Below are 69,962 nucleotides of genomic sequence, written 5' to 3'. Positions count from 1 at the left end.
AAAAGACGCCTGAGCATCCCGGCCGAGGGTAAAATAGTTGAAAAGACACTTGAGCCCACCGATGAGGGTAGTTAACAAGCTAACACCCGAAATAAAATTAAAAAGACTAAGACTAAGCCTGGGCATAAGACCAGAGCAATATCAAAAGCAAGACCCTTCAGCTACTTGTACCAAATACCAAGAGGCTCGGGGGCTACACTGGAGATAACCAAGAACGCAAAGATCTACATATAACGAGTTGTTTACAACTTGACGAGTCAAGAAAGGTCTTCAACACAAAAGATCTACATAGAACGAGTTGTTTATAGGGCACAAGAGAAGGCCAGACAAGCACTCGATAGATCAAGAGAGGTCATCAACACGAGTTGTTTACTTAAACAGAAAAGTACTCGACAAATCGTCCGAGGAATAAGCAGGGCATCCAAGCAAAGAAGACATCAACAAAAAGGACTTTCATTCAAAAAAGAAGTATAATGTCATATTACAAGGTACAGGCATTTAAGTCAAATACATCAAGCCTCATCATCAGGAGAAGGGAGGATGATATTAAGATTATCTACTGTCCTACTAGCTAAGTCTTCAACTTCGGGCTCTGTTCTCTCAACAGCATCGATGTATTCTTGACTATCAGATTCCTCTGCTATCTTGGACAAAGGAACCGCTGGAGCAAGAACTCAGACTTAGGCCAGAACATTCTTGGTACACAGTTGAGCGCATCTCTTCACAAACTCTTGGAAATGAGTCGGAATTCGAGGAATCAACTGAGCCCAAGATTGCCCGTCATCAGCTGGAGTTCGAAGAACGTCGGCTACTAAACAAAAGGATTTCCACAAAGCCTTCTAGTTTTTAGTAGCCGTCGCCAACCTGCCAGACAAGTCTTCAATGGTTTTCTGGGCCTGCACAAGATCTCTATCAGCTCCACACCTAATCAACTTAGCAAGCGCAAGTTTCTCTCCAGCATGAGTAATTACCTCCTCAGGCTTGTTATGACTTGTACGAACAAGAGTCTTCATTTCTTCAACACCCTCCGAGAGTTTCTGCTTTTCAACCCGGAGAGCTGGACGAAGTAGCAGACAACAAGTCAGCAGAAAGGAAAGCTTCATTACAAAAAGAAACAAAAATAACTCTCAATACCGTTGCACTCCTTCTTCACGGCCGCCGAGTTCTTTCGGGCCTCCTGAAGAGCGGCATCCCTCTACTTCTCAATTTCAACAGCCCAGGCACAAAGAGATTTTTCTTCGCCCTGATGCGTTCGATGCTCAGCCTCCAGCTCAGCCCGGAGGAGATCAAGATTAGCTTTTAGGGTGCTCACTTTTGACGACAACTTTTTCTCGTTTTTAGATGAGAAAAAGAAGCCAATGTGATCATGAGAGAAGGACTGAGCAAAAAGATACAAAGAAAAACAAAGAATAAGGACAAAAGAAAAGCAAACATCCAAAGAAGGAACGACGAAAAAGCTTACCTGGAGCTTTTCTCCAAAAGAAGTCGCAATGGATGACAAGTCTCCCCAGGCAGTAGTTAATTCTGAAAGTCAATGAGTGGCATCGAACTGCTGCACCACATCATCAGCAAAAGGAGGACCGCCAGAAGCAAGAGAAGGAGAAGGAGAGCCTGGCTGAGGTGAAGAAGGAACGACCAGAGCGACCTCCTGGGAAGCTGAGGCCAATCCCTCAGAAGGACCCGACGCAATAGCCACGGTCACCTTTGGGGCGGCCAAGTCTGTAGCGACGCCATTGCTAGAGAGCTTTATAGCCCCCGCAGCCACTTCACTAATAGTACGCTGCAAGTCCTGAGGCTTGGTACTCGGTGGCACGACGGAGGGCTGAGAAGAAGTCAACGAAGAAGCGAGAGAAGACGAAGGACTGAAAATTGATAAAAGAAATCGTCGATGAGAACCAGGAAAAAGGAGAACAGAAGCAAAAGGATGAAGCCAGAATCTACTCACCCGGCCACCTTCTTCCTCGCAAAGCCAAAAGAAGACCTCGCAGGGGGGACCACGGTGGCAAAAACATCCCTACCACTTGGCGACAGGAGCGGTATAGCCGATACCAGACCCCCGGAAGAAGCCAGGGCTGGAGCCGCAGAAGAACTCAGCACCAGAGGTGCGGAAGAGCTCGGTACCAAGGAACTCAACACCGGAGCTTCAGAAGAAGCCAGCGCGGGAGCCTCAGAAGAACTCATACCCGACGTCCGGTTACTTCAAAAAGATCAAGACTAAAAGTCAAGACAAAGACAAGAAATTCAATGGAAGGGGAATATGAAAACAACTCACCGCTGCATGATGAGGGGTACTTCATCATCCTCTTCCTCCTCGGTCTTGACCAAGGCCACTAAGGCACCCGTTGAAAAAAGAATAAAAGCACTCGGTTCAAGACAAAAACAAGAAAACAAAGGGACAAAGAGTATAAATATGCTCACCTAAGAGCATGCTAGCTACAACTGGAGTACCTGGAGGAGTACTTGGCTTGCGAGACTTCTTGGAAGCAGGCAAGCCAGATGAAGACCCATCCGTTCGCCCCCTCTTCGAGACACTACGAGGACCGCGGGGGACTAGACGAGGAACATATTCTTCATATACATCAACAAATCCAGAAGAAACTCCAGGAAACGCTATGGAGATTGGGGACTTACTGGTTGTAGAAGCTACGGCGAGTTCCTTCCCAGTTTTCACCATGACAGGGGGAACAACAAGAGAAGGGATCGGGTCAACAAAGTTGCGCCCAAATTCCTACGAAAAAGAATAAGACAACAAGACAAGGAAAAGTTAAACAAAGAAAGATACAGCAAGAATACATAAAGTACCTGAACGAGGAGAAAACAACTTACAGCTAGAGGTGGGTTGTTGGCAGAGAACTCAGAGATGGTAGGCGGGACAACGCTTGCTCCTTTTAGCATCTTCTGGAGATGCTCAAGTACCTCCTCATCGGTCAGCTCAAGAGCTGGGACCATGCGTGAAGGATCCTCAGCCCCCGAGTACTCGAAGCCAAGGTGCTCTCGCTCCTTCAAAGGCTCAACTCAGCGACGAAGAAAACTCGAAACAATGCCAAAGCCGGTTAAACCCTACTGTTTTAGCATACTAATCCTATCAAGGAATGGCTAGATGGCCTAAACCTCAGCAGACGAAATAGGATTCTTATCCCAGCGGTCATTAACCACGGGACCAGATCCAGAGTGGACAGCAAGAGAAGGGATCAGATTGGCAGCATAAAACCAATCGGCACGCTAATCTCTTATAGAATCAACTAGGTCATAGTCAAAGAACTTGCTCTTAAGACCCTGGCGAAATTGAATCCCACAACCACCAAGAACGCTAGTTTCTTCACGGCGGGGTTGGGGTTTCAGATGAAAGAAGTAATGAAACAAAGAAAGAGAAGGGGGAATTCCAAGGAAAGCTTCGCAAAGATGAACAAAGACAGAAAGGTGAAGGATTGCATTAGGAGTAAGATGGTTCAAGCAAATCCCAAAATAGCAGAGAAACTGATGAAGAAAAGCAGAGGCAGGAAGGCAGAGTCCAGCACAGATGAAAGAGACAAAAAGGACAATTTCACCAGGACATGGGGTAGGGACCCGATGCTCACCTAGAACTCTCCATTCAGCAATGGCCTTGCTCTGGATCAAACCGTTGCTGACAAGCTCACGGAGCTGCTCCTCGGTGGTCGTCGAAGTCAGCCAAGACTTCTGAGCGGCCCTCATGGCAACAAACTCTTGATTTTCAATCATGGGGAGTGCAGATTCCTCATCCACAAAGGAAGATTGGGACTTGCTTGCGGTTTTCTTCTTACCCATGTACTAACGGAGGCGAAAAGCAATTAGGGGAAAAGAAAGCCTAGATGGCGGCGCTAAAGACGGTGGCGGCAATGGCGACGGCAGAGAACTGAAGGCTAGGGTTTGAAGGCAAGAGAAAGGCAGTAAAGAAAAAGAAGATAAAGGGTCTTTAAATAGATTTTACAGCGTTAAAAATGGCCCACCAGGCCCGTCAAAGCACCATGTGAGAATACAATGGTCCATTTACCAACACAGCTAAAATTGCAGAGGGCACAAATCCACACAACGGTACAATTTAACGGGCAGATTTCAGACTTATCCATCCAGCACTACTGCGGAGCTATCAAATAACTGCAAGAACAACCCGACAATAAAGAAGAAAAGAAGGGCAACTTCACAAGGAACATAAGAACTCAATATCATGAGCAACCAGAACTACAGCAAAAAAGTAAATAACAACTCAGAAGACAAAGATTCTTTCCATTACAAGTGACTTCAAAAATAGAAGATTACCAATCTTACAAGACCCAACGTACTCGGTATCATGAAAAGCAAAGTAGCAAAGAAGAACATAGATACGGCTAGGCTCTAGAACGACTACGTGTCTCAAATTGCTACTTGGAAGGACAAACCGTCATCGGCTACACTGTTTTCTTCAAAGGACGGACGCAGTGCATCCAAGGCGGAAATCAGCAGCACGGCAGGACAACATGGAGTAGAGAAGGCCGGCAGGCATCTGTCTACCCAAGACCGATGTGATGCTAGATATGGTATTGATCTGCACTGGACAGTCTTAAGACAGGCGATGAAGATCAACCTAGAATTGCCAGATGAAGGAATGAAGTCCACATTACAAGACTTCCTCCAACTACTGCCACGTACATCCTGGTACATTGCTGCCGTGGGATTAGCCTACCTCTAATCCCTATCACAAGACCTCCTCCAACTATAACAAGGCACATAGGAACTACGGAACCTGCCCGGGGCCTGCTCTACTTCACAAACTACCATGTTAGTAATCACAAAGGTTTCAACACAATGTTCAATGGATGAAAGCAAGCACTCCGGGAGGGTATTTATAGACCAAAGGAGCGGTGCACATGGACTAGGAGTACCAACAAAATGAGACTAACAAAGGACACAGTGAAAAGATAGGACTCAATAATGGAAGACTCAGGCGAGAGAGAACAATACTCGAAGACAAGCATATTCGGAAGAATATACCGACACAGTACAACCCGTAAACAAAAGGCATTCAAACTCAACCACCACCATACAACTACATCTAACAACAGCAGACTACTAGAGAATATGCCAAAACCCTGCTTCCGAGTTCTTCCTGAACAAAACAACCCGGATATATGCTCGGGGGCTGCAAAAGGAGAGGTATACGTTTCTATCAAACAACTCAGATTCAAGACCCTCTAACTTTTTGTTCCAAATAGCAAGAGGCTCAGGGGCTACACTCAGTGAGTGCACTTTTTTTTCAAAAAAGCGTACGTCACCAAGAAGACTTCTTCAACACAAGACCCTCCAGCTCCTTGTTCCAAATAGCAAGAGGCTCGGGGGCTACACCCAGATGGATGTACTTTTTCTTCAAAAAGCACACACCACTCGAAGATCTCAAGAAGCGCTACATGGTTTCATTCAAGAAAGCACTCGGACGACACTTGTTCCTACTCGACAAGACCTGAAGGAACAAGATGAGGCTTTCAAAACTCAACCATGAAGTGCTCGGGGGCTTGTCGGTACGGGACCCACATGATACCCCGCAAGGAAGGAAGAAGACCTAGTCCAATTAGGACTCTCCTCCTGTAAATCTTAGTAGTAGTATTACTCTGTAAAGGAGGGTAGGGCACCTTGGATCGGGAGTTCAACAGAGCAATTGTACGACACAACACTTCATAATCAATCCAACGCAAAGGCTAACACCGACTGGACGTAGGGTTGTTGCTCGATCTGCGATCGAGGGCCTGAACCAGGATAAATCGACTGTCTCTTGCGTTAACCATCGAGTTCAGCATTCGCCGAAGCCCGAACATACTGCCCCGGGTACCCCCGTGGCAGACTATCGGTGATAAAACATCGACAGTCCCCAGCGGATCATCCGACGATACTATGCCAAAGGCAAAAATGACTTTGCCTCAATAGCTCATGACAGATCGCCCAATGATCCTTGACTTTGGTCAAGCGTCCATCCCACTAATATGCATAATATGATTCGGGGTGCCTCTATGGCACCTAGCGGATCATCCAATGCTAGGAGTCCCATTTGCCTTAGTGACAAGTTAGTAGGGTTACTGGTGTGTCATATGATCCCGTAGAAACTCTGACTCCTGAATGGATCATATGGCGGGCCTAGCTTGTCATTGTGACAAACTTGACCAAGTATGTGTGCTGCACCATATGATCTAGTGTGACTTTGTGGTACATTGCTGGACCATACAACGTGAATTATTCTAGTATATTCTTAGCTAGCCATTGTTGGAATCAGGCAAATGAGCACCACCTTAAGATCTGGCTTTGGCAATAGTATGTGGTGGATCATCCGGTTATGCCTACATCTATCAAGTTTTTTTTCCAACGACCGGTGGCCCCTTGACCCTCTATATAAGTGCAACCTCTAGCTTAGTTGGAGTTGTTCTTCCACCGCATTTTTGCTGGCACTGTTAAGCTATTTGAGAGCCATCTAAGATAAGAAGTGAGATTTGAGTGTTATTGTGTTGGCCTTGAGTGTTATTGTGTGTAGCCTTCAGTGTTACCGGTTTGATTGAATTTTTTGAGTTCGAGCTGAATATTTGGTACTCTTGTTGACCTTTCTCCGTGGAGTTCTTGCTAATGATGCTCCAATTGATGTACATGGTTTGAAACATGTCATTCCGAAGTGGCCAAGAGGTATTCAAGAGTGATGTAGAGCATAACCGAGTCTTGGTGATTCTTTGGTGCTCTAACGTGGTCACGTGGACTAGGGGAATTGTTGCAACAATTTGATACCATGGAAAAAATCTAGTTGCCTCTTTGCCGCTCTTTGTTCCTTGCACCAACTCTTGCTTAGCCTTGTTTTGTGTTTTAGTGACAACTAGGGTTGCTTGAAGGTGTTTAGCATATGTTCATTTCTTGCACTAAGGACCTGCTAGATGCCCTTGCGTTGCAATGAGAATAAAAAAACTATTAAATATTCATGCAAGACGATAACGTGAATGGTACATATCTTATGTTTTATGCTTTTATAATTTATTTTACGAAGACCATCACATCCATAATATAAGTTAATGCTGATAACAAATAACAATGTCCTATTAAACCTATATCAAATTAAAATACACCTTGGCATATTTTTCCTTCTGTTGCAAAGTGCATAATTATTTAGATATAAATATATCATAACTTTAGTTTTTCGTACTATCCATGTGTTTCTCTGACTAAATATCGACCTTTGTAGCTTTTTAACGCATCATATCAATCTCCTAACTTTTTTGTCGATGTGTCAAGGATTGGTTTGTCCGCCGTGATTACGACGAGAGACCTCTCTTGATTTTTCACACGGAAGCCCTCGTTAGGAATTACATAAATACATCTATTTAGATTTCATTAGACAATAATCTGCCCAAGATTTCGGTTGATGAAATAATTAGTTGTACCATTAATTAATCCATATTTTAATAAAAAAAGTTTTGTTTCTAGTCAAAACTATAGCAGATGGTGTAAATCTTTCTCCTCAAAACTTAATATGCAAACAAACATAATAAGTGCCAAAAAGTAGGAGTTATGCACCGGGGCTTACCTTGGGCATGAACCGGACAACGGAAAGTTAGTGAAGGCTTCAGGAACACCGACAACGAGGACATACTCCTCGGCCACCACCGCGTATTCTGGGTTTGCTTCTGGCACGTTCTCGGTCATCGCTAAACCTATATTCATGCAACATATGCAAGGATGATTTAGCGCACATATAGACAAAGCACAACCTAACAAGATTCATAACATCTATGGATAAGGACTTGGGAACATCGACAACGAGGACATCCTCCTCGTACGCCTCGGCCACCTTCGCATATTCCGTGTTTGCTTCGGGCACGTTCTCGGTCATCGCTTATATGCATGCAACATATGCAAGGATGATTTAATGCACCTATAAACAAAGCACAACCTAACAAGATTCATAACATCTATGGATAGATCATATTTTTATGAAACTAACAAAACTGATTTGACATTTTTCTGATTTTTCTATGATTTTTTTGTGAATTTTGCAAGATCTATGTTTTTATAGAAAAAGAGAAAAAGAAAGAAAAGGAGAAAAAAAGGCTTGCACCGGCTTGGTCCCGCCCATAATGAAGCCGGCCCAACTTGAAGGATTCAGCCGAAGTCGAAAAAGAAACCCACCAGAAGAGGCTCACTTGGTTCTGGACATTTTGCATAAAAAACGCTGATATATTTTAAAAACCATTAATGTATTTTCATCTTTTTTTTCTTCTCTCTGGTATCTTTATATCTGGAACCCCGTATTTCTTTCTATTCTCTTCTCCACTCCTAATCTTTGTTCGTTAACACAAATAGAAAAGAAATCGGCATACAAGAGTACAGGACACGAGTGAGAGCGAGACCGAGCCGGATTTGGATAGGCTGGACAAAAAAATATGTCAGAATTTTTTACTGTTTAGTATTAGGTATAGATATCTTAGTGAGATATTTTTGGTAAGGACTTGATTAGGTGTGATAGTCCCAGGACTTCTTAGATTGTTTTGTAAGTGAACTTAGATGTAAAGGTGCCAAGGGGTTTAGAACTTTCACACCACCAAAGCCACCACCTTGTCCAACTTCTTCTCCACCCCTTTTCCCATAGATCCGTACATGATACATTAAGAGCTTGTTTGGAGAGCTCCAAAGCCGCTTTTAGGCTGAATCAGTAGGAAGCTAAATATTTTTTTTTTTGTTGAGAAGTGATCCTATGCTGATTCTGTGAAATGATTCTTTGAAACGATCTAGGAATTTAAGAGCTGAAATAAGTAGTTTCTCCTGATTCACTCTATCACGTGTGGGAAGGGAGGCCTCTAGAAGCGATGGAAGAAGAAAATCAGGCTATTTAATATTAAGGATAGAGATAGACAGATAGCAATAGAAAAATATAGGTAGAGATAGACATACATATACGAATACATATATTATATAAAGATATAGATATACGTCCTGTTCGCTTGTCTTATAATCCGTACTTTTCAGCTTGTTTTTTCAGCCGAAACAGTGTTTTTCTCTCATAACAAATCAGTCGGAATAGTGTTTCGGCTTGTTTTCAACGAAGCGAACGGAGCCATAGATAAAATAGAGATATATACATATATTAGATAGAGATATAATAGGATAGGTAGAATAGAGATATAGATATAGATAGAATATATATAGGTCCTTAGCAAATATAAATAGAATAGCACTGAATTTATATCTATAGATAGAGACATAAATATAAATAGAATATATATATATATATCATATATATCTCTATATTTATATCTATTGATAGAGATACAGATATAAATAGAATAGAGATATATATAAATAGAATAGAGATATAGATATAAATAGAATAGAGATATATACATATATTTGATAGAGATATAATATATATAGGTAGAATAAAGATATAGATATAGATAGAATAAAATAATTCAAATCTTGCCGCTGAATACACTACAAGTGTAATGTTTGAACCAAAAATGGTACTGTACCCAACAGTATTTATCTCTTCCCCCTTCCCCATCCCCTGTTCACCCGGCCCCTCCCTCCCCCGCCGGCTTGTCAGGCTCGCTGCGCCACTGCGCCCATACATCCAAGACGCTAATCCGCGTAGGGAAAGAGGACCCCCTTGAAATCGTCAAATGGCGTGGGGCGTGCCACCGCAGCCGCAGTCGTCCCGTGTGCAGGCCCTCTACGAGCTCTGCAAGCGCTCCTTCCCCTCCCCTTCCGCCGCCGGCGCCGCCTCGTCGTCTCCCCCGCCCGCTGATGTCATCCGCAGCATCACCTCTCTCATGGGTAACATCCTTCTCTCCGCTAGTACAGTACTGAATTTCGACCTGTTCCCCTACTATTGGCGTGTTATAGTTCACCCATGGCCAGGCCCAGGCTTGCGCAAATTTTGATATCTTTTTCATACTCTCCTGTGGTAAGAGTGTGCGTTTTTTCGAACAATGCACTAAGAGCTACTAGTAATTAGGATTGTCGCCTTATTTATCTATCTTATGATGAAATTCTGTCGGATGTTCAGATACAATCACTCCTGCGGATGTTGGGCTCAGAGATTATAATCTTGAGGACGACAGGGGTCATGGATTTTTTGATTCCAACTTGCTCAGGGGTTCAGGAAGGCTGCCTCGGTGGGCGCGGCCCATCAAGTACCTTCATATCTACAGCTGTGATGCGTTCTCTGTGAGTTCACTTCTTAATCTTGGTTCAACTACTAGGTTGCCAGAATTGTGCTAACTGCAACGACTATTGCAAAATTATGGACTTCAAATTATCTTCTTCGTTATATAACCCCCACTTGATTCCTATTGGCTAACAACCACACAGGAGGCTTAGTCAGGTGAACTGCTGCCTCCTGGTTGACCATTCTATTTGAAGTAGTTTTGTTCCCCTTTCATTTCTTCTAGTTAAAGTACATTTCCGTTAGGTGTTCCTCTGTACTTGAAGAGCTATATATTATGTATTTATGTTACTGGTTTGGTACACCATTAAACTGCATAGTTGTTATGATTGCTCATTACTGCGGTTCCCTAGTTCAGCTTTCACAAACTAGCGAGCTTTGCATGTATGTTTTAGTTTTGATTGACTTCAGTTTCTCTTTTACCAGAACTACAATGCAAATGCTGCTTATAACCTTAGTGGTTATCTAACGTATCTTCTTTATTTCCCATGTATTTTGCAGATTGCAATATTCTGCTTGCCAACTTCATCTGTCATTCCTCTTCATGACCATCCAGGAATGACTGTACTGAGCAAAATCCTTTATGGTTCCATGCATGTGAAATCATATGATTGGATAGAGCCTACTGTCCTAGCAAGTAGCCAGCCAGGTTGTTATCCAGCTTTGTTTCACTTTCACAAGTTTTCTGTCTATTCATTACGAGTTATTGATATTCCAGTACAGAACTCTAAGTTTATTCAGAAGATAAGAAACTAACCCCAGCTGTGGATTCGGCACGGAATTGGACAGTTTTTACCTATTAATACACTGACAGATAGTTCTCCTGCGCGTTCGAAGAAAAAAAAAGAAAACATTTATGCATTTCAGCCATCTGTATCATTTACTAATGTTACTTAGAAATCATTTTAGATTGTTATTTCCTTGCCTTCAGCTTTCGTGATTCTCTAAGAGCCTAATCTTGTATAGATTATAAACAATATGATTGGTTACTGAAAGATTGTTTTGATCCTGGTATACAGCAAGGTTGGCCAAATTACATACGGATGATGTTCGTACTGCCCCATGTCCAACCTCCATTTTGTATCCTCAAAGTGGTGGGAACCTGCACTGCTTCACTTCAGTATCTTCTTGTGCTGTTCTTGATGTCCTAGCTCCACCATATAACGCTGACGCTGGTCGGCTTTGCACTTATTTTCATGACTATCCATTTTCAAGCCTCTGTAAGTGAAACCCCTCTCTCTCATCATATCGTATGTTGTTATGAAAAGATCATTGCTATCGGTTTGGCTGGATTATAGCGTAGGGTGTATGAGTTGTGGACAGAAGACTGAGGGCCAGGGTCTCGCATCATACTACATATTGAGATGGTAGTGTGCCTATGATTGGTGTGTGTATAATGGGAGAGACTCCCTAAAAATCTTGAATTAATAGGTAGAATACAAATCAGTTCAAGGGACTATTCTCTGATGTTTCTATCTCTTGTTCAGCTGACTTAATGGGAAAAACAATATTACTGCCTTGCGCTAGGGTTTGGTTGATGATGGGTGCTGCAGTTTCTGTGCGCACCTGGCATAATGCTGGACCATAAGACATTCAGTCTGTTTATTTGGTGGAAGCAACATAACAATCATCATAGACATTTGTAATTTTTAGAAAAACAAATATCCAGAGGATCTGCTTTATGAGGTGGGAACCATGATTCATAGAGTCTTACCGCCTGTGACCGGAAGCTCCCGGGTTCGAGTCGCGGTCTCCTTGCATTGCACAGGCGAGGGTAAGGCTTGCCACTGACACCCTTCCCCAGACCCCGCACAGAGCGGGAGCTCTCTGCACTGGGTACGCCCTTTTTTTTAATTAAATAGGATTTCTGGTTGATTGAGTTGGCCTTACGCAAGCCTAATTGCCCATGATAGGTATGGCTGGGTGTGTAGAAGCCTAGTATAATGCACTTGAAATCAGAGAATGGAAGCAGTAAAAACCAGCAGCCTACCGTGACTCTGGAGCATTTCTAAGGTTCTGTAGGCTACAGTTCAATGAAACATGGTAAAACAACTCACGTTCAGTAGAGAAAATACAGTAACAGAGAAACCTACCATTTTCAGAAATGGCCCTCATTGCATAAGACAGCCTAGGAGGTAGATAGATTTGCAGGACCACTTATGCATTGGATGATTACCAATCATGAATGGTGAGAGGTCTTCCTCATGCCAGGAATCCCATACCTGCCACTGTGAATCGTGTAATTTGATCTGTGCCCTAGGTCGGTGCAGGTTAGGATTTATCCTATTGCCTTGCTATTAGTATTGCCACTGGTGTTGTTCTAGGTACTTTAAATAGATGTCCTTTTGTTTTGTCTTTTTTTTTCACAATTCAGGAAAACCATCTTCATGGAGATGCTGTATTAGTTTTTGGAAATCTTGTAGCTGTTTTTAGTGGTAGGCGGCAGTAGTGTTTTGTTTGCAGCATATTTTTGTTTTCTCATGGTCATTTGATGCTCCAACAGCAGCAGCTGGACGCAAAAGGTTAGCTGGTAACCCAGATAATTATGCATGGCTGGAGGCCATAAACACTGGAGTGAATGTCCACATGCAAACTGGCATGTATACCGGTCCAACTGTACAGGTATAACCATATAAGTTTTATACACTGCAGTTGCCGAAGGTGATTGAACAGAATTCCTGATGATCTTTTTTGGTTCTATCTAGGAACTTCAGACATGATCTAAGATGAACCGGAGCATCAAGCAGCAGCTGGGTGCCTCTTCGCTGATAGTAGAGCTCTAATGTTGCGCCAATCTATACTTTGTCATTTTGTGGTTAGCTTTTCCCCTCTGTTCTCCTTTGTTGGAAAAACTGTTGTGCTTCAGTGAAGAGATAAATTTTCAGAGTAATTTCTCCTAGTCAGTTTAGTAGAGGGATTCAGGTTCACTAGCCTGAGCAGTGATCAGGTTTTTAGCTTATTTATTTATGTTGTTCAACGCTGAGATGGGTTGTTATGGCAGCGGTTCGGGTTTAGAGGGAGAGAGGGGCGGCTGGGGACCTTGCCCACGGCAGTGCAAGAGAAGGCTTTTCCTTCCAATTCTTGCTTGATTATTTCCAGGGTAGCTCACGGTATACATAGCCATTAGGTAGCCCAACCACCCTTTAATTCTCTCTGAATCACTCTTGCTAAGCTTCTAACTTAGCACCAGCTAATGGCACACCCAGGATTCCCCTCAATTTGGTGCCAATCTAGCCACTTTCCTGATTTGTTGTGCTTGCCTTTTCTGCCGTGTGGGTGAATCTCTTGCCCCACATGACATCTCCCCCCGATAGACCCATGACATACACCTCTAACACTACCCTTCCTGGACAAGCAACTTGTCCTCGAGCTGCAACCTAACCAGCTTATAACGATGACTCGACTCATTTTATTATTCTCAACTTGATATAGATATGAACTCTTTATTTTTGCGGCCTCTTCAATCGAAGGTGGACAGCATCCGGACGCAATAACTTCACACGTACAACCACCTGGATCCCGTGGCGTAGTCCGCACCACACAGAGAAGAGAGGAGGGCTTCCGATAGAGAATGGCGAGGAGGGGTGCGCCAACCCAAAACAATGCCCACGATCCCTGATGTGGCTGACGAGAACGAGATCGAGATCCTGCGTGCAACGAAGCGCAACTTGGAGGAGCTGCGAAGGGGTGCGGGGCAGAATTAGCTGCAGATTGCGCATCTCCCGCACCCGCCGACGCGCTAGGAGGCCGCGCATAGCAGCCTGCAACCGACACTTGGCGGGCACTCTTCTTACTTGCTGCTCCCGCGCAATCTCCTTCATCTTCTCGATCCGCTGCAAGGCGGCCGCTACTGCAGATAGCCTGTCTACAGGGATGACACGGCACCGCTGCTTGAATATGGCGCACGATCCATGCCGCATGACGGATCCTCAGTAGCAAAAGCAGTGCCATCGACATGGCGCAGGCGATGGAAGTTGGGATAGATCTATAGCGGAATCTGGCATGGAGATGACTGTTGTTCCATAGCCCGGCAAGCCGTAGGGGAACCCTAGCGGCATGGTGGTGAAGGTGGTGATCAACGGCAGCTGGGATTCCAGAGCCTCCAGACGTGTGAAGAGAGACGCCATCTGCTGGGTAAGGTCGGCCAGCGCCTTGGCGATGGGATTCGACGGGGGTGGAACCTTTGGCTGCTTGTCCCCCTCATCAGGACATGGCATCTCCGATAGTGGATGTTAGGATGTTATGGCGGTGGCTCGGGTTGAGAGGGAGAGAGGGGGCCGGGCAAAGAGAAGGTTTTTCCTTCCAATTCTTGCTTGATTATTCCTAGGGTAGCTCACGATATATATAGGAATTAGGTTGCCCAATCATCGTTTAATTCTTTCCAAATCACTCGTGCTAAGCTTCTAAATTAGTATCAGCTAATGCGCACCCAGGATTGCCCTCAATCTGGCGCCAATCTAGCCAGTTTCCTGATTTGCTGCGCTTGTCTTCGTTGCTCTGTGGATCTCTTGCCCCACATGACATCTCTCCCTGATAGGCCCATGACATACGCCTCTAACACTACACCCCTCCTCGACAAGCAACTCGTCCTCGAGCTCCAACCTAACCAGCTTATAACGATGACTCAACTCACCACAAATCTAACACCTAAATACAAACCTTTTACGTATCGACTCATTTTATTATTCTCAACCTGAAATAGATTTGGACTCTTTATTTTTGCGGCCTCTTCATTCGAAGGTGGACACGATCCGAACGCAATAACTGCACACGTAAAACCATCTGGATCCCATGGCGTAGTCCGCACCGCATAGAGAAGACAGGAGGTCTTCCGACAGAGAATTGAAAGGAGGGGTGCTCCTCCTCAACTATCAACGCAGACTCTGAGTTAAGATCCTCGATGCGACTCATGAGATCGAGGTCCTCTACGTGGCGAAGCGCTACTTGGAGGAGCTACGAAGGGGTGCAGGGTATAATCAGCTACAAATTTTGCATCTCCCACACCCGTCGACGCGCTAAGAGGCTGCGCGCAGTAGCCACACCGCCAAAGACACCTGGAGGGCACTCATCTTACTCGCTCTTCCCACAGAATCTCCTCCATCTTCTTGTTTCCTGCAAAGTGGCGACTGCTGCTGATCGTCGGTCTACAGGGATGACACAGCGTCGCCACTTAAAGCAGTGGTGTCGACATGACGCAGGCGATGGAAGTTGGGACAGATCTGCAACGGAATCTAGCATGGAGACGGCTGTTGTCCCATAGTCCGACAAGCCATAGGGTAACCTTGGCGGCACGATGGTGAAAGGTGGTGATCACCGGCGGCCAGGATTCCATGGCCTCTAGGCACGCGAAGAGAGACGCCATATCCTGGGTGAGGTCGGCCAGCGCCTTGGAGATGGTATCCGACGGCGGTGGCACCTTCGGCTGCTTGCCACCCTCATCAGGACCTGGAATCTCTGATACTGGATGTTAGGATGTTATGGCAGCAGCTCGTGTTGAGAGGGAGAGGGGGGGCTGGCCGTTGGCCTTGCCCACGACCAATCAAGAGAGAATGCTTTTCCTTCTAATTTTGCTTGATTATTCCTAGGGTAGCTCACGATATACATAGCCATTAGGTAGGTAGCCTAATCACCCTTTAATTCTCTCCGAATCACTCTCGCTAAGCTTCTAAATTAGCATCAGCTAATGGTGCACCTAGGAATGCCATCAATTTGGCGCCAATCTAGCCACTTTCTTGATTTGCTACGCTTGTCTTCGTTGCTCTGCGGGTGAATGTCTTGCCCCACATGACATCTCTCCCCGATAGGCCCATGACATACGCCTCTAACACTACACCCCTTCTAAACAAGCAGCTCGTCCTCGAGTTGCAACCTAACCAGCTTATAGCGATGACTCGACTCACCACAAATCTAACACCTAAAAACAAGCCTTTTACATCTAAGCTCATTTTATTATTCTCAATTTGAAATAGATTTGGACTCTTTATTTTTGTGGCCTCTTCAATCCAAGGTGGACACCATGCGCACGCAATAACTGCACACGTACAACCACCTAGATCCCATGGTGTAGTCCGCACCACACAGAGATTAGAGGAATTCTTCCGATAGAGAATGGCGATGGGTGCGTCGTCTCCCGAACCATCGACGCGGACTCTGAGTTTGCCGCCCACGGGAGATACAACATGCCCAAGATCCTCGATGCGGCTAACGAGGTCGAGGCCCTTTGTGTGGCGTAGCGCAACTTCGAGTAGCTCTAAAGGGGTGCAGGGTAAAATCAACTGTAGATTGTGCATCTCCCGCACCGGTCGACGTGCTAGGAGGCCACGTGCAGTAGCCTACAGTCGCACCACCGCCGACACCTGGCGGGCACTCTTTTTACTTGCTGCTCCCATGTAGTCTCCTTCATCTTCTCGATCTGCTGTAAGGCAGCTGCTACTGCAGATAGCTAGTCTGCAAGGATGACACGGCACCGCTGCTTGAAGATGGTGTGCTGCCCATGCCGCAAGACGAATCGACAACAACAAAAACAATGTCGTCGACATGGCACGGCCAATGGAAGTTGGGACAGACCTAAAGCGGAATTTGGCATGGAGACAGCTGTTGTCCCATAGCCTAACCAGCCATAGGGGGACCCAGTTGGCACGGTGGTGGAGGTGCTAATCATAGGCGGTCAGGATTCCAGGGCCTCTAGGCACACGCGAAGAGAGACGCCATCTGCTAGGTGAGGTTGGCTAGCGCCTTGGCTATGGGATCCGGCGTCGGTGGCACCTTCGGCTGCTTGTCGCCCTCATTGGGACTTGGCATCTCTGATACTGGATGTTAGGATGTTATGGCGGTGGCTTGGGTTGAGAGGGAGAGAGGGGAGCGGCCGGGGGCCTTTCCCAAGGCCAAGCAAGAGAGTGCTTTTCCTTCCAATTCTTGCTTGATTATTCCTAGGATAGCTCATGGTATACATAGCCATTAGGTAGCCCAATCAACCTTTAATTCACTCCGAATTACTCTTGCTAAGCTTCTAAATTCGCACCAGCTAATCGTGCACCTAGGATAGCCCTCAATTTGGTGCCAATCTAGCCACTTTCCTGATTTGCTGGGCTTGCCTTCTTTGTTGTGCGGGTGAATCTCTTGCCTCACATGACATCTCTTTTGGATAGGCCCATGACATACGCCTCTAACACTACACCCCTTCTGGATAAGCAGCTCGTCCTCAAGCTGCAACCTAACCAGCTTATAATGATGACTCGACTCACCACAAATCTAACACCTAAATACAAGCCTTTTACATCTCGACTCATTTTATTATTCTCAACCCAAAATAGATTGGACTCTTTATTTTTGCGGCCTCTTCAATCGAAGGTGGACACCATTCGAACACAATAATTGCACACGTACAACCACCTGGATCACATGGCGTAGTTCGGACCACATAGAGAAGACAGTAGGTCTTCGATAGAGAATTGCAATGACGGGTGCGCCTCCCCAACCGTCGACGCAGACTCGAGTGTGCCGCCCATGGGGAAAATAACAAGCCAAAGATCCCTGATGCGACTGACGAGATCAAGGTCCTCTGCGCGTCTGTGAAGGGGTGCAGGGCAGAATCAGCTGCAGATTCTGCATCTCCCACACCCATCGACATGCTAAGAGGCTACGCGCAGCGGCCTGCAATTGCACCTCCGCTGACACCTAGCGGTTACTCATCTTACACGCTCCTCCCACGCAATCTCCTTCATCTTCTCGTCTCATGTAAAGCAGCTACTATAGCAAATAGCCGGTCTGCAGGGATGACACGGCGATGCTGAAGCGATGGAAGTCGGGATAGATCTACAACGGAATCTGGCATGGAGACAACTGTTGTCCCATAGACCGGCAAGCCATAGGGGAAACCTGGCGGCACTATGGTGAAAGGTGGTGATCACTGGCGACCGGAATTCTAGGGCCTCTAGGCACGCGAAGAGAGACGCCTTCTGCTGGGTGAGGTCGGCCAGCGCCTTGGCGATGGTATTTGGCAGTGGTGGCACCTTCAGCTGCTTGTCGCCCTCACCGGGCCCTGTCATCTTCCGATACTGGATGTTAGGGCAGCGGCTCAGGTTGAGAGGGAGAGAGGAGGACGGCCGGGGGCCTTACCCACAACCGAGCAAGAGAAAAGGCTTTTCCTTTCAATTCTTGTTTGATTATTCCCAGGGTAGCTCAGGGTATACATAGCCATTTGGTAGCCCAATCACCCTTTAATTATCTCTGAATCACTTTTTGCTAAGCTTCTAAATTAGCATCAGCTCATGGTGTACCCAGGATTGCCCTCAATTTGGCACCAATTTGGCCACTTTCTTGATTTACTGCGCTTGTCTTCGTTGCTCTACAGGTGAATCTCTTGCCCCACATGACATCTCTTTTGGATAGGCCCATGACATACGCCTCTAACACTACACCCCTTCTGGACAAGTAGCTCGTCCTCGAGTTGCAACCTAACCAGCTTATAACGATGACTCGACTCACCGCAAATCTAACAACTAAAAACAAGCATTTTACATCTAGCCTTATTTTATTATTCTCAACTTGAAATAGATTTGGACTCTTATTTTTGCGGCCTCTTCAACTGAAGGTGGACACATAATAAGTGCACATGTACAACCACCTGGATCCCATGGCGTAGTCCGCACCACATAGAGAAGAGAGGAGGGCTTGCAATAGAGAATGGCAAGGAGGGGTGCGCCTCCCCAACTGTCGATGCAGACTCTGAGTTTGCCACCCACCGGGGAAACAACTGCCCAAGATCCCTGATGCAGTAGACGAGGTCGAGGTCCTTCGTGTGGCAAAGCGCAACTTGGAGGAGCTGTGAAGGGGTGTAGGGCAGAATTAGCCGTGGATTGTGTATTTCCCGTACCCATCGACACGCTAGGAGGCGGCACGTAGAAGCCTGCAGCCACATCGCCGCCGACACTTGGTGGGCACTCTTCTTACTCAGTTGCTCCTACGCAATTTCCATCTTTTTGATCTGCTGCAAGGCGGCTGATGCTGTAGATAGCCATTCTGTAGGGATGACATGCCGCCACTGCTTGAAGATGGTGTGTTGCACATGCCGCATGACAAATTGACAGCAACAAAAGTAGTGCCGTCGACATGAAGCAGGCGATGGAAGTTGGGACAAATCTGCAATGGAGACGGTTGTTGTCCCATAGCTCAGACGCCGTAGGGGGACCCTGCCGGCATGGTGATGGTGGTGGTGGTGATCGTCGGCTGTTGGTGTTTTCGGACCACCGACGAGTAAATTTGTATTTACGCGTCTAGCTCGGATGGTGTGCTCGGAGGACACAAGAGTTTATACTAGTTTGGGCGGAACGTCCCTACGTCCAGTTCGCTGCTGCTCGCATTACCGGCACTTGGTTTGCAGTAGGGGTTACAACACAGGCGAGAGAGGGAGAGGGTCCTAAGTTTCTGGTGGAAGGAGTGAACGGGTGCTGAGAGCTCGCTTGCCGCTCAGCCGTGTGCTCGTGTCATGCTCTTGTATCAAGATCCCCCCTTTTCATGGGGCGCCCTGCTTCCCCTTTTTATAGACGAAGGAAAAGCACGGGTTCCCTTTTTATAGGAGAGAGAAGAAGGCTTCTAGGGTTGCCGGATCCTTCTTCATGCGGGTCCCGCCGATCCTGTAGATGTCAACAGGGACGGCTCTATGTCGCGGCCCTGTTCGTCACTGGTGCCATGCACAGGCGTCATCTGTCGGTCATGGCGTTCCACTCCGTCCCGGCGGACGCCGTGGTGAACTGACATGCCTGTCAGCTTCCGTACGAGGATTAGACAGAACAGCACCGACACGCCCGACACTGTTCTTGATGTGAATCCCCAGGTTTGGCCCGTCATGGTCACGGGTTACATCGGGGCATGCCAGCCTCTTCCTCGGCGTCAGAGTTTTGACCCAGGCCCATACACTTGGACCTGGAGTGGTTGGCGGCGGTATGGGTCCCCGTCGGACGAGACAGAACCCGCGTCCTCGAGGTCGGGCGAGACGGAGCCCGTGATCTTATGCGAGACGAAAATCGTGTCCTTAGGGTCGGGCGAGACGGAGCCCGCACCCAAGGGGTCATGCGAGACGGAGCCCGCGGCCTCAAGGTCGGGTAAGACGGAGCCCGCGGCATCAAGGTCGGGCGAGACGGAGCTCGCGGCCTTGGGCGAGACAGAACCCGCGTCCTTGGGGTCGGGCGAGACAGAGCCCGCACCTAAGGGGTCGGGCGAGACGGAGCCCATAGCCTCGAGGCCGGGCGAGACAGAGCCCGCGGCCTTGGGGTGGGCGAGACCTTTTAATACGTCTCGAGCCATCCGGGAAAGTCAGCGTGGGCACTAACTTCCTTGCTTTGGGTATCCCTAATATCGATACCCGACACTGGCGGCCAGGATTCCAGGGCCTCCAGGCGCGTGAAGAGAGACGCCATCTGCTGGGTGAGGTCGGCCAGTGCCTTGGTGATGGGATCCGGCGACGGTGGCACATTCGGTTGCTTATCCCCCTCATCAGAACCTGGCATCTCTGACACCGGATGTTAGGATGTTATGGCGGCGGCTCGGGTTGAGAGGGAGAGAGGGGGGCTGGCCGGGGGCCTTTCCCACGGCCAAGCTAGAGAGAAGGCTTTTCCTTCCAATTCTTGCTTGATTATTCCTAGGGTAGCTCACGGTATACATAGCCATTAGGTAGCCCAATCACCCTTTAATTCTCTCCTAATCACTCTTGCTAAGCTTCTAAGTTAGCACCAACTAATGGTGCACCTAGGATTGCCCTCAATTTGGCGCCAGTCTAGCCACTTTCCCTGCGCTTGCCTTCTTTGCTCCATGGGTGAATATCTTGCCCCACATGACAACTCTCCCCGCTAGGCCCATGACATACCCCTCTAACATGGGTTTCAATGCAAAATTGTCACCGGTGTTGCCACAGTGCCGTCTTAACTAACTGGGGCTGCATGCTGTGAAGGCTGCACAGAGTGTGTGGTGTGCACATATCGGTGTTTGAACGGAAAGAGAACTGACAACAAGAAATGAATGAATTATGTTTTCCATTGATCGATCTTGCATATTTATGCATATACGATTAAACAGACAATTACTTTTAATGCTTAGTTACTAATCTGTCTTACTTATCCGTGAGATGAGATTACTCACTCTAATCTGATTGTTTCTTAAACACTCCCCTTGTCAAATCTAGTATTGATAGAAATAGACATTGGTTCTTAACACTCCCCTTGATAGAATGCAGTATTGATACTTTGATAGGAACGGAAATTTTGGTAAAAAAAAATCTCCTTCAACAGCTTCAAACTAGATCTCCAAATTATTTCCATCCTCTGTTCCTAGTTTTCACTAGCTAAAGATAGAGAGCAAAGTTGGCTCTCCAAAGTGCTGAACAAGATATAGAGAAGTTGTTATTTAGGTATGGGAGCATCTAGGCAGTCTTAGTGGCCGTAGTTATCCTTGAGATGCAGTACTTGGGCTCTGTTTGATTGCCTATACGGAGGGTTGGGCCAGGCTCCTGAGCTACAAGAGACTTTGTTTGTTTGCCTGGACGTCCAACCGAGCCCGGTCAGCACAGCTTAAAGCAACATGGAGCCTGGCCCGGGGAAAATTTGTTTCTACCAGACGCGGCTCGCTCTAGCGCACGCACTTGTCCATCACGGGCGTGGTTGGTTGGTGGGAGTGGCTAATTTGTTGGGCCCGCAACACTTGGCAAACAAACAACATCTGCACAAAGCCAGGACCAACAAATACAAGTTCGCCAAACAAAAGAAGTTGTACCGTTCTAGCCTGTCTGGAAATGCCCAGGCTCTACTCATCCGGATGGGCCAACCTGGTTCAGCCAAACAAACAGACCCTTGGTTATTTTCCGGTATCATCGACCCTCCGATCATGTTATGGACGGGCGACACGGCTACATGGTGTGGAGGGGATGAGGAGCCCTCTTCGTTCATTCATAGCGCAAACGACGTCAAGGTGACCATAAAAGTCGGGGTGGTGCTGAGCTTTAGTGACTCATGACACTTTCCTTTGTTGGTAATAGTATGTGTGACAAGCCAACTCCGTGTCCGAAAGATACTTGTGACGGAGAACATATCTCGGTGGAGCTCAAACATGTTGCAAGGTTGTGTTTTGGCAACCAATACCACGGTAAAAATCTGGTTATCTATTTGCCTCCTTTTTTCTTGCACTATTTTCATGTCAATGTTTGCTAAGGACATGTTTAGCTTGATGGCACTAATTAAGGACTCAAACTTAGTATAATCTTTTTATTGCTAGAACCTCACCATGCAAAGGGGTGACTAGAGTTGGCTTAGTACTTCTGTGTGCTTTTGTGTGCAAGCCATATTTGACTGAGATCCAAAATCCTTGCATGTTAGTGTCCTCTTAGATCATAGATTTCATCTTTTCTCCTAAGGATAATAGTCGTAGTGCGCCTGTGACTAAGGACACGTTTGGTACGATGAGCCTAAGGACTAGATCTTAGTGTGACCCTTTTAGTTCTAGGGTTTAAACATCAAGGGGAGGTGAAGTAGCAAATACTGTATATTTGTAGGCTAAGATTTGTTTACATTTATTTTTCAGACTCAATTCAACTACCTCTTAGGGCTATTCAGTCCTTTCAACGGGCCTAGCACTGCCACTGACACGTGCAAAGACAATCAAGTGGAACTTATTTCAGTGGTAATCTCTGTTGGAACTTATTTCTATGTTCTAAATTTTGACGAACAATGTTGTCAATGCACTTTATGTTATTGTCTTTTTTATCATTTTGGTTGTTGCATTACAGGTTTTGCTTTGTAACAGCTAGTAGGTATTGTTTGGGCGCGTCAAACACCGATGTCCTGTTTTCATGTTTGAGACTTGTTTTTAGAAGGAACTTTTCAAAAGTTGATGTACCAATGTGAGACTAGGTACTTAGGGGGTGTCTGGATCCGGTGACTAAAATTTAGGAGGTGTCACACGAGGTTATTGTATGGGGTATTTGGATACTAATAAAAAAATAAATTACATAATCCGTCAGTACTCCACGAGATAAATTTATTAAGCCTAATTAATCCATCATTAGCGCATGTTTACTGTAGCACCGCATTGTCAAATCATGGACTAATTAGGCTTAAAAGATTCGCCTCATAAATTAGTCGTAAACTGGGCAATTAGTTTCGTAATCAGTCTATATTTAATACTCCATACATATGTCCAAACATCCGATGGGACAGTGACTAAAGTTTAGAAGGAGGAACCAAACACTCCCTTAATATGGCAACACAATTATGGAATCAAATTTTAGCTTGAATCGTGTTCCGGGATCTACTTTATCTCAATTCTCAAACCTCCTACTGGTAGCATGTTATTTATCGTATTTAGCTGAAACCATACTCTTTATATTGTAGACTTTTGAGTGCCTAGCTCATGGTCTGAATTTATGTCTGTTCCTAATATTATCAACCATCTTGACATGTATTTGGTTCACTAATCTGGCTACTAATACAAGATGTTTTTGTATAGACTTAAACTTCATAGAAGGTGAGTTGGTGTCACTGTATAAGTTTCTCAGTTTTCACGATAGTAACATCATTTGTGCTTAGACTGGCAACTGAAATCAAACAATTATTGAAATCTCTAATTTGCCAAACTTGGTATAGATCCGATCCTGACCAAAAGAAACACACAAAAGAGAACCAAAAATAAAGGAGAAAGAGTGTGACTATGCTAGTGTCATTCAACAACCAAAAAATGAGAACCGCCACTAGTCGCATTCACCTGCGTCAATATCTAAAAATGGCCAAGTTCTCATTGGGCAAAGCATTATGATACGTGCCGTAGCCCAAGTTACGCCAACGCAATGCAGCTCTAAGCTTGCCACCCAAAATAGCCCTCATCCCATGTTAAAACTACGAGAGTTCCTCGCAGCAGCAACCAACGCACAAACAACACAGCAACTAGCACCCCAACAAAGGCAGCGCTAGCTCACGCGAAAATGGCTCGTGCTCTCGCACTCATCGTGATCCTCCTCACCGCCATGGCCGTGGCACCATCAGTCCTCGAGGCAGCCTCTAGCACCTCAAGCTCCCCGTCATCGAGCTCAGAGGGGCCAAGTGGGTCGGTGGCAGCGTCCAGCCCGTCCGATGCTCCCGCGAACTCTCCAAGCGCCTCCAGCCCATCCGCCGGACCTATCACTGCCGATGCCTAAGAGGCGAAGGCACACAGACAGACATGGAGTTTTGAAATGATCCATTGTGGCAGTAATAAACGTTGTCGGTCTTTTGTTATTCTTCCTTACGTTTGGAGCAATGATAAAATGTGTATCAGTTACCAATCGATAATGCGACTGGAGTTCTATTTCTTGTATTGTGATTGATTATTTTATCAATATAATGTACTCTGCTTTTTGTATGTTGGATTCTTCACCCTTGTGGAGTAAAATGTGTTTTCTGTCATAGCTTTGCTGCAATTACCTGCTGTTAAAAAAAAAATTGACCTGTGAAGGGTAGGATAAGACAACCCTCGGATATTTTTGCTTAAGAAGAAGGATCTTCTCACGCAGGTCGAGAAAACACTCGAATCCCCATCCCACTTGTACACAGCGGTGCCATAGCTCACGTGAGAATGACCACAATTGGGGCCGGTCCCTACCTTGTGATGGCCAATGCGTACTATAACTTCTTGTATAATTTGCCAACCAAACTTTGAAGTATTTGTTTTTAAGTGTGGTACCAATCAAAATATGTGAAGTAAAACGTTGGCCTCCTACTAAATTTCTGGTGGGGGATTTGGAACGAAAGGAATGTAAGCATTTGTAACCTTGAAAAACATTCAATCGTCACTCAAGTAATGGAAAAGATCAATGAAGAGATCAAAGCCAGCAGGGTTTATTTCAGAACTTGCTGAGTAGTTGTTCTCTACACTTCTCTTAATCTGCTTATGTAACCCGTCTGCTTTTTTGTTTGTTTCTCCTGAGCTTTTTTTGTTTACAGATGCAGTTTGAGTCTTTGTGCTGTTTCTTTCCTTCTTAATTAATGCATAGTAGGCAGACCTTGAGTTGGGATATCAAAGCAACAACCTTGTCCCAGTGTGGAACAGCCATGTTCATCATAAGCTAGATATATTGTTACTACAAAGCCGATCGACTAAACCTGAAATAAAAATGACATAGTACCAATTTGCGAAGCGGAATATTAGGGAGGCTGTGAGCCTCCAGGTTCTGACAATGGTATTGGTCGTGGCCAGGTGATTCACACAACAGTTCCAGATGAACCTTTTTTTTTCTATTCTGTTTTCGCCATAAGTTTGTTTTCTTTAAAAAAAGGGGCCCATACCCAATTCCATGACAACAGAAAGTGAGAAATTTGTTGATTTTTTTCCACTCCCAGAAACAGGTACCAAAGCGCTCTTACGCTATTTCACATGATCCAAACAAACAAACCTAGAAAGCAACATAAAGGGTTTACAGGTAGGGATGCAGCTGGTGACATCAATGGGTGGGTTCTATTGTGTCAACTAACTAGCGGATTTGTATCGTATTTCAGTTGCTTTTGTGTCTTGATTAGTTTAGTTAGATGAACTTTGAATGAACTCAGCGAGCAGACCCAATAATTCGCTATAAAGGGATGAGAGGATGTCTGCAGCAAAAAAGGCGAGAGAGAGACCAAAACATAAAGGCTCAAATGCAGGATTTTTTCCCTGTTTTCTGCATTTTTTCTATCAATAATGCTACTATCAGGGCGTCCGTCCAAGCATCTCCGTTCAGACGCCCCGTTCTTGGCCTGAGCAGCCATCGAGGCCCAACATCAATATCCTGCGGCCTCTCAAGTGTTCAACTGGTTCCGCTCCCCAATTCAGTCCGCGCGTCGTCCAGAATATTCCCCACTCCCCAGCCATCGCGGCTGCTTTCACCACGCCGTCCGCTACGGCGGACGCGTCCACGCGCCATCTGCTCGCCGTGTCCTTAACACGCCTCTGCTCTGCCTCGCCCGCCGCAGCCATCCCCTGCCGCACCCCATCCCAAGGTCGCGCCCATCCCAATCTCGCGCCACGCTGTGCGGACGTCCCTCATCCCGCCCCCATGCACCTCTCCCATCACGGCCATGGCGTGCACTGCACCGCCACCACCCCGCCCCCACCAGGAGAAGGTCGCCGCAGGTTCTGCAGTTCTCCACACAGGTAGGCCGTGGCCGCGCGTTCGTACGTTGTGTTTCAAACTTTTGTTTAAGTGTTTTATCTTGATGTTGTAAAAGTCGACCTGAGATGTTGCATATGTTGCAATGACAATATACGCATGTTATAAGCCTATGTTTCAATTGTTTCATGTGTTTCAGACGTTTGTTTCAAATGTTTCATCTGAATATTTCAAAAGTAGATCTTGGCGTTGCACATGTTGCAAATAGCTTTACACGCATGTTTCAAATGTTTCATTTGTCTCAGACTAATGTTGTAAATGTTTCATCTGAATGTTTCAAAAGTAGATCCGTCCGCCTACTATTGCAGCTGAGAGCACCGCCGTGGTTAGCGTGCTGGTGCCTAATGTTGGCAGACACCTCCGCAAGCAGGGCAGGTGGGCACGGGGTCGCAGTTTCGCCATGCGAGCGTGGGATGGGTGCTGGGCGCAGTTTCGCCATGCGAGCGTGGGCGCGGTTCCGCCGTGCGGGCACGGGATTGGCGCGGGGTGTGGTTTCGGACACTTGCGCTGGATGGGAACGGGATGGGGGTGCGTGAGATGCTATGCGGGCACTGGGTACGGGAGCTGCTTCCGAACGCAGGTCTGGGGCAGGACGTCTGAGCGCTAGCTTTACTGAAAATAAATTGATTTCTGTACATCTTAAGGCCCTAAAGGGGCTTAAACTGACTGTGACTGCAGTTCCTGAAATCAATCGAGGGCGGCTTTGCCTCCGGCCACTGCTAGACGCCTAGACGTCTAAGCAAACAAGTGATCCATCATCCATGGCAGCTCCGAATAGTGTTCCCCAGTGAACTTTTCGCTCGCAGCCTCGCATAACGCACATACTCCCCAAGCATGAACGGAACAAGCCTATGAAAAACTCGCCACATGTCGCATCCATCGGCCGATGTCTAAAAACGGCCAGGCCCTCATGTACCGCGACGTGCCACAGCTCGCGACATGCCAGCGCAAAGCGATTCCTCCCAATGCGCCAACCGAAAATAGCTACCAGCCCCGCGTATAAAACCCCCACCAGGAATCGCCTCTCCCCGTCACCACCGCCCAGCAGCAAGAACGCACGAGCACACAAACGTCAGAGCTCACAGTAGTCACAGGCACTAGCAACACACCAACCTTGCCATGGCCCGTGCTCTCGCGCTCGTCGTCATCCTCCTCGCCGCCGCGGCCGTGGCGCCCTTCGCCGACGCCGCCGACAGCGCCTCGAGCCCCTCCACGTCGAGCTCGGAGGCGCCAAGCGGGTCGGCGTCGGCGCCCAGCCCGGCCAGTGCTCCCGCGGACGCGCCAAGCGCCTCGAGCCCATCAGACGGTCCCAGCACGGCCGACGCATGAGAGGCGATGGCGCGAAATGATTCGTTGCGGCAGCAGTGAACAACTGAACACTGTCCTGATGTCCTCTATTCCTCCTTTTGTGTCGTCGGGTACAGTGAGTTATCAACAAGCATCGAATAGAGCTGGTGATACTTAACGCTACTGAAACCTTTTTGTTCTATCTGTTTTAAAATAATGATGTTACCAGTGCATTTTGCATACAAAAATGTTAATTAACATACCATAGTACTATTATATATCTTTTTTTTTTAATTTATTTATGATTCTCATCGTTTGCCAATGCCTCGGTGTGTATGAACTTGTTCCCTGTGTTCTCTGATCATCACATGGTCCATACTTCATTTCACAGTTTCCATCAATAAAAAACTGACCAAAAGAACAGAAGGTGAGGCAGAGGCGCCCGCCTGAACTTCTCAGTTTGAACTTAAGGTGTTCATCACTATTCATCTAGTCAGATTTCACATTCGTATTTTCCAAACTGGAATATCTGAATTAGGATGTCCAAGCAATAGGTCTTGTATTCTTGTCCCGCTGTTGACTGAACATTTAATCAGCAAAAAAACATATACCAAACTAACTTGCAAAGCAGAAGAGTCAGGGTGGGCGTTGAGCCTCCAGCCTCCTGATAATGGAATTGGTCACAGCCCAGTTGAAGCCCCGGTACTGAAGCCACCTCACAATGCGCGCACGGCGATTCTCCAGGGTCAAGCTTTGCCCACGCTGCCACTGTTTGGATGCCTGAGCAAACAGATGATCCATGGAAGCTTCGGATATGCCAAACGCTGCCTCTTTTCCAAGGCCGTGACCATCCTGGAACACTCTTCTTGTTGCCTGATCTACTTCTGCCTCTGGCACACCCTTTTGGCGAAGTGCCTAATTTGAGAGCAGGTGATGTCAATTACAAAATATTTTATTTATGAATTTAACAGGGAGATGCAAAGCACAGAATCAAATAACAACGAGCAAAATCAGGCATCACAAATATACTATCCGAAGGAATGAGAATATAAAGTTCCTTTGCAAAGTAACTTTTCTTTTACCTCATTGGGCGAACTTTAGATATGGACATTATCAAATCTTACACTAGGAATTTCTGGAGACAGCTCAGGGGAATTCACCATTCACAGAACATGAAATTGGAAGGCATAAGAATATAAAGTTCCTTTGCAAAGTAACTTTTCTTTCACCTCTTTGGACAGACTTTAGATATGGAGATTTATGGAGACAACTCAGGGGAATTCACCACCCACAGTCACAGAACATGAAACGGTTTTTTGTAATAAAGGAGGGCCACATGTGCCAACAGTTCATTCAGAACAACAGCAAGGGAGAGGAGAGAGAAAACACTGACCTGTTTTATTCGCCTTGGACCCCATGTTGATGATAGCCACCGGGATCGCGAAAATGATTCAGCATAAAAACCATCATTCAACAAACCCCTTCAGAAGTAAAATTCAAAGACATTAAAAATAATATGAGCACAGGCATAGCAAAACGAGTGATGTTCTTAGAACTAAATATTAATGTCTAATGCCTTGTTATATCAGCAACAGGTATTGGTTAGATCTAACACTAAAAATCTGGAAATACAAAATACAAATGCCCTCTACAAAATTTGGGGGCTTACGCTACACGGGTTGTAAAAATTGACAATGATAGTTCTACCACCTCTATTCCGTAAATGAAGAGTTGTAATTTTAATAGTGTGACCATAAGCAAAAAGAAACCAGTCTTACCTTGACTTGAAATTAGCGATCACAGCATCAATTGTATCAAAAGGATACTTCTTACTTCGTAGTTTCTTCCTAAGCTCAGAAACAGTGAAAGCTCTGCTCAGGACAAACAAGGCATATTTCAGTGTTCATTCTCAACAGTGACAACAAGATTAGGCCAAAAACAAGTAAAATCCAATGGCCTGAATGCATAGCACACAAAATTCCATTAGACTATGGATGCTAAGACAAAGCCATCATGTCAGAAATTGAGAAAATCCGTGGATTTCGCTGGCAGCAACAAGAAAAACATTCACTTGGTTCAGACCAGTGGCGGAAGGAGGGGGGGCTGGCAGCCCCCAATGCTGTACTAGTCCCTCTATTATATAGTAAATATATGTATTAAATAGTTACTTAGCCCCTCCTAATTTAGCCCAAGCAATGACTGTGTTTGAGGCCCAAACGCCCAGTTGGCCACTTACGTACGTATACAGCCCATTTAGCTTTAGGCCTTTAGCCATCTCCGTCTGTTCAGCTCTCACGAACTGAATGCCAAATGTCGCTGTGGCCTGCTTGTCTCGGTGTCTCGCTGACTCCTCGCGACTCATCTGTTCATCTTCTTCGATTTTTGGCTTCGCGCTCCACAGTTCCACCTCCACGCCTCTCACCTCTGCGGCTCTGCTGCCTGCTCTATCCACTCGCTCAGACTTGGAGACTGCCGCAATGCCGCTGCTGACCTGCCGATTAATTAGATCAGATAATATTGACTCCGCATCGCACAGGAGGTAAGGTGCTACTCCCTTCTCATCTTATCTAATCAATAATCCTTATCTAAATTTCCCCTTTTTGATCTTAGATAATATGAAGAAGAGACTCTTCATAGTTTTTTCAAGCCGGTTGGTTCAACTGCTAATTGTATTGAATCCATTAGAAGCCGAGGCTGCCAAGGTAACGTGGAAGGGGATGCTCCTAATGTGGAAGGGGAAACTCCTAATGATCATGTAGAGAATCCTAATAATCAGAGTAGTGCTCCCGTTGAGCCAATGGAAGCCGAGGTTGCCGAGCCTGAGCACGAACCAATTGTTGCTACTAGATTTGAGAGAGATCCTGGTAAACGTGTTCAAATATTGGAACTGCCAGCTGATCAACAAGACGAAGCTTGAAGATTTTATATTTCAGAGGGGCCATATCAACCAATATTGACAAAGTACCCACTCAGTGAATTAGCTCATCGTCGTCCATTTCAGAGCAGTTGGTTCAAGCAATTTCCTTGGCTAGAATATTCACCTCACACAAATCGTGCTTACTGTCTGCCATGTTTTTTATTTTCCAAGAAGCCAATTGGGAAATCAGGACCAGATGCATTCATAGTCAAGGGGTTTCAGAACTGGAAGAAAGTAAATGATGGAAATGAATGTTCTTTTCTAAAACACATGGGGGATGCTAGCTCAGCTCATAATTATTCAGTTGGGTGTTTTACTAATCTTAAGAACTCAATGGCTCAAATTGACAATGTGATTCTTAAACAAAAAGAGAGAACGCTTGCAACAGGACGACTAAGGCTTGCGGCTACTATTGTTTGCATTAGGTAATAAGAAAAAATTAACAAGTCTCTTTTTTATTTTTGCAACTAGAGTTATATGTGCTGGAGTATTTAATTTTAACTTGTTTTGTCTATATGCTTAGGTGGTTGACATTTCAAGGATGCCCCTTTAGAGGCCATGATGAATCTGTAAGTTCCTTAAATAGGGGTAATTTTCTTGAAATGCTCAAGCTTTTGGCTTTGTATAACAAGGAGGTTAATGAGGTTGTGCTAGAAAAGGCTCCCAAAAATGCAAAATACACTTCACCTGATGTCCAAAAGGAAATTCTTAGCATATTTGCTCGAAAAGTGCAGAAATCAATTAGAGAAGAAATTGGGAGTAGCAAGTTTTGCATAATGGTTGATGAAGCTCGAGATGAGTCCAAAAAAGAGCAAATGGCAATAGTCCTCCGATTTGTTAACAAGGAAGGATTTATAAAGGAGCGTTTCCTTGACCTAATCCATGTTAATGATACTACTGCTTTGACCCTTAAAGAGTCAATTTGTGCTGTCCTCTCAGCTAATGGCCTAAGTATACAAGATATAAGAGGACAAGGTTACGATGGGGCCAGTAATATGCGAGGGGAGTGGAATGGATTGAAAGCTCTAATTTTCAATGAGTGCCCGTATGCATATTATATTCATTGCATGGCTCATCAACTTCAGTTAGCCCTTGTAGCAGCATCAAGGGAGGTACATGAGGCACACAATTTTTTTCGGCATGCAAATTTCATCATAAATGTTGTTAGTGCTTCTCCTAAGCGCAACGATGAGTTGCTAGCAAATCAAGCCAAGGAAATTTCCCGTGAAATTGAATTGGGCGAGCTTGACACAGGGCAAGGGGCAAATCAGACATCCTCCCTACAAAGGCCAGGGGACACGAGATGGAGTTCCCACTACAGGTCTATTCTAAGCTTAAAGAAAATGTTTGGTGCCACAATTTCAGTCCTACGCAGCATTGCTAATGATTGTTCAGTTTCAAAGTATTCTCGCGGAGATGCCAGTGGTGCCTTATGAATCATTGTCACATTTGATTTTGTGTTTATTCTACTTCTAATGGAAAAGATTATGAAGATCACAGATGTGTTGTGTCAGACACTCCAAAAGAAGAACATTGATATCTTAAATGCGGTGGATTCTGTTTCTACCACAAAATTGTTGCTTGGTGAGTTGCGAAATAGTGGCTGGGAACCTCTTCTTGAGGAGATCAAACTGTTTTGTGGAAAGCACGAGATTGATATTCCGGATCTCAGTAAGAAGTATGTTTTTCCCCCAAATTATTTATTCTTTTATAAACTGTACTTCATCAATTAATCCATGTCTTCCCATCTGTGGGTATGTTGATGTGACTAAATCTCAAAACAAGAATGACAACACCACAGCCTTTCACCATTACAAAGTAGATTTGTTTAATGTTGCAATTGATCAACAACTAGCAGAGTTAGAAGATCGATTCAGTTCTCAAGCGACGGAGCTTTTGTCCCTTTGTGCTTCTTTGGATCCTAGGCTGGACACATTTAACATAGCAAATATATGCACTCTGGTGGAAAAATATTATCCTGCAGATTTCTCCAGTCAAGAAAGAGCTCAATTGGAGAGTCAGCTGCCACATTTTCAAATTGATGTATGCAACCATCTAGAACTAAACGAATTATCAACACTTGCTGATCTAACAGGTGGACTATTTAAAACAGGTAAATATTCATCTTATCCTATGGTGGACAGGTTGTTAAGATTAGTATTAACTCTTCCAGTATCAACTGCAACCACCGAAAGATGCTTTTCAGCTATGAAACTTGCGAAGACACGTCTTAGATGTACAATGGGAGATGGATTTTTGCGAGATTGTTTGGTAATTTATATTGAGAAGGAATTGGCTGCATCAATTAGTACCGATGAAATTATTGAAGCCTATGATCTTGCTGCTAGTCGTAGAGCTAAATTTAAGTTGATAGAAATGTAATTTTGTTTTGGTTAAGACTTGTGAAACATGCTACTATTATATATGATTAAAACCATATGGCATGGCTATCAGTTCTACTTTGCTTTGTTCATTGCCCCCACTATTCTCAAATCCTGGCTCCGCCCCTGGTTAAGACTTCAGACAAGTGCATTTGTTTGTGTGATCAGCAGACTGTTCATTTATGCTCGATACCCAGTTCATACTATAGAGTGAAATAGAACAAAAACATTCAGTACAAACATGTTGCTACCGACAGAGTTTCAGGAAAATCCCATAAGCATCTATAGGTGGGAATCATTCATCGGTTCTCACCTGGCAGCAAGCAATTCAATTGCAGCCTTCTCCACATCTCGCACCAAGCTTTCGCTAATTTCGCACACCACGTCGTCACTCTCCTCCTCTTCGAAAGAAAAATGCACAGACTCTTTGGCAGAGTTCTTTCCAATGGGCTCTAGGTCTAGGGCCCTGCCATTGGCATCCTTGCAATGGCCGAGCAATTCATCTGGAATCGGCACAGCCTTATCCCTCGCTGCCCGGCAAGCGGCAAGAAGCCAACAACCAAATCAGCTAAATTAAACCAAAATGGTCTAGAGAGCACCAAATTGAAGACCACTTCTGTAGCATCATAAACGCCTCACCTGCATTCCCCTCTTCGAAAGCACCTTGCCGGCAGGTCACAAGCTTCCGGCGCGGAGGCTCGCGCCAGCAACGAGCCATCCCATCTGCCCTGCAAAAGAAGCGAAAGTTTGTGAATTTGGGGGCAGAGAAATCAGTAGGAGTTGGGCGGCGGCGTGGGGTCAGGGTAGAGAGGTACCGCGACGGGGAGAGGAGGGTAAGCGCACGGGACCGCAGGCATAGCTCCAGCCCCGGCAGAAGATGGAGGAGGCGGCGGCCCGCCGCCATGGCCGACATTCCAAGCGGCTAGTAGCGTGACGGCAGCACCACTGCAGCAGTTTTCTTTGCCACTTTTACAGTTCGGCCCTTTAAGGTTGTAGCTCGTTTTACTCTTGGGAAACTTGTGTTGAAGATTAAGAAAACGAGAGTAACCATTTGAGTACTCAAATTGTGTTGCAAAATGTGTCTTGTTTTATATGTAATTTTAACTATATATTTATAGAAAATACGCCAACAACTATAACATCAAGCTAATATATCTTTGTTGAGCGTTTACTCTTCTTATAGGAATATTTTCTATAAATTTGATTAAAATTTGAAAAGTTACATTATAAAAATACTAAGACGCCTTTACAGTTCGGCCCTTTAAGGTTGTAGCTCGTTTTGTTTATTTTGTCCAAAAGATGACCAGTCTAAGGGATAAAAAGGCCCATGGCAATTGAACGTGCTTAAGAGTGCTAGTATAATTTGGATTTGAAAAACAAAAGTAGCCAATGAAACTTGCAATATGGTAGGAACAAGTCTTGTATTTTTGTTTATTTCTTTTGTAATATTGTCCGGAGCATATGGTGCACTCAATATACACTTATGTACGCCTAGACATATTGGATCTGTATATGTTAATATTGTTAAAGTCGCTACATTTCTCACTATCGAATATTGACTGAAAAAAATATCAGACACATGTAACGCTAAACATAGGGCTTTTGGTCCCTGGTTACTAGTGAGCAGGGTGGAACCATTACGGTTAACCACCTATGCCAATGTTCGCTTTCTCCTTTCTAGTTCGTGTTTCAAATTTGCTTTTGAATCAGGTCAAGATCCTAGCATCCTTATGCTTTCTTTGCGAATTATAAATATCATGTTAAACCTTGTAACTAAGAATCTTTCAATGGAACTTAGCCGAGTTTAAGTTTTGACTTGATGCTATGCTGACATTTATGACTAATTGTTGTTTTAGTGGCATGATAACCCTACATGTATTTGTGGACATGAGGATTGTATCTATTCCATGAAAAAAAAACTCACAAAAGGCTTGGATTGAAAGAACGCCTTTTGGCTCCGTCTCTAAAACTACAATAGTATTGTAACAAAGCCAGAGTAACCTAAAACTCAATTTCATCACCTCTTTTAGTTTTTTTGGGTTTTTTTATCTATTTCATCCACTATATAGTACTCCCTCTATTCTTCCTCCATTTTATTCAAATATAAGACATTATGATTTTTTTGGTATACATAGTTTTTTCTACACACTTAATATACATTGGCAATGTTCTGCAACACTACTTCAACAGTACTTTTCAGCGAACGAACAATGTTTTTCTCTCATAAAAAATCAGCATAAGCCAAATTTCAGCAAAACGAACAGGGCAATTATGTCTAAATACATAGAAAACTAATGCATATAGAAAAACTAAAATATCTTATAATTTGGAATGAAGGGAGTATAAATTATAAGATGCTTTAGCCTTTTTAGATTCATAGTTTTTACTAAGTATTTAGATATATATTATGTATAGGTACATAATGAATGAATATATATATATATATATATATATATATATATATATATATATATATATATATATCTTAAAAGTCAAAATATTTTATAATACACGAAAGCAAATAGAGGAGCCGTATCTCCGTAGAGCGGCACCAGACGAGGCCAAAGTTTTACAGGAGATCCATGTGCACCAAAAGCGTGCCATCCCAACACATCTCATCAAACTGTGACCGATCAGGGCCATGATTTTTCACCCCTTTTCTTCCGCAAAATAAACCCGGAAAGCACCGAAAGGCGAACCCCCTGTGCGCGTCCCGCGTAAGCATCACGCGAGTCGTCGGCGCCCGCGGATCCGCGATCGGACGGCCCACGTCCGCCCGTCACCCTATAAAACGACCCCACGGGCACCCGGTAGCCAAATCCCCCGACTCCTCGCTTCCTCCCGTTTGTGGCCCGAGCCCCCGCGACACACCGTCGCCGTCGCCGTCGCCGCCGCGCGCCTCGGAGAAGAGAGGGAGGCGGCCCCTGCACCGAACCCGCGCCACCCCCGCCTGATCCCCCCGGCACCGATCGGTACGGCCCCTCCCTTGATTGGATCGGCTCGATCTGTGGAGCCCTAACCTAGGTTCGATTTGATCTGTGGATTTTGGGGATTTTGTTTAGGGTTTGATCGATGGCGTCGAAGAGGATCCTGAAGGAGTTGAAGGACCTGCAGAAGGACCCGCCCACCTCCTGCAGCGCAGGTGATTTGCTCTCTAGCTCTGTGGTTTGTGTCCAGATCTTGCGGAATTGTGTTGCGATTGCGATTGCGATTGCGATTGCGATTGCGATTGCGATGTACGCGTCGTCCGTATGTGTTAGATTGGTGTTTGTTTCCTCGGCTCGTGATCGATGCAGTTAGAGCTCTGGTTACTTGTATTGGTCGCATGTGATTATTTTGTCGAGAACCCTGGTTTGGTTATTTTATTATGCTTGTTTTAAAATTCCGTGTGGTTGATTCTGCACTACTTGGCTGTGCTTACATGTTCCGTAAGCTCTTAGAGTTTATGATATCGGTGTTTCCTTTCTTAGCTGTACACGTGAGATGTGAAGTCAATTAGACTCGAAAGCTGGTGGAGATAGTGTCAGTTCATCAGTCGTTACATGATATGTTGTCTGAGTACAGTTAAACCACTGAGTTATTGTATAGTAGAATCAATCGTCAGTTAACTTAAACACAAGGGGTCTTACCATGACATGATTTGTCAGCAAGGATGTCTGTCAAGGTTGTGCTGTATTCTGCATTTGTTTTATTCATGTATAGCTTTGCAGGCATACTGATGTTCTTTGTTTAGTCTGATATGGCTATTGCATATGTGATGGCTTCTATTGTTGAGATGTTTGCTCCATCTGTTCCAATCATATTCTCTTGTTTTGGCGTGGAACCTGTGCATTTTGGATCAGAAGACCAGTCCAGTTGGAAACCCTCCCCCCCCCCCCCCCCCCCCCCCACAACCCCAACCCCAACCCCAACCCCTCACCACCACCACCACCATTGAGTCACAATTTGTTTTACTTTTGTAGTCACCTGTCTGCGCGTAGAGCTGCACTAACTGTTCTTATTGTCAGGTCCTGTTGGTGAGGACATGTTCCATTGGCAAGCTACCATCATGGGGCCCTCGGACAGCCCATTTGCAGGTGGGGTATTCTTGGTGAACATTCACTTCCCACCGGATTATCCTTTCAAGCCACCAAAGGTAATTTCTCTAGATTCTGGTTTCTAATGCCAGTTCTACCTGTATATTATGATTCCTAGAGCTGCAATTGTGCATCCTCAATCAACATATCATATGGCAACTCTTAAATCAGTTAAAGTGATCTGATGTTCAAATGATACGCTTATTTTCAGGTGTCTTTCCGCACCAAGGTTTTCCACCCGAACATTAACAGCAATGGCAGCATTTGCCTTGACATCCTTAAGGAACAGTGGAGCCCTGCTTTAACCATATCAAAGGTAAATTGCCTACATTGTGTATGTTGTGAGTTTTAGGGCCTGTTTGGCTGCACACTGACCCACCCAAATCCACATGGTTGGGAGGAATTGAGGCCTCTTTGGTTCTCACCTTAACAAATATGAATTGAGATGCAAGTACTGAGGTGGGTCGATTGGATTGTAACCAAACGCCCTTGACATTTTTGGCCCCAATTTTCTATTACTTCATGAGGCATTGTAGTTAGGTAATGAGATGTTGGCTATATTTCTGACTGTTACTGATCTGTTAGTTCTGTTCTGTTCTGTCTTAACAGGTTCTCCTGTCAATCTGTTCGCTGCTCACGGACCCGAACCCTGATGATCCTCTTGTTCCTGAGATTGCTCACATGTACAAGACTGACAGGGCCAAGTATGAGTCCACTGCGCGCTCCTGGACGCAGAAGTATGCCATGGGCTAGAAGTGTGGCTACAAGCTGGCCAAACTGGTGAATGTGCCGACCCCCAAAATCGTTATCACCTAAATAACCAGTCAAGTCACTCCGTCCCAGCAAGTATGAATGGACTTTTGAGGGCTATTGTGTCCTGTTGAACTCATGTATTACCTTGTGAAGTCCGTTGTGTCTGGTAGTCTGTTCTACCTGACCGTTCCGTTATCTGATGTTGCTTCGTTAATCATATTTCTATATGGTTCGTGGTGTCCGTTGGTGTTTCTTTAATCTGTCTGCTGCTTCATTCCGGATGAAAGAACCAGTTGACGTCCTAGTGAGCGTAGGGGTTATGAAAGAACCTAGTCACTTCTCCAAATTTAGCCCAAAGTTGATGAGATGGTTAACTACTATCCATGTTATTATCCTTGGCGATAGAGTTTTGATTTGATTCCTAAGCTAGAGAGGCTCCTCTTTAAGAAAGTTTCATCAATTACTTCAAGTTTAGCACATAGCAGGGTTATAAGAGCAATTTTCTTTATTTCTTTATTTGCTAGTTATAGGAATATGTTGAAGTGCGTGCCTGGTGCAAGCGGTAGAGTCTTGCCGCCTGTGATTGGAAGGTCTCGGATTCGAGTCGTGGTCTCCTCGTATTGCACAGGCAAGGGTAAGGCTTGCCACTGACATCTTTCCTAGACCCTACACAGCCTATGATCGGAAGGTTCCGGGTTCGAGTCACAGTCTTCTCGTATTGCATAGGCAAGGATAAGTCTCGCCACTTACATCCTTTCCCGGACCTCGCACAGAGCGGGAGCTTTCTATACTGGGTACGCTCTAGTTATAGGAATATGCTACGGACTTTTTAAGGGCTCGTTTGGCAGCGGCCGGGACCAGGTTTCGGCCCGTTCTGAAATAAACAAACGAGGCCTAAATGGAGTATTAATCAGCGAGAATGGCTTTCAACATATAGAAAAACTTTTGTACAGAAATTATTGGAGGGTACAAAGTTCAAATTTTACACTCTTGAAGAACTCTTGAAGAACTCAGGTGCTCTAAAGTTGGTCATCACTGTGAGAAGTTGCTTTTAGCTTAGCATGTGGCAGAAGAATTCAAGTTGCAATTATGCTTTAAAGTTGTCATCACTGTGTAAGAAGTTGCTTTTAGCTTAGCATATGGCAGAAGAAAAGTTGCAATTACTTTTAACCTCGGGTGGAACAGCCGAACAGGTTTGAGGGGTTATAGGCTTATTATAGTTAACTTCGATGGAGTATGAATTCAGCAATATGACAGGGAGTGAACCCTGTATATAAGGGCACTAACCAACATATGAATAGATGTAATAGATGGATGATAGAAGGGCACTAACCAAGATATGAATAGATGTAATTGATGGATAGATGGATGATAGAAGAAAACACTGATTGAATAAAATTTCATTTTGAAGGAAAGAGTTATTGAAAATATGTAGCCTCATAGTTTCTGAATTGGAACTGCCTTAATATCAAGTTTATAGAGAGTATTAATATCTACCACAAAGAGGTACATTATTATGAAATTATACATATACATTACAATGATGTCATAAATATTCTTCTCCTTTTCTATAAGCTTGATCAAAGTTAGAATAGTTTTGACTTAGAAGAAATTTGGATTCTTTGTATTTCAAAACGGAGGGTGTACTCAGCCTTCCCCAAGACCCCAACCCCACCTAGAACTGACTGCAAGCTCCAACCATTACCAAATCGATGAACAACATGCATCACAGTTGCATCAGCAATAAAAAAAAATATATCATCACATTTACAAAATGTTTTACAACATTTAGAACTGTACCAAACTTCATGAGACATATAACTATAAACAGAGACTATCTTTCCGCTGAACATCGAGACAATTCCTGCGCTTTTGCTGACATCCTATAACCACAATGAACTTACCAAAACATCCTATAACAACAATACCGAATGATGCATTTGTTCATAATCCATATATACATGATGTGGGCGTGAATGCTCATTCTTTTATATACTGGTGGAGGCTCCGTGGAGCATGGACTGGATGTCGTGTACCATACTTCGATGCGTGGGGGAACTCCATGTTTTATGTTTCTTTTTACTCGCGACTTGTGTCTGAAATTTTTATTACCAGGAATTCATAAACAATGGACCATTCCGCCGTGTCTTCTGGCAGAATTGTTTCTTCTTTACACACCATGCCTCAGTGAAAGTACTCACCTAAAGTTAAAGCAGCCATCAGCGAGTGAAATTATAAGAGAATATAATTGGAGGAATATTAATATATTGCATTGGACCTCATGAACTGATTATATAGAGTACATGAGACTAACATCTCACATGATTAGGCAATGTGATACTATTCCTAATACTCTAACAGCCCCTAGGCTACCAGCCGAACAGGCTTGGTGCCGGCCCATAGCAGGCCCCTTAGGCGCCTATTCTAACACACCCCCTCAGTCGAAACGTCAGCCACTCTGCACGTTTAGACTGGACCTGAACTCCGTGAACACTGAAGTAGGCAGCCCCTTGGTGAAGATGTTTGCATATTGCGAAGCAGTAGGAACATGCAGAACACGAAGATCATCAATAGCAACTCGCTCCCGGACGAAGTGAAGATCGATCTCAATGTGCTTGGTGCGCTGATGTTGCACCGGATTGGAGGACATGTAGACGGCACTGATGTTGTCGCAGTACACCAGTGTGGCGCGCCGAAGAGGGGCACGTAGCTCCAAGAGAAGCTGTCGCAGCCAAGTCGCCTCTGCAACTCCGTTAGCCACTGCGCAATACTCGGCTTCAGCACTTGATCTTGACACTGTATTCTGGCGCTTGGATGACCAGGAAACAAGATTGTTGCCGAGGAACACTGCATAGCCCGAGGTGGACCTGCGAGTGTCCAGACAACCAGCCCAGTCAGCGTCGGTGTAGACAACAAGATCAGTCGGAGTAGACGGTCGCAGCAGAAGACCGAGGTGGAGTGTGCCCCGAACATAGCGAAGAATCCGCTTCAGGGCAGCAAGGTGAGGCACTCGAGGGTCATGCATGTGAAGGCAAACCTGCTGAACAGCATATGCAATATCTGGGCGAGTGAATGTCAAGTACTGAAAAGCTCCTGCAAGACTGCGAAAGTCTGTAGCATCAGACACTGGGCCCCCCTCAGCTGCAGCAACCTTGGAGTTGGTGTCAACTGGAGTAGAGCACGGCTTGCACTCAGCCATCCCGGCGCAATCTAAGATATCCAGCATGTACTGTCACTGTGAGAGCAGAAGTCCATCGCCGCATCGTTGAACATGCATCCCGAGGAAGTGATGTAGTTCACCAAGATCTTTCATGGCGAACTCCCGCTGAAGAGCTGAGATGATTCGCCGAAGAGAATCTGAAGATGAAGCTGTGAGGACAATATCATCAACGTAAAGCAACAGGTAGGCTGTGTCTGATCCGCGCTGATAGATGAAGAGAGAAGTGTCTGACTTGGCTTCAACAAACCCAATGGACAGCAAGTAAGAAGCCATCCGACTGTACCAAGCACGAGGAGCCTGTTTCAAGCCATAGAGCGACTTCTTTAGAAGACAGACAAAGTCGGGATGAGCTGCATCTTCAAATCCGGACGGCTGCTGACAATACACTGTCTCAGTCAAGTCGCCATGAAGGAAGGCGTTCTTCACATCCAGCTGGTGAATGGGCCAGCGGCGACAGAGCGCAAGGAGAGCACCGTGCGAACAGTGGCAGGCTTCACGACAGGGCTGAAGGTTTCATCAAAATCCACACCAGGCCGTTGGGTAAAACCACGAAGAACCCAACGCGCCTTATACCGCTCGAGGGTGCCATCAGACTGAAACTTGTGCTTGAAGATCCACTTCCCAGTGACAATATTGGCCCGAGGCGGACGAGGCATAAGGTCCCAAGTGCAGTTCTGTAGGAGAGCACTGTGTTCTTCTTCCATAGCTGCTCGCCAATTGGGGTCGGCAAGAGCACTACGGAAGGTCTTCGGCACCGGTGAGAGAGGCACGACGTGGTAGATAGAAGGCATCCTGAAGCCGCTCTTTGATCGTGTGCCCATGGGGTGCTGGTTGGCTGCCGGAGGAGCAGGAACCGCCCCTTTGGGCAGCGGGGCAGCGGCAACAGCAGTGGGGGCGGCCGGTGCAGCAGCCGGGCCGGCTGGGGCCGCAGTCGGGGCAGCCGGCAGCTCCCGTTGTCGACGACTGTAGACGTACGTGAAGTCGCTGGTCGGCCGGGGTGGCCGAAGGGGTGGGAAACCCGGTGGTGGCCCACGGGGTGCCTGAATAGACACCGAAGAACCCGAGGAAGACGAGCCTGCACGCAGCGCGTCGGGCAGCTCCAGGGCCGCGCGTGGCGCGGAAGAGAGACTCCTGGTGGCCGCGCGTGGCGCGGTGGACGTCCTTGACACCCGCAGGGCGGGGGGAACGTAGAGTGCGGGCGTCCGAGGATCCTCAGCATCCTCGGGAAGCTCCAGGGGCGCCCTAGGCACGGCCGCACGGGGACCGGCAGGGGCGCGGGTGGCGTCGAAGGTGCTGGAGGGAGTCCCTGCAGGTAAACGCTTGTGCGACGGTCCAATAGGAACGGGCACAATGTCAGTACTGTCATCGGCAAGAAACTCGAGGTCTGCTGGAGTACTGGGACCATGACGCTCAGCGAAAGGGAAGGCCGTTTCATCGAAGATGACGTGCCGAGAGATGATGACTCTATTGGATGATAGGTCAAGGCAGCGGTACCCTTTATGATGAGCTGAATAACCTAGGAAGACACACAGGACAGACCTAGGAGCAAGCTTATGAATAGCAGTGGCGGACATGTTGGGGTAGCATTTGCAACCGAAAACTCGCAGATGATCATATGTGGGTGGCTTGCCAAACAAGGCAAGATGAGGTGTGGAGAACTCTAGAGTCTTGGTGGGCAATATGTTGAGGAGAACAGTCGCCGTGGAGAGAGCCTCCGCCCAGTAGGAGGGAGGCATGGACGCCTGAAAGAGTAGGGAGCGAACAACATTATTTGTAGAGCGAATAATGCGCTCAGCTTTACCGTTCTGAGGCGAGGTGTAAGGGCAGGACATGCGAAGGTGGATGCCCTGGGTGAGGAAGAAGTGGCGGGTGCTGGAGTTGTCAAACTCTTTCCCGTTGTCGCACTGGACGGCTTTGACGCGGGCGCCAAACTGAGTGGAGGCGTGGGCGATGAAGTGAGCAAGCGTGCTGAAAGTGTCAGATTTAAGTCGTAAAGGAAATGTCCACAGATAATGAGTGCAATCATCAAGTATGACCAAATAGTATTTATAACCAGAGATGCTGACAACTGGAGAGGTCCATAAATCACAGTGAATAAGATCAAACTTGCTACACGCACGAGAGGTGGACACATGAAAGGGTAGACGAACATGACGTCCGAGCTGACAAGCATGACATAAATCTGAACAATCCTGAATAGAAAAAGACACACTAGACGCTAGCTTTGACAAGGCCTCATGACCGGGGTGCCCAAGACGCCGATGCCACAGTGGAGAGGAGCCCTGAGCGGCAAAGGAGAGTGCTAGTGGAAGGCGAAGTGGGTACAGTGGCCCGGAGCTATTACACCTGACGATCTCTTTCCGAGACGGAAGAACCTTCACAGAACAACCAGCGGGGTCAAACTCAACAGAACAATTATTGTCAATAGTGAATTGGCGAACAGAGATAAGATTCTTAATAATTTGTGGCGACACAAGAACATTATTAAGACGTAGAGAAGGTGATAACTCTGTGGAGCCAGTTGCAATGACAGGAATAAGGGAGCCATTACCGACAATAATAGATGAAGGGTTAGGGTACCGCGAAGGTTGAGTATGTGAAAGAGAAGACTGAGCTGTCATGTGTGAAGAAGCACCTAAGTCGAAGTACCACTCATTGTTCGAAGGAGGGGTCAGCGACGTCGTGCTGAATGACGCCGCGAGGTCCGTCGGGTCCCAGGAGGGGAGACCGGTCATAGGGTTGTAATACCCCGGAGCGACCCACTAACCGACAGCCTGCTGGTGGGCAGCAACAAGCGCCTGCTGCTGCTGCTGGTGTTGTGCCTGCTGCTGCGCCTGGAGGTGAGGAGGCACCGAGATGGGCGCCAGAGGTGGTCGAGGGCCCCCTGGCCACATCTGGATGGAGCCGGACCAGGGGTTGTAGAAGCTCGGCCAAGGGCACCCCCCTCCGGCCTGCTGCTGCTGCTGTCCAGCAGCTTGCTGCTGCTGGTTGTTGCCGGTAGGAGCCTTGGAACCCTGTCCTGAAGAGCCGCTGCTGCCCTGACCTTTGCTGCCGCCGCCACGCTTGTTGCGGCGGTTGTTGGAAGGCTTGGAGCCCCCGCCACCGCCTCCAGAACCGGTGCTGGACGAAGGAGGAGCTGCTGTAGGAGTCGTAGTGGCAGCAAGGGCAGCTGCTGGAGTCTCCTTGCGGTTTGCCATGGTGAGTTCCTCGAGGATGAGGTCCTCACGGGCCTCCAGGAACGTGGGGAAGGGCTTGGCGCGGCGTAGCAGGGTGCCGACGTGGGCGAAGCGCTCGTTGAGGCCGCGGATGACGTTGAGGACGAGGGTGCGGTCGGTGATGACCTCGCCGAGGGCCGTGAGATCATCGGCCATCTTCTTCAGCTTGCGGCAGAAATCGGTGACGGAGAGGTCGCCTTGGACGAAGTTGCGGAACTACGTCTCCAGCTGAATGGAGCGGGCCTCCCGATTTCCGAGGAACTGCGACTCGACGACGAGCCAGGCGTGACGAGCTGTGGAGCCCTGGGCACGGATGATCTCGCCAAGATCGTCCGTGAGCGTGGCGATGATCCAAGACTTGACGACGCAGTCCATCCGGGCCCAATCGGGGGAAATTGGGACTGGAGGCTCTTCGCGGACATGGCCCTAAAGCGAAAACTTGCCGAGGATGAGCAGGAATTGATCGCACCAACGGTTGAAGTTACCGGAGTCGACGTCGAGGACGGTGGTGACGTGGTTCCGGATGTTGCTGACGGCGACCGCCTGGGAGTGAAGCTGGAGCAGCGCCACGGCCTCGTGGTGGAGCATGGCCGCTCGGAGATCGGCTGGCGGAGAGGCGCCTCCAGGCGGTGGAGAGGCGCCGCCCGATGGCTCAGGTGCGAGTGCAGCAGCGGCGGCTGCGCGTTCCATGGCCGCGCGCGCAAGGGCTTCGCTGGCGCGCAGGGCGGCGTCGTCCCGCTCCTTGGCCGCGGCTGCGGCCTGCTGCTCGGCCTCGAGAGCGCGTGCCAGAGCAGCATCACGCGCCTCCTCCTTGGCCACGCGCTGACGCTCCAGGCGCTGCGCGGTGGCGGTGGCTTTGCTGGCCTGCTCATTGGCGAGGCGCCGAGCGACCTCGTCACCCTGGAGCGAGGTGGCGGAGCTATCTTCGTCGCCCTTGGGGGTTGTTGGAGAGGACGACCCCATGGGCGGGCTGCGCGGCTGTGTGCCGGCGCGCGAGGGCGCTGCGCAGCTGGTGCCGGCGTGCGTGGGGTGGGTTGGGCAGCGGAAGACCTAACCTAGTTTGATACCATATAAGAGAATATAATTGGAGGAATATTAATATATTGCATTGGGCCTCATGGGCTGATTATATAGAGTACATGGGACTAACATCTCACATGATTAGGCAATGTGGTACTATTCCTAATACTCTAACCGCCCCTAGGCTACCAGCCGAACAGGCTTGGTGCCGGCCCATAGCAGGCCCCTTAGGCGCCTATTCTAACAGAAATTAACATGAATGTTGAAATTGAATTTAACACAGAAAAGATCAAGGTTCCATGTCCTTACATTGCTAATCATCTTTGCAGCAAACCAGGCAGAATCAGTACCAAATGAAGGGGGGAGTACTCTTATTCCCTCTGAGATATAAGGTGGAAGAAGTTGGTGAAGCTCTTTCTCCAGCCTCTCTGTTGTATTACATGATATTCGTCAGAGTCACCGAAATAAATAAGATCTAGAATAATTAGCATTAGCCATTATTATCCCACTTTCTTTTTGATACCAAGTAATATCTAAAGAGTATATCAGCCCTAATATGCATAGGAAAAATACCTGGTAAACCAGGCAAGCATGACGATCCACCAGCTAAAATGGCCGTCTTGTACCAGCTGTCATCACCAACCGTTCCTGAAGTATAGCAGTGATCCATACATAGAGCTACTGCTTTATGCAAGCCCATAGCACGCCTGCAAGTGCAAGATCAATATTGAGCAACCATAACTAAACTGTTATGAAAGCACAAATCAAGCAATATCTGAATATTCCGTACATTCCTCCCATATGGGGCTGAAATAGAATTTCTGGAGTCTTGAATCTCTCTTCTGACAGAGTGAACCACCCTTCACCATCAACCTCGCAGGACGCTTGTGTATCTTTACGTAATTCAGCTTCATAATCAGCGGCTACGTAGCAAAGTTTCTTTACATGAGAGAGAAAGAGAGGCAGAGTCAGAAGCCAGAGATAAGCTTCATTCTAAATACAATTAGCTTGTCTGTAGATATTAGTGAGATTCTTAAAAGAAATGTCTGTACTCCAAACAACTTTAGCATTGCAGCATAAACAAATTTTACCTCCTTTATGGCTCGAACAGTGTACAGTGACTCACAGGATATATTTCTCCGCTGCATTAACTCCTTGAGAAATCCAGTGAGTTTAAGGGCACCTTGCCCCACAGTTTCAACACCTATCTCATACATCACCCTACCTTGAAAGACTGTTGAAAACATATTAATATATTATCAGAATGGTGAAATGTAAATGACATTGATATGTGCAGCTGAAAGATGCAGACACCAAACAGCACGACTAATGTTCCACAAACTCACAAGAACACACAGTAAATACTTGAAAAACCTTAATAATATAGATATGGCACTGGGAACAACAGAAGTTGTATTGAATCCAATGTGCACAACAATACCAGAGGTCCGTTTAGAAGCAACAAAGATAGAACTGCCTGGAAACCAAATGCCAGTGAGCTCATTGCTCATGAAAGTGTACTCAAAGATAGTTTGTAAATATGTCGTGTTAATGAAGGACATACAAAGTGTGAAGAATTGAACATCAAACAATATTTGACACTTGGGCCATGAAGAAAAATGGCATGTCTACATTAAGATGTGATACTGAATACACTATTTAAACACGAAGCTCTCAGTTGGATAGCTCAAGCTTTGACTAAAACTCATGGTTCTGATGTGATGCAATTACACGAATTCACGGAAGCGAAATCATTAGGACAAAAGTGTTTCAGGAAAGGAACAATGACTGATTAAATAGAAAACATGAGGTAGGGGAATCCTGTTGGTTTAACTAGTAATCAAATAATGCAATAATGCATACTTGATCGACAGCACAAACAGTAGGAACATTCATGTTAAACAAGACAGAGTACAACGTCTCCTTGTATTGCTTTCTTGAGGCCCTAGCAGACTCGGTATCTGTGACAAATAGAAAGTTCAATCAAGTAACATGGTCAAAATGCAGGACGGTAAACTAGGGAGTTGGGTCAAGTAAGAATGCAATAACTCAAACCATCAGAGTGACACAGTGGAAGGACAACAATAACTGGCTGAGTCGAAGGCTTTATTTGCATCCTGTAAAAGTCAAGAATAGGATGTATAATACAATGAAAAAGAGCAAACAATTTACACTAAACATCACAACAGATGGTCCATCAGGTAAAAATAAGTCCTTAATAATCCTCAAGGCTAACTCCGCCTATGGTGGGGCGCCTTTGGTGTCCCAGCATAGCAGGTCCCAAGCCCTGGTAAATGAGGAGGGTTGTGTTAGGCGTGGCGAGCCAATGTAAAAACTTAGCCACTTAAATGGAGATGAAACCCAAAAGAAAATCGTTGGGGCGTAACCCTCTTAGCGACGCGCCATATCGGAACCCGGGTATGGTGTTAAATGGGCCGGGCCGTCACCCCCGTGACGCGCCGTGTCGTGATCTGGGCATGGTGTCAAGTAACCAAGGATCGGGTCGTCGCTTCCTTAGTGGCGCGCTACATCGGCGCCCGGGTGTAGTGAAAAATGAGCAAGGGTCTTCGCATCAGAGTCGACGAGTGCGAAGGGTAAGGAAGCTAGTCGAACCAACTAGGATCCGTTTAGGTAGTTGGAATGTAGGGTCACTTACAGGTAAGTTAAGAGAATTAGTTGATACCGCGACTAGGAGGCGTGTAAATATATTATGCGTTCAAGAGACTAAATGGAAGGGTCAGAAAGCGAATGAGGTGGACAATACAGGTTTCAAGCTTTGGTATACAGGGACAGTCGCGAATAGAAATGGAGTAGGAGTTTTGATTGATAAGAGCCTCAAGAATGGTGTGGTGGGAGTGAGAAGGCAAGGAGATAGGATTATCTTAGTCAAGCTTGTCGTTGGTGATATGGTCTTGAACGTAATTAGTGCGTATGCCCCCCCAAGTAGGCCTCGACGAGAGTGCTAAGAGACAGTTCTGGGAAGACTTAGATGGCCTGGTTAGAGCTATACCTAGTAGTGAGAAGCTTTTTATAGGAGGAGATCTTAATGGGCATGTAGGTACTACAAGCGCAGGTTTCGGGGCAGTTCATGGAGGTTTTGGGTATGGTAGTAGGAATCAGGAGGGGGAGGAAGCTCTAGACTTCGCGGTAGCTTTTGACCTGATGATAGCCAACACTTTCTTTAGAAAGAGAGAATCTCATCTAGTGACCTTCAGTAGCGGACAACACTGTAGTCAGATTGACTTTGTCCTCGCAAGAAAAAAGGACAAACGAGCATGCTTGGATTGCAAAGTGATACCAGGGGAGTGTGTTGTTTCTCAACATAAGCTTTTGGTGGCAGATTTTCGTTTTCAGATGCGTGCCCGTAGGGATAAACAAGCTAAGATTGAAAGAACAAAGTGGTGGAAACTGAAAGGGGAGACGTCAGAGGTATTTAGGGAAAGGGTTATCAAAGGGGGCTCTTGGAAGGAAGAAAACGACATAAACAATATGTGGGACAAGATGGCAACCAACATTCGGAAGGTAGCCTCAGAGGTGTGTGGAGTAACCAAAGGAAGGGGACGTGAGGCTAAAGATACTTGGTGGTGGAACGAGGAAGTCCAAAGGGCTATTAAGGAGAAGAAAGAATGCTATAGACGCTTGTACCATGACAGGAGTGTAGACAACATAGAGAAGTATAAGGTGGCAAAGAAGACTGCAAAGCGAGCTATAAGTGTGGCAAAGGGTAGAGCGTACGAGGATCTTTACCAACATTTGAGTACGAAGGAAGGAGAGAAGGACATTTATAGGATGGCTAGGGTTCGTGAGAGAAAGACACGGGACTTCAACCAAGTGCATTAAGGATGAAAGGGAGCATCTCTTGGTAAAGGAGGATGAGATCCGACATCGATGGCAAGAGTATTTTGACAAATTGTTCAATGGTGAGAATAAGGACACAACCTTTCAGTTGGATGACTCTTTTGATGACACCAATAGGCGCTTTGTGCGGAGAATCCAAGAATCTGAGGTCAGAGAGGCGTTGAAAAGGATGAAAGGAGGTAAGGCGATGGGACCGGATGGTATCCCAATCGAGGTGTGGAGATGCCTCGGGGACATAGCTGTAGTATGGTTAACCAAGCTGTTCAACCATATTTTTCGATCGAACAAGATGTCTGATGAGTGGAGGAGAAGTATATTGGTACCGATCTACAAGAATAAAGGGGATATTCAAAGTTGTACAAATTACCGAGGAATTAAGTTGATGAGCCATACTATGAAGCTATGGGAGAGAGTTATCGAGTATCGCTTGAGAGCAATAACGCGGGTCTCTATGAACCAATTTGGTTTCATGCCCGGAAGGTCAACCATGGAAGCCATTTTCTTAATAAGACAAGTTATGGAGCGGTATAGGGAGAAGAAGAAGGACCTACACATGGTTTTTATTGACTTGGAGAAGGCTTATGATAAAATACCAAGGAATGTTATGTGGTGGGCGTTGGACAAACTTAAAGTCCCAACGAAGTACGTCGGGCTCATTAAGGACATGTACAGCAATGTTGTGACTAGAGTTCGAACAAGTGATGGAGACACGGATGACTTCCCGATTAGGATAGGACTACATCAAGGGTCAACTTTGAGCCCTTATTTGTTTGCTTTAGTGATGGATGAGGTCACAAGGGACATACAAGGGGACATCCCTTGGTGTATGCTTTTCGCGGACGATGTAGTGCTAGTTGATGAAAGCCGGACAGGAGTGAATCAGAAACTGGAGTTATGGCGGGAGACTTTGGAGTCCAAAGGTTTTAGACTTAGTAGAACTAAAACTGAGTATATGAGATGTGACTTCGGCACTACTACTCGGGAGGAGGAAGATGTTAGTTTGGAAGGTCAAGTAGTGCCTAGGAAGGATACCTTTCGATATTTAGGATCAATGCTACAGAGGGACGGGGATATTGATGAAGATGTTAGCCATAGAATCAAAGCAGGGTGGATGAAGTGGCGGCAAGCGTCTAGTGTCCTATGTGACAAAAGGGTACCACAGAAGCTAAAAGGCAAGTTTTATAGGACGGCGATTAGACCTGCTATGTTGTATGGTGCAGAATGTTGACCTACGAAAAGACGACATATTCAACAGCTAAGTGTCGCGGAAATGCGTATGTTGCGTTGGATTTGCGGTCATACAAGAAGGGATCGAGTTCGGAACGATGATATACGTGAGAGATTAGGGGTAGCGCCAATTGAAGAAAAGTTTGTCCAACACCGGTTGAGATGGTTTGGACATGTGCAACGGAGACCTCCAGATGCACCGGTGCGTAGTGGAATCCTAAGTCAGGATAGTAACGTGAAGAGAGGCAGAGGAAGACCGAAGTTGACTTGGGTAGAGGCAATAAAAGGAGACTTGAAAGGATGGAATATACCCAAAGACTTAGCCTTAGATAGGAGTGCTTGGAAGACAGCTATTCACGTGGCTGAACCTTGATTGCTTCTGTTGGGTTTCAACTCTAGCCTACCTCAACTTGTTTGGGACTTAAAGGCTTTGTTGTTGTTGTTGTTGTTGTTGTTGTAATAATCCTCAAGGCTCAAGCTCCAGTCGACTTCAAACCAAAACAGAGGCGAAAAAAATAAAAGTAAACTTTTCATCTTTCATTTGTCAGCTTTTTTTGGGTAAGAGACTACAATAAACAGCAATCTTCGAATATACTAGAATTTTGTGTTGAATACATATCTGTATATCCCAATAGGGCAAAGGATGCTGGAACACCAGAGTGTCACCCATAGAACTTTTCTATCGTAGATAATTGAAAATATAAAGCATTATGAAAGAACTATCTCCTAGCATGTGAAATCAACAGCAAGCATGCAAGCTGAAATATAAATGAGCACACATCGTAGAATAGCAACGGACATTCATGCTGACGTGAAAAGCTAGAGATGGTGAATCGTTTAGACAGTACACAGCTTAATCAGCCTAAGTTTTCATAGACATAGCAAAAGGTGCTCGATATGAATTCACCCAATGCGGCAATGCCCACTAGTACCGTTGATAAAATTCCCTTTTAACACACAAAAAGGACATACTGGACAAATTTGCTGTACTAACCAAGGAAAACCGTGGTACTGCGGAAGCGATATGTAATTTCAAACCTCGTATAGATTGTAGAGAAGAAGTGACGAAGCCTTGCATACATAGGTGCTTCAATGTTACCAAATTCCTGCATGATAATCACAACAGGCACAGAAATTAGCAACATCTCTTTGTGCTCTGATGATTCAGTTAACACCAATCTTGAAATAGTAAGTTAGCATTGGTCATCACAATATTCATGGGCATCATGTGCCTTTAAGATGTGACCCTTGCCACCGATCACCACAGCTTACCAAGAATGTAGCACAACGCCCAGAAGGAGCAGCGTACTTGCTCCAGCCATACTTGCAATACCCAGATCCACCTTCAATAAAAGAAACAGAGAGGACACACCAAGAACTGAGGTTACAGCAGCAGACAAAGAATAAAAAGAAGAAAAGTAGCATTCCATAGCACATGTAAAGAGTTAAATTTGATCGTAGTACTATGGCAATCTTTTACAGATATAAAATGTAGAGTATTCTAGTACAGTAAGCTTTCCTAGTAACTGAAGGTGTACAGACAGAACTACCATCCATTTTGTTATGCAGAAATACTTAGTCAATTAGGCAACAATCCAAACATCAAAGGTTTACTTCATTCAATAGTTTCCCGAATATTTGTTTTGATTGAGCAAGCGCTGGGCATCTAATCGAAAGTAAAATTGGACATGTCAGGAGTATGCTTATCTCTTACCATCCACTATGAGAATACCCGGGACCACCGCTCGGAGACCGTAAATCTGCTTAAACGAGAGCTGCGGCGAGCTGTCGTAGTACAGCCTACAAAATGTCAAGCGATATCAGGCACAACACCGAGCGCAACCGGGGCAGAATTAAGCACTGCGACGAGAAGGTAGAGCGAGTGGCGCGAACGGCACGCACGCACCACGGGTGCGAGGAGGGGCCGGCGGCGAGGTGCGTCTCGGCGAAGACAACGAGGTCCCAGGGCTCGGGGCCGAGGCGGAGGAAGAAGGCCCAGAGGCCGTTGTCGGAGGCGAGGACGCGCCAGGCGCGGCAGACGGCGCTGGAGCGCGCGGCGTCGAGCGGGCCCAGCAGGCGCAGGATCTGGGCGAGCACGTCGGTGGGGACGGCGTCGAGCGCGCCCAGCGACAGCGAGCCGTGGTACTGGTACTGGAACTGCTCCGCGCGCTGCGCATGCGCGCGGCGGGCCCGCGGGGACCCCGGCGGCAGGTCGGCACCCGGCGCCGCGGCGCGCGCCAGCACGGAGCCCCACACCTTGCGGAGCAGCATCGCCATGCGAGCGCTGGGCTGGGCTGGGTCGGTCGAGGGAGCGAGGGAGGGAAGTGGATGGGGTCGGTCGGTGATCGCCGCGCGGACAGTGGCGTGCGGGGTGGTCGGTGGCGGGCGCGCTACATATGCGCGAACACGGCCGGCCGAGACGAGGGAGAGGGAAGAAGCGGAAGCCACCAGATGCTTTCGGCACGGACGGCCATGGCCATGCAGCCCGGCCCAGCCCAAGGCCCGTTTTTTTTGTCGACCCAAGCACGGCCTGGCCCGGTGGCTAGCAGGCCCGGGCTAGCCCATCACGGAGGAGCAGGCCGTGCTTGGCCCTTACCCCAGGCACCCGGCACGGCCTGCTACAGAACAGGCGGCCCGCTAGCGACCCGGCCTACCGCCTCCCCACGCCCCCTGCGCCCCGCATATATAAGCGGGGGTCTCTAGTCGCCTCGCCTCGTCCGCTCCGCTCTCCGCTCTCAACCCTAACCATAATCCCCACTCGCTCGTTGTGGCGCAGCCGATCCTCGCTCGCCCAGTCGCCTCGCCGACGGCCGGCTCCGCAGTTCGCTCCTAGCCCTAACCCTAATCCCCACTCGCTCATCGGCTCGTCGTGGCACAATCTCTGCTCTCTCTCGCCCGCAACCACAATCTGGCGAATCTGAGCTCACTCTCATGATCTACTGATCTCGTCCGTCGTCCCCGACTCCGGTGACCTCGATCCGCCTATCTAACACTGTCTCCACTCTCCTCCCTTCTCCCTCTCTCCCCTCTCGCTCTCGGTGAACTATGTGAGATTCGTGACCGTGTTCCCGTCCATCCCTCCTCCACCATTCGCCGTCGTTTCTAATCGGTGTCTCTCCTCTGGGTGGTCCTCGTAATCTTCGGCACTGGACTCCGGTTGCGCAGGTACTCCACTAACCCTAACCCTAACCCTAGATCTGTCTTCTTCACTTCTTGTGTCTCTTTCTCTTCCACTGAACGACTAACTCTGGATTTGTATCTCTACCTCTTTGACTCTCTGTTTTCCTCCTTTCGTGCAGGTTAGTTGCTGATGCATCGTCGTCCTCTTCCTGTGGCATAGACCGAGCACGATGGCCGCACGCACCGTTGAGGAACGATGCTGGAGATCAGCCGTCCACGGTCAAGGTCGGCATGGTGGATGACGACAATGTCGTCTATCCACTCACCGGCAACGATGACCTGTTCGCGGCAAGGCTGGTCCCCGAGGACGACGACGACATCTGTGACGACGCTATTACGTTATACGATGCTACTACGTTGTTGGGTATCGATGTCGGTAGCGGCTCTGCTCCGATCGATCTGGACGGTGGCGACAGTGGTGGAGGGGCAGAGCCGGCGCCATCGGCGACAGCGATAGGGACGTTAGTCAGCTCTAATAGCACAGATGGTACATCATGCCTTGGAAAGTGTAAATCTGGTGTCTGCGTTGATTTTAATGAGATCTATGAGACTGTGAACGATCAAAAGGTTCGAACTGCTGCTATCTATAAAATGTGTAAGAGTAAATTATTTGCTAGATCTTCTGCTGGCACCGGCCATTTGATTAGGCACCAGAAATCTTATAGGAAAAAGGCTGATCACGCTGCTAGGGTTTAGTCTAGGCTTTCTTTCAATCCTAATGGATCTGTGCATAACTGGGACTATAATTCTGCTATTGCTCGTTCTGAGTTTGTGTCGGTTGATTGCTATGCTTGACCTTCCATTAGGTATAGGTGAGTCATAGGCATAGGAGGATTACATTGTTCTTGCTCATAACCCTAGGTTTGCCAAGGTTTCTAGACAGACCAACACTAGAGATCTTGGTAAGCTGTTTATTGAACGCCTTGATAAGCTTAAGAATTTTATGTTGCCTGCTGCTTCTTCTGTTGCTTTGACTTCAGACATTTGGTCTGGTAATGCTAAGGAGGACTATATTAGTGTTGTTGCTCACTGTGTGAATGTTGATTGGGAGTTAAAAAGAGTTATTGGTCTTAGGCTGATTGAGGTTAAACATTCTGGTGAAAACATTACTGAAAGAATTGCTGCTGTGGTTGAGTATTGTCTGATTGACAAGATTTTCTCTGTCACTCTAGACAATGCTTCTTCTAATGCTAAGGCTATGAACACTTTGACACCTCTATTTGCTTGTTACTTGGGTCCTGATCCTTCACATGATCCTTTGTATCCTAGTAACCGTAAGTACAGTCTTGTATATCAACATTGTGCTTGTCATATCATTAATCTCATTGTAAAATCTAGATTAAAGAGGTTGAAACTTTACACAAAAGATCTTAGAACTGCAATTAACTTCTTAAATTCTTCTAATCAAAGAATTTCATTGTTCAAGAAATACTGTAATGCTAAGGGTGTTAAACCTAGAAAGTTTGGCTTGGATATGAATATTAGATGGAATTCTACTTACCTGATGCTTAAACACTTGGTTCCATACAAGAATGTCTTTTCTGTGTTCGTTAATTCCCATTATGGTTCACAATTATTGACTACAAATTATTGGTATTTTGCTGAGAAGTTATTGGAGTTTTTGGAACTCTTCTATGACTCCACTGTTGTTCTATTTGGTGTTTATTATCTTACAAGTCCACTTGTTCTGCACTATATCCTAGAGATTGCTTCTCATTTGCATGTATGTGAAAAAGATCATAATCTGAGAGCTATTATATATCCTATGAAGCTTAAATTTCTTAAATATTGGCAGGACATACCTCTGTTATATTCATATGCATTCATTCTTGATCCTAGAGCTAAGATGAGAGGTTTCTTTAATGTGCTGCAATTACTTGGTGAATATACTGGTTCTGAGTACAGTTCATACTATGCTGATATCAAAACTGAATTGTATAAACTGTTTAACAAATATGAGAACAAGTTTGGTGCAACTAGGTCTCAAAGGGTTGCACAACCATCACATCATACAGGTAAGAAAAAGCAGGCATAGGGAAGAATCTTTGGCCATAGATCAGGTGTTGTTGGTCCTTCCCATCTCCCTGCCACTTCATCTTCATCTACTCCTGCTGTTTGTGAGCTCCAAACTTACTTAGACAGTGACAATGTCACTTCTTATGAGGATGATTTTGACCTACTTCGGTGGTGGCGTGACCATAAGCTAACATTTCCAATACTGTCTATAATGGCTAGAGATATCATATCAGTTCCTGTATCTACTGTCTCTTCAGAGTCTTGTTTTAGTTTGACAGGTACGATAATTGAGGAACGACGGCGGCGCTTGTCACCAGAGACTGTGGAGATGCTGACCTGCTTAAAGGACTATGAGTTAGGAGAAAAAAGGGAACAACATGCTGTTGACAACCAAGAGCTTGAAGACTCATTCCAGAACTTGTACCTTGATGGAGATGGACCTGCTGGTGGTGCTCCTGGTACTTAATGATGTACTGAGGTTGAGACTTGACTCCTGAGGGTGTGTGTGTGTGTGTGTGATTTGTGACTATGAAAGGGTGTGTGTGACTGTGAAAGACTTGTCTATCATTTGAACAATGGTTAACTAAGAGCTGGCTGCACTCTTTTTTTCTTTCTAGGGTTTCTCACAAGGATGAGTTTAGCTAGAAAGGTTTTTAATGAGGCAACATTGCACTAAACAAACTCATTTTGGTTATTTCTGTTATTTGTCGGCTTTGGAGTTTGGAGTTTGATATCTCTGTTGGATTGTGAATGATTGGTCTATCGGACATTTGGACTTTGATTCTGTGAATGTATGAAACTGTGATCTGTGAATGTATCAGACATTTGGACTTCGATTATGTGAATGTATGAACTGTGAATGTATTGGACGTGAATGTATGAATTATGAAACTTTGATTCTATGAATGTATGAAACTGTGATCTGTGATCTGTGACTGTGAATGTATTGGACATTCTGTGAATGTGAAACTATGATCTGTTTGTGAATGCAAGGGTAACAGGCCGTGGCCCGGCACGACCCGTGATTCTGGTCGTGCTTTGCGGGCCGGCCTAGCACGGAAATTAGCCCATAGGGCCGTGCCTGGGCTGAAGGCAAGGGCCGTGGCCTTGTGAGGCACGGCGTGCCGTGCCGGCCCGTTGGCTATCGGGCCGTGCTAGCACGGGCCTGTGCCAGGCCGGCCCGTTGGTCATCTATACGGACGGGCGGGAGCGAGGATGGCAGAGGGAAGGGGAGGCGAACGGAGTCAGGATAATTGTCGCGTCACGTGCGGCTCGAGCGCCACTTGACGTGGCCGAGCTCGCCTGGCAGCAGTGGCACTGGTCTGACCGGTGAGCTGCTGTGGTACCGGCCGGACTGCTGGTGGTAGCCTCCTGGTACACTCGGCTCGGGTCACTGGCTACTGGGACCGTTGCTTGGTTCCAGTCGAAATGGACATCATTTCCGTGGTCCACTAGCTGCCTGTTTGGCTGGGCTTATATGATCGTATACGATCGTGGATTATAAGCTGGAACAATATTTTTCTCTCACACCAAATTAGCCAAACTAGCCAGCAGTAATATAATCTATGATCGTTTACGACGAAACGAACAGGCTGTAGGAGTCGGACGCCTAACAGATGGGGCAGCAGCGACGCAAATCGATTGGAAATGTAGCTTGAGATTGTTTGCATCATTTGGAGTTTAGTTGTTTCTGTTGCGCCTAATCCGATTGCCCACCGCATAACTACCAAACCAACATTTTTTGCTTCATCAGAAGCAACTTCCTCACCATGTCTTTTGTACCCTGACATACGTCACGTATTCATGTGTGTGATTCTGTGTGTCCATAGCTCGTGCATTAGTCTACAGTAGTCATCACAAATCATGAATAATTATTATCTTAGTAAGAATTTTATCTGTATTTAATAGTCTTTCACATAAATATTTTTATTGACATGACGACGTTGTTAATTAAGAAGAAAGGGAAGACTTGAAACCCTATTGGCTCAGATTCCAATTTATAATTCTAAATGAGTCATGAAATTAAATATCTATAAAACAATAGAACGAAACTGTACGTTAAGACAGAGTGTTTCATTCAGGTTTCAATTTCATTTTACATGTCGGGGCAATATTATAAACAATACAAAACTCTCCCCTCAGGATGACCTAAGTTGCACACCAGTTGGCTCTTTAAGTAGTCCAACATCCATCCATGGTAACTTGGCTCTTTACATTTAGAAAAAAAAAACTTGATCTTTACCGTCAAATTCCACATTTATTTATATGGTTCAGATGCCAACCATTTTATGATTACAATATATATCATCATATGCCCCCTGTCCAGTTCATCGATCCTACTTCCAGATCGTTCGAGACAATCGGCATCATCGTCAGGACATTTGCGCCCCTTTAATAAACTCGTCACGATACATCGGACATCTGGAAGTTATAGTTTACATTACAAGGTTAATCTTTATAGATATCTCTATGTATATACTAAGTAGTTTTTTCATGCCTCAAACACCCAAATAGCAAGGACAAAAATCACATATATTCTATGCACAGTACGCAATCACGCTGATCAGATCAGCAGCCTGCTGAAACCCCCCAATAACTAGTCTTGGAGACTTGGGATCGACTGTATAATAATTTGCTCTAGCCATCGTATAACGACCTGCGGACGGGCCAACGACCAACCCTACGCCAGGCCCAGGATAGAGATGAGCAGAGCAGCCAGCCACCACAACCTGTCCCGGTCCCGGCGATCACCGACGAAGTGGCGGTCGATCGTGCCTGAGGTAGGCCAACTACACAGAGATTTTACAAACAGAAGACGGAGCCTATACGCGGCTGCGCCTAAGCCGAAGCGGCATCAGCAGATGACGCAGGAGTTGGGGTCCTCCTCGGCGCTGACGTACTGGGGCGGGTACGGGTGAGGGTACTGGTGCTGCTGCGCGGCGGCGTACCACGGGTGCGGCGAGCCGTACCACACGACCTGCTGCTGCTTCTTGTCGCCCTCCTTCTTGTCGCCCTCCTTCTTGTCCTCCTTCTTCTCCTCCTTGGCTGGCCCGACGGAGACGATGGCGGCGGAGACGACCTTGCGCAGCCTGGCCACGACGTCGACGGGGTCGACCAGCCCGGTCACCGTCAGCTTGGAATCCTTCATGTCCACGGAGATGGAGTCGATACCTGCGCGTGTGGGGTTGCGGCCGTCAGAGATGATGAGAATTCGATCGGACATGAACTCACTCGTTACGAACTGAGAATTCGATCGCGGTTCTGCAGGACACGGATGGTGCCGGCGGCGGCCTCCGTGACGGTGACGGAAGTGAGGGGGGAGGGAAGCAGAGCAGAGGAGAGGAGTGAACTGTGAAGTAAGTACCGTGGAGAGTGGAGACCGCCTTGAGCACCTTCTGCTTGTCCTTGTTGTCATGCAGGTCCAGCTTCAGCACCACTTTCTGCGCCACGACGAGCGGCGATGAACCCCGTTAAAACCCCGGGCCATACACACGGACATGGAAACACCAAAATCGGTGCGAATCGAGCGAGAATTCTGAGGCGATTGGTTTACCTTGTCGGCCATGGCGAAACCGATCCTCCTCGAGTCCTCCTCCTAGGCTCCTAGCTAGCGCGTGGAAGCGAGACCGAGAGCCGCCGGCTGTGCCTTGGGCCTTGGCTATGTCCGACAGTCCGAGCTGCGGGGGCGGAAATGGCCGTGGGTGTGTTCTCCTCTGCCTGCCTCGGCGGTGAATCCGATGGGCGTGTGCTTGGATTGGATGGGGGCGGCAAAGAAGCCCGAAGGCGACCCGGATTTATAGGCCGGCGCCTGCGGGCGGGCGGCACTCGGCACGGCAGGGCCCTGGCCACACTGGGCGCATCGACAGCCCCGGTCGCGGACCGATGATTTCGTTTGCTCCGTGCCGAGCCGGACGGGAGCGGCGTCGCGCGTGGGGCCGTGGGCAACCAAGGGCGCCGGGCCAGGCCAAGGGAGCCGCGACGAAGGCAAGGTGGCTGTCCTGGGCGGGCGGGCGATCGGATCGAGCGCGATCGCGTGACGACGGACGCGCTGGCCGGATCAGTGGGCTAAAAGCCGTTAAGAAAGCCGGTGATGACGTCGCGAGGAATTATCTATTTTTCTCTGTTCGGTCGCTCGAGTCGTCGTTCCGCTCCCGGTGCTTGCTCCTGCTTGGACTCGTCCGCGCCGCGCGTGGTGGGTGGGTGGGTGGCCAGGGGGAGTCTGGGTCTCAGGGAGGCCGTTGCGGCGTTGCCCTGCCGTGTGCAAGTGGAAACGCAGCCGCCAAAGGAGATCGCGCCGCGCCCCAGCCAGCCAGCCAGCCGCTTGACGGGGTCCCGCGCCCACCAGTGGCCGCGGCCGCGACGACTTTTCGAATTTGCCGGGTCTTCGTCCGCTTCCGGGTGGGCTGGACGCCCTGGGCCGGTCGTCGTCCGATCCGATCGGCCGCGTGCATGGCTGTGGCGTCTTGACTGTCTTGCGACTAGTGGGCGGTGACGCCGTGGCGGCACTGTTGCCAGTGCAAACGATCGAGAAAAGTGATACCGGCCTGATCGTTACCGCCTGCAGTGGTGGTGTTGGTTACTCCAAGCTCGAAAGTGATTGTACTGTCACTAATGTGTGTGTGAGAGACGGCCTGTTCGGCTTGGGCTAAAACGATCGTGGATTATTTTGGTTGAAAATTTACGATTGTTTACGACCAAGCGAACAGGCTGAGAGATTGTATCGTATCGTATTGTACACAGCTAAGCTTCCGGTAAGCTCGAACTTGCCAGTGCATTGATTGCACTGTCGCTGCCATACAGGACTAAATGCCCACGGCCCCGTTCGCTGATCTGAAACTTGACTAAAAACACTATTCCGGTTGAATCGTTGTGAGAGGAAAACACTGTTTTGGTTAAAAAAAGAAGTCGAACAAGCTGAATATAAGGTAAGCCGAACAGAGCCGTTGATTGCAATCAATACACAGCTAAGCTCGAACTTGCCAGTGCATTGATTGCACTGTCGCTGCCATACAGGATTGAATGTGTATTGACAGTGCAATCAATACACAGCTAAGCTTCCGGTAAGCTCGAACTTACCGGTAAGCTACCCGAGTACGTAGTTTGCATTGACACCGACAGGACTGAATGCACGCGTCGCCGAGTTGACTTGAAGCACGTCTCGGGTCTTCCGGTCTCGTACACCCGTCCGTCCAGTCCGTTTAGCCATGGGGGGCATGGGCCATGGCGAGGGGAAACGTTGCAGAAATTTCATTCCCTGAATCACCACGTGGCCCAAAACTTCCTCTCCCTGTCGCGTCCATTGGTCAGAACGAACTTTTCTGACGTCTTCCATGCCCGGATCGATCAACGATCATCTTCTCATCACCGTGTTTGGAGATTCGCGGCGCAACAGAAGAAGCGAGTTCGTAAATTCCAAAAAAGCTGCACAGGTCTCCAGACGATTTGGCCGCGTTTAGGCCAGTCTCAGTGGGGTTTTATTTCCCAGTTTTTAACACACCCATATTTTGAAAACAGTGCAGAAGAGTTTCATCCTCAGGGCAGTCCCAATGGTGTATTTATGATGGTTTCTATCCTCATTAAATGACTTGCCACGTAGGCCAAACGCTAACATGGCAACGTAATTAATGAAGAAAGAGAGCAAAAATCATAGAAATGGTTTCCTCATGAAGAAATCAGGTCTTCTCTTGACCCAATGCACCAAGAAACTATGAAATCGCCATTGGGGAGAAACCACCAGTTTCTAGGGGGCTCGTGTCGCACTCTCATTGGAGGAAGAAGATAGAGTTGGAAGAGAGAAAGAGAAAATAATTATTACTCATAGAAATCATAGGTTGAAAAGCAGTATTTTTTTGTGCGGTATCCTATGTTATAGAAACTACTGGTTTCTTTCATTGGGACTGCCCTCATGAAACGCTCTCTACTCCCATGAAACTTTTATCTTCTCTCTTCATCAAGACAGTGTCATGTCAGCATATTTAATGCCCATAGAACTCTATGGAATCCCCATTGAGACTGGCCTTAGTTCCAAGCCCAAATTCCCAAAAAGTGCTACAGTAGCCATCACATCGAATCTTGTGATACGTGCATGGAGCATTAAATATAGACATAAAAAAAACTAATTACATAGTTTGGTTGTAAATCGCGAGAGGAACGTTTTAAGTCTAATTGGTTCATGATTGAACACTAATTGCTAAATAAAAACGAAAGTGCTCCAGTAACCCAAATTTCAAAATTCTGTCAGCTAAACACGTGCTTTTTTTTTGCTTTTGAAAAGACGGCACGCATTTTCAGGAAAAGAATAAAAAAAAAACTGCACCAACCGCGGAACGTCCAATCAAAACCCGCGACCGTGACGATTCTCGCCGCGTGGAGTTCAGGAACGGCTTGTTCGGTTCGTGCCGCGGCGCGTTCGCCGAGCTCGAGCTGAACCAAAAACCTCTGCATTGGGATTGGGACATGACATGTTCCTCCAATCAACATCATCCTGTGCTCGTACCTTGAAGGCCAAGGTTCTCCCTTCCCTTCTCCGTCGTCAAAAAAAGCCGGGATGCGACGCATTCACTCGACGACTCTCCAGTCTCCAGTGCGCACTGACGAGCCTATGCTAGCTACTGGCTCTTGGGACTGTTTTAGAATTTGTAGAAAAAAAAAATATCAAATGTCCACTATTCTCTTGCACAGGCAAGCTGCAACCACTCGCCTCTATAGAAGAATATAGATTTGCAAAGGCAAGCTGCAACCACCGGTGCGTTATATTGTATCATATGTGTTCATGGTCCACTCTCTCGTCTTCGATTACTGCTTGCATGCTGCATGAACAAGAAGTACAAACATACACGTATACTTCCGCATCGGTCCAAACTCCAAAGACACAGAAGGAGTTGACATGTGTATGCATTCTCGATCGAGGGATATTTTGATTAGGTCGTAGGATAACTGTTTCCCGGCCTGTGCATGAGAAAAGTCGCAGCCGCCTTGTTTGAAAAACTAACGGATTGCATTCATGCGTCACCCTCGCTTGACGCTGAAAGGTTGAAATTAACCATATAGCCATATAGGGATTCCTTTCAATTGATAATGAAACTCTCCTGAAATATATATATATATATATATATATATATATATATATATATATATATATATATATATATATATATATATATATATATATATATATAATGCATTTGGGTGTATTCTGTGAAGCGAGTGCACCCGACACGCGAGCGCGAGGTAAGTCCACGCTCCTACATGCAAAACTAAATGAAGACAACCAGCTACGTGATGCCACTTAACTGTTCAACCCACCCACCAGGAAGCATGCATGCAGGGAATCTTTTGTTGATTTGAAACGAAAAAATGCGATATCTTCTAAACCATATATCCAATTTTAGTTATGTTTGAAGTAGGTTGCTGAAAAAAATATGCTTAACAAAACGGGATCCATGAAGGTTGTATTTGATGAAGTTTTTTTTCAAATACGTAATTGCAATATGTTGTACTATGAGTTGCAAGCACTTCTACAACACAATTGCAACTTGGCTGTAGCGTATTTAGCACTGGTTGCAATGAAGGCTGTATTTGATGAAGTTTTTTTTTCAAATACAGTTGCTGCTCAGATATGATTGCAACTTAGCATGATTATAGCGACCAGATGCATATAATACACAGAGTTATAGCTAGTTGCAACTAGGTGGTAGACAAAGTTGCAATCGGTAGTACATTGACATGCAACTCGTTTAAAGGATAAAAAAATATATCCATATTGGATCTAGTTTTGCTCAGAATATTTTATTGAGTCGGATGCAACAAACAGTTTGTCACTCGGGGTTACGGTTTAGGAGAAAATTTGTTTCAAAAATTCGAACCAATAAAAAATTCCATGCATGCGTGTATTCACTTGGGCGCGCCGGTTGCTCCAAGTTGGTGCGCCCGCCGGCCTGGGTGCATTCTATATACAGGATGTACCCAGGTGTATTATAGCAAAACAGCATATATATATATATATATATATATATATATATATATATATATATATATATATATATATATATATATATATATATATATATATATAATTGCCTGTCCCTTGGCCCGCACGACTTATACTCAAGTAGTGACAAAAATATTTATAGCTTTGGCTAATTTTCTCTCATATATATCTTTCCTTTTTAGCTACTATTCCAGTGTGTTTCTAACTGTTTTTTCTTTTAATAAAATTTATGTAGGGGTGCAAACTCCTCTAGTTTCATATAAAAAAAAGCCATTCCCATTGTACTCCCTCTGTCAATATATATAATGCGTTCTAGAGATTTTAAGACATATTAAGAGAAAACATAAAAACGATGACATGTACCCTCACTTTATTTACTAATTAGACACGTTATCATCAACATGATTAATAGTGACTGGTTGATAAATGATAAGTAACAATATAATATCTATTAAATGTATACAATTATTTAATGTAAAACTGTTTTGTCCCTCCTAGAATCCCTTATATCTGGTACTCATTCAACATGACTAATTACTACACTTTTTTAATGCTTGAGTGCACTAGGAAGTATATTTTTAGGGTGCTCATTCCCGCGCGCCTACCAAATTTGCCGATCCAACACTATTATAGTTACAGGAAAACTATTGATTTAAGGATGTGTTGGGTAGGTATCTAGATTCTCTTAGAAACGTTTGAAATCCAGATTCTCTCTAGAAGCATTTGTCTATTGAATTTGAATCACTTCATAGAACTGTTTGGCTCACTCATTGGATTCTTGAAACTAGAACTAGAATAAAGAGAAACCAGATTTTAGGTGTTTCTCTGGACTAGTAAAAAAAGGAGAATCGGTTCCGAGTAATTCTTTTTTGAAATGTTTCGCTTTGTGGCGTTTTGCAGCGTTTCTAGTCATTCTACCGAAGATCTAAAACATTTGTCATTACCAAATGCACCCTCAATATGATGTTTTATCTCTAATTCAACTTTTACAATTTCTCGAGTAACATTTTTAATGAATCAACCTTTTATGTGAAACTTGTCGCGATTCAATGTTATTCAACCTTTTCTTCTTGGGTCAATCTTTTTCCATATATCTTTCAAATTGAGTTTTTTGTGTGACTAATTTAATAGCAATTACTGACCAAAATTCCAAGACCAGTGCATTGAACTGGAAAAAATACCGGATATAGGCCCTTTTTCCATATATCTTTCAAAATGCTTCTTAGTCATAAATTTATTTGGTCAAAATTAGGTTAATCATGCAATATATTATACAATAAATTTATAGTTCGAATTGAATAGCAGCAATAATTAATTTTAGCACGAATTGTTCGGAGGGGTAGTCTACCCTTTTTTATGCATTCAGCACGTGCAATTTCTTTTCCTGCTAGACGACCCGCAATTTGGATATGTATTCCCTTTATATCCGCTTTTTTAGTTAATTCAATAGCTTTTTTCATTGCTTTTCGGAATAAAACTCTATTTCTTAATTGGAATGCTATATATTCCGCAAGAATTAAAGTCATAAATGTTAATACCATTTTTTATAAACTTAGTCAAACTTAAAAAATTGATTAGATTTAAATCTAGAATTGTAGTGTTTTTTTCCCTTACGGAGAGAGTAGACGCCATCTTGCACCGCATGCATATGTTGTCAAGTTGACTGGGGTCTCCTGCATGCCCTCTATCTGTTCATCAGTTTATTAGGAAACCACTGTGCAAGGAAAAAAACGGCCACTGAATCATCGTGGCCGTCATCGTCATTGTCGTGCTCGTCAAGTACTCCAACAACCAGTATACGAAGCATGTTTTGCGTAGTTGGCTTGCCTCAACATAATATAATGCGCTCATTCGTCACAGCAGATAGCTTTCTGACGTCTATTTTAATAATTCGAATCAATCAGCAATCGTTGCTTGCCGCGCCATACCCGGATATATCAGTTCAGGTTCAGGTCTCAGGTGCGTGCGATTCGACATGGTTAAAGCTCGCGACACAAGAACGCAGGACACACTCCAAATATCAGGTCAGGTGAGGTGTTGCCTTCTGAAAAGCCATCCTCGCCCTCAAATCGATCGCCGATTCGCCGTCAGGACGCGGTGAGTGCGTGCCTATGTAGCAGTCAAATCCGATCCAGTAACCGACATGTCCTCTTATAAGCTATGGTTGAAAGTACTGCACTGATTTATTGTGAGAGAAAAATATTATTCGTTGACTAAAAAAGTAGGACTTATAATCCAAACGAACAGGACATACAATCAAGCACAGGATGATTAGTCCGTGTCCGTTTGGCACGGCTGTCTGCTTCCAGGTACGAAATACACGATCATTTTTAGCTTTGGAGCACAAACTAGTTAGTAGACTCGAATCTGTTTGGATCTCCTAGTTTCAGCATATATATAGTAATAATTTTAGCACTTGCTACCACAAGTTTCAACTTAACAAATACCTAACCTACCGGTAGCTAGCACTCCTTTGAAAATACTAAAATCTACACCCTCCATCCGTAAATAACTATCGTTTTCTAAGAAATAACTTTGACTAAATATATAAAAAATATTAATATTTATGGTACAAAATTAATATCATTAGATAGATCGTTAAATCTATTCTCATAATATTTTTTTGGAGATACAAATGTTGGACGCATTTTCTATAAATCCAGTCAAACTTACAACATGAAAATTAAAAGCGACAGTTATTTAGAGACGGAGGGGGCAGTTGCTAGTAGCGATTAGTATATAGTCCTTTCATTTTCAAAAATTAAAATTATTTCTCTCCTTAAAAAAGCAATAATTAAATTTATTTGTTTGGAAAGAGAGGAAATAGTTCTATTAACTAGACTAAGAACTGCTCGTAGTCCTAATGGATCCAACACTACGTAGCAACGATGTGACCGACCTAGCTAACCTTAGCTAATAGTAGTGGACTGTTTAAAAAACACATTCTAGCTAGATAGCTCAGTCACTATAGTTACTCTAGTTCCACGGCCAAATTGGACTCGGCTACTAGAATGAACGGTTCGTAAGAGTGCACGCTGATGAAACGGTGGCGCAATATTCGTACGGCCCTCGTTGGGATCCACAAGGCTAAAGATGAGCTCAAGGCTAAAATTTAGCTCATGCACTGTTTAGATTCAGAGGCTAAAGATTAGTCATGTATCCTATCATGACTTATTTGTCTCTAATTAATACTCATGCACAAGACTCAAAGGGGATAGGTGGGAGTAATATGCGTCTTTTGTCTCTATGAGACTACTTTTAACCCTTTTTAGCTCACCTTAGAGAGGCTAATGGAAAAAGAATGGGTTAAAGTTTAGCCCTCACTCTTAGCCCTTTACCAAGTAGTAATGGAGTCAATTGTATGTCCACTGACGTGGAACCATATACTCCTATTATATTTCTTTTTGAGGAAATACTCCTATTATATTAATTAAACACATGATCTCGTGCTGACTAGTCAACTGACCAGCTCTAATCGATCGGCACGCTCTTTATTCTACAAGAACGCAGGACGCACTCCAAAGATCAGGTCAGGTGAGGTGTTGCCTTCTGAAAAGCCATCGTCGCCCTCAAATCGATCGCCGATTCGCCGTCAGGACGCGGTGAGTGCGTGCCTACGTAGCAGTCAAATCCGATCCAGTAACCGACGTATTGCCATATTCATTTGGCTAATAAATCATGACTTAATAAATTTGTTGTGAAAGAAAAATATTATTCGTTGATTAAAAAAATACGGCTTATAAACAGTGGCGTAGCCACAGGGTATGTCGGGTATGCACCGGCATACCCTGCAAACCTGACAGCAGTAGTATATACATTATTATATTGTATATACGTTGTATTTGTTAAAAAGAAAAAAAAGAAAAAAAAACATACGTGGACACCATCGCGTGATGACGAGAGGCCCATATGATGCACTGACGTGGCCTATATGGCAAGGGAACTCCAATTCTCTAAAGTCCAAACGTCCGGTATGTGCGCTCAGTATACGTTCGAATTTCCTAATTTAATCTCGATCAGACGGGGAGCCACGGAGGAACACGTGCGTCGCCGCTTGACAGGTGAGTCGGCCGGCCACGACCCCTGGTGCCCTGCCGCCCTCCGCCATGCTCTAAATACTGGATTGGAGGATCGCCATCTTATTCCCACGTTCTGTCTGTAGAATATACGGTTGCGCCAGCCAGAACTTATCGTCTTGATTCACTATTTTGGTTAGGTAAATTTAATCTTTGCTCTTCGTGTTTTTTAGAAAATTATTTTCTACATTCATAGCTATTTGGTAATATTCATAGCCAGTTGAACCTTCTAATCCTCCACCTGATCAGGTTGAACTAGTGGTGGAAGATCAGTGGTTGATCTGGTTGATGAAGAAGATATAGTAAGACATTCATGTTTCTTAGAAAGCGTCGAATAAAGCAGTCTAAAAAATAGTATTGTAAGCCTCTGGTACTCTTTTATGCCTATATTTAAACTATCGGTGTGACTTTTGAACTATTTATATTGTATCTAGTAGATGGTTTCAACTTAATCCTTGAATTTAAGCCTTATCATATTACTTAATGCATGCATACCAAATTAAGTTGTAAAATTTATAATTGTTACTGAATTGCTAAAATAAATTTACCAAATTATATATAAAATATTTTTTTAGCGGTATACCTAAAGTTTAAATCCTAGATTCACCACTGCTTATAAGTCAAGCGGACATAGCCATACAATCAAGCACAGGATGATTAGTCCGTGTCCGTTTGGCACGGCTGTCTGCTTCCAGGCACGAAATACACGATGATTTTTTAGCTTTGGAGCACAAACTAGTTAGTAGACTCGAATCTGTTTGGATCTCCTAGTTAGTAATAATTCTAGCACTTGCTACCACAAGTTTCAAACTTACCAAATACCTAACCTACCCGTAGCTAGCACTCCTTTGAAAATGCTAAAATTTATTCCATCCATCCGTAAATAACTATCGTTTTCTAAGAAATAACTTTGACTAAATATATAAAAAATATTAATATTTATGGTACAAAATTAATATCATTAAATAGATCGTTGAATCTATTCTCATAATATTTTTTTAGACATATAAATGTTGGACGTATTTTCTACAAATTCAGTCAAACTTACAACATGAAAACAAAAAACGACAGATATTTAGAGACAGAGGGAGTAGTTGCTGGTACTGATTAGTATATAGTCCTTTCATTTTCGAAAATTAAAATTATTTCTCTCCTTAAAAAGCAATAATTAAATTTATTTGTTTGGAAAGAGAGGAAATAGTTCTATTAACTAGACTAAGAACTGCTCATAGTCCTAATGCTACGTAGCAACGTTGTGACCGACCTACCTAACCTTAGCTAATAGTAGTGGACTATTTAAAAAACACATTCTAGTTAGATAGCTCTGTCACTTTAATTACTCTAGTTCCACGGCCAAATTGGACTCGGCTACTAGAATGAACGGTTCGTAAGAGTGCACGCTGATGAAACGGTGGCGCAATATCCTTACAGCCCTCGTTTGGATGCACGAGGCTAAAGATTAGCCTAAGGTTAAAGTTTAGCTCATGGGCTGTTTGATCTAGAGGCTAAAGATTAGCCATGTATCCTATCATGACCTATTTATTCCTAATTAATACTCACGCACATGACTCAAAGGGAAGAGGTGAGAGTAATATACGTCTTTTGCCTCCATGGGACTACTTTTAGTCCTTTTTAGCTCACCTTAGAGGGGCTAATGAAAAAATGATAGATTAAAGTTTAGCCCTTACTCTTAGCCCTTTACCGAGTAGTAATAGAGTCCATTGTATGTCCACTGATGTTGAACTATATACTCCTCTTATATTTCTTTTTGAGAAAATACTCCTATTATATTAATTAAACACATGATCTCGCGCTGACTAGTCAACTTACCAGCTCTAATCGATCGGCACGCTCTTATTCTACCAGACCGACCAGTAAAGCTCAGGGTAAGCTAGTGCATGATGTATTATGTTACTCTAATTATTAATCCACTGGATTGCGTCTGCAGTGACAATCTTCCGGTCCTAGCTAGCTATCTAGGGTGCATATAGTAGTATACTACTAATATGTTTACTTATTTATTTACACATACAGATACAGGCAACAGTCGTGCCGTGGATTCGCAGCCGTCGGTAGAGCTAAAAATGTTACTCAAGAAGTCATAGCCGCCATGCATGATGGCATCAAACATATAACTAATTGCTGCAATTGCAATTCGCAACAATGGATTACGACGCGAATTCGAGTGGTCGTTTGCATGGATTTTTCTTAAGTTCTTGACTAAATTTGTCTGGGCTGCCAATGTCTTTTTTTTAGTGGAGCACTGTCTTTATTCGTTCAATGAAACATAGGTCCGGCCTGACAATGTCCGCCAAGTCTCAATCAAAACTTGGCCCGTTATAATAAGATCCAAAAGTCCACAAACTGCTACTCCTGGTGTGTGTGTATGTGTTGG

At 45.6% G+C, this 69,962-nt stretch overlaps 6 protein-coding genes and 1 pseudogene across 8 annotated transcripts; 3 read left to right on the top strand and 4 right to left on the bottom strand.

Annotated features, from left to right (window-relative positions):
• Positions 1-9,549: 9,549 nt before the first annotated feature.
• Positions 9,550-13,145, top strand: LOC136492681 (plant cysteine oxidase 3-like). Of its 2 annotated transcripts, none has more exons than XM_066488677.1 (6): positions 9,550-9,795; positions 10,028-10,188; positions 10,688-10,835; positions 11,206-11,406; positions 12,693-12,808; positions 12,892-13,145. In XM_066488677.1, exons 1-6 carry the CDS (start codon positions 9,642-9,644, stop codon positions 12,904-12,906), a joined length of 795 nt encoding a protein of 264 aa, XP_066344774.1. In that variant the 5' UTR covers positions 9,550-9,641; the 3' UTR covers positions 12,907-13,145. The 2 variants fall into 2 exon arrangements, with proteins under 2 accessions (XP_066344774.1, XP_066344773.1); XM_066488676.1 differs by having other exon boundaries at positions 12,690-12,808.
• A 14,890-nt stretch (positions 13,146-28,035) lies between these two features.
• LOC136492680 (uncharacterized) lies at positions 28,036-33,882 on the bottom strand. The gene is made up of 6 exons (XM_066488675.1): positions 33,752-33,882; positions 33,576-33,664; positions 33,250-33,466; positions 29,417-29,509; positions 29,032-29,119; positions 28,036-28,553 (listed from the first exon to the last, which is right to left on the bottom strand). The coding sequence occupies exons 1-6, from the start codon at positions 33,847-33,849 to the stop codon at positions 28,275-28,277; spliced, it is 864 nt and encodes a 287-aa protein (XP_066344772.1). The 5' UTR covers positions 33,850-33,882; the 3' UTR covers positions 28,036-28,274.
• LOC136492679 (uncharacterized) lies at positions 30,327-32,666 on the top strand (annotated as a pseudogene).
• A 1,863-nt stretch (positions 33,883-35,745) lies between the features above and the next one.
• On the top strand, positions 35,746-38,006 carry LOC136492682 (ubiquitin-conjugating enzyme E2 28). Its single transcript, XM_066488678.1, has 5 exons — positions 35,746-35,908; positions 35,999-36,078; positions 36,944-37,071; positions 37,224-37,328; positions 37,622-38,006. Exons 2-5 carry the CDS (start codon positions 36,009-36,011, stop codon positions 37,763-37,765), a joined length of 447 nt encoding a protein of 148 aa, XP_066344775.1. The 5' UTR covers positions 35,746-35,908; positions 35,999-36,008; the 3' UTR covers positions 37,766-38,006.
• Positions 38,007-38,149: 143 nt separating this feature from the next.
• LOC136492677 (actin-related protein 8-like) lies at positions 38,150-53,120 on the bottom strand. Of its 2 annotated transcripts, none has more exons than XM_066488674.1 (11): positions 52,212-53,019; positions 52,020-52,105; positions 51,578-51,648; positions 51,344-51,411; positions 47,276-47,337; positions 46,617-46,697; positions 46,312-46,454; positions 46,011-46,159; positions 45,794-45,927; positions 45,530-45,648; positions 38,150-39,966 (listed from the first exon to the last, which is right to left on the bottom strand). In XM_066488674.1, exons 1-11 carry the CDS (start codon positions 52,580-52,582, stop codon positions 39,874-39,876), a joined length of 1,377 nt encoding a protein of 458 aa, XP_066344771.1. In that variant the 5' UTR covers positions 52,583-53,019; the 3' UTR covers positions 38,150-39,873. The 2 variants fall into 2 exon arrangements, with proteins under 2 accessions (XP_066344771.1, XP_066344770.1); XM_066488673.1 differs by lacking the exon at positions 38,150-39,966 and adding an exon at positions 44,549-45,250 and having other exon boundaries at positions 52,212-53,120.
• LOC136492683 (uncharacterized) lies at positions 43,748-44,349 on the bottom strand. Its single transcript, XM_066488679.1, has one exon. The coding sequence runs from the start codon at positions 44,180-44,182 to the stop codon at positions 43,748-43,750; it is 435 nt and encodes a 144-aa protein (XP_066344776.1). The 5' UTR covers positions 44,183-44,349.
• Positions 53,121-57,935: 4,815 nt separating the features above from the next.
• LOC136494015 (heavy metal-associated isoprenylated plant protein 39-like) lies at positions 57,936-59,529 on the bottom strand. The gene is made up of 3 exons (XM_066490155.1): positions 59,055-59,529; positions 58,866-58,941; positions 57,936-58,672 (listed from the first exon to the last, which is right to left on the bottom strand). Exons 1-3 carry the CDS (start codon positions 59,064-59,066, stop codon positions 58,356-58,358), a joined length of 405 nt encoding a protein of 134 aa, XP_066346252.1. The 5' UTR covers positions 59,067-59,529; the 3' UTR covers positions 57,936-58,355.
• Between the last annotated feature and the right edge of the window lie 10,433 nt (positions 59,530-69,962).

The sequence above is a fragment of the Miscanthus floridulus genome, chromosome 11, assembly GCF_019320115.1.
Source record: "Miscanthus floridulus cultivar M001 chromosome 11, ASM1932011v1, whole genome shotgun sequence".
Classification (NCBI taxonomy): Eukaryota; Viridiplantae; Streptophyta; class Magnoliopsida; order Poales; family Poaceae; genus Miscanthus; species Miscanthus floridulus.
This window is presented reverse-complemented; position numbering and strand designations above follow the sequence as displayed.

What these genes read in the sequence shown, in the direction of transcription:
- LOC136492680 (XM_066488675.1), bottom strand. Translation starts at nt 33,849, where the DNA reads ATGTCGGCCATGGCGGCGGGCCGCCGCCTCCTCCATCTTCTGCCGGGG. An exon ending in ACCCTCCTCTCCCCGTCGCG is followed by an intron (nt 33,665 to 33,751) that starts GTACCTCTCTAC and finishes CTTCTTTTGCAG; the next exon opens with GGCAGATGGGATGGCTCGTT. An exon ending in TTTCGAAGAGGGGAATGCAG is followed by an intron (nt 33,467 to 33,575) that starts GTGAGGCGTTTA and finishes CTTGCCGGGCAG; the next exon opens with CGAGGGATAAGGCTGTGCCG.
- LOC136494015 (XM_066490155.1), bottom strand. An exon ending in GGCGGTCTCCACTCTCCACG is followed by an intron (nt 58,673 to 58,865) that starts GTACTTACTTCA and finishes CCACACGCGCAG; the next exon opens with GTATCGACTCCATCTCCGTG.
- LOC136492683 (XM_066488679.1), bottom strand. Translation starts at nt 44,182, where the DNA reads ATGGCAAACCGCAAGGAGACTCCAGCAGCTGCCCTTGCTGCCACTACG.
- LOC136492681 (XM_066488676.1), top strand. Translation starts at nt 9,642, where the DNA reads ATGGCGTGGGGCGTGCCACCGCAGCCGCAGTCGTCCCGTGTGCAGGCC. An exon ending in CAGCATCACCTCTCTCATGG is followed by an intron (nt 9,796 to 10,027) that starts GTAACATCCTTC and finishes TCGGATGTTCAG; the next exon opens with ATACAATCACTCCTGCGGAT. An exon ending in ACAGCTGTGATGCGTTCTCT is followed by an intron (nt 10,189 to 10,687) that starts GTGAGTTCACTT and finishes TGTATTTTGCAG; the next exon opens with ATTGCAATATTCTGCTTGCC.
- LOC136492682 (XM_066488678.1), top strand. Translation starts at nt 36,009, where the DNA reads ATGGCGTCGAAGAGGATCCTGAAGGAGTTGAAGGACCTGCAGAAGGAC. An exon ending in GCCCACCTCCTGCAGCGCAG is followed by an intron (nt 36,079 to 36,943) that starts GTGATTTGCTCT and finishes TCTTATTGTCAG; the next exon opens with GTCCTGTTGGTGAGGACATG. An exon ending in ATCCTTTCAAGCCACCAAAG is followed by an intron (nt 37,072 to 37,223) that starts GTAATTTCTCTA and finishes GCTTATTTTCAG; the next exon opens with GTGTCTTTCCGCACCAAGGT.
- LOC136492677 (XM_066488673.1), bottom strand. Translation starts at nt 52,582, where the DNA reads ATGGCGATGCTGCTCCGCAAGGTGTGGGGCTCCGTGCTGGCGCGCGCC. An exon ending in GGGTATTCTCATAGTGGATG is followed by an intron (nt 51,649 to 52,019) that starts GTAAGAGATAAG and finishes CTTTTATTGAAG; the next exon opens with GTGGATCTGGGTATTGCAAG. An exon ending in ATGCTTGCCTGGTTTACCAG is followed by an intron (nt 45,649 to 45,793) that starts GTATTTTTCCTA and finishes GTAATACAACAG; the next exon opens with AGAGGCTGGAGAAAGAGCTT.